Source organism: Protomyctophum bolini, assembly GCF_963924005.1.
Source record: "Protomyctophum bolini genome assembly, chromosome: 16".
NCBI classification, from domain to species: domain Eukaryota; kingdom Metazoa; phylum Chordata; class Actinopteri; order Myctophiformes; family Myctophidae; genus Protomyctophum; species Protomyctophum bolini.
In genome coordinates, this window is record NC_137877.1 from 43,225,102 (window position 1) to 43,297,190 (window position 72,089).

The 72,089-nt window shown below is 42.8% G+C and overlaps 2 protein-coding genes across 2 annotated transcripts in view; one reads left to right on the top strand and one right to left on the bottom strand.

The window, feature by feature from the left end:
- Positions 1-29,438: 29,438 nt before the first annotated feature.
- LOC308330993 (uncharacterized protein) lies at positions 29,439-57,175 on the top strand (the record flags this gene model as incomplete). Its single annotated transcript, XM_080786062.1, has 4 exons — positions 29,439-29,560; positions 55,266-55,474; positions 55,730-56,590; positions 57,159-57,175. The coding sequence occupies exons 2-4, from the start codon at positions 55,303-55,305 to the stop codon at positions 57,173-57,175; spliced, it is 1,050 nt and encodes a 349-aa protein (XP_080642188.1). The 5' UTR covers positions 29,439-29,560; positions 55,266-55,302.
- Positions 57,176-67,608: 10,433 nt separating this feature from the next.
- LOC308330994 (cholesterol 25-hydroxylase-like protein 2) overlaps positions 67,609-72,089 on the bottom strand; it is a gene marked incomplete at both ends in the record, with an annotated part of 5,665 nt that continues 1,184 nt past the window's right edge. Inside the window, 4 exon segments of the mRNA XM_080786063.1 lie at positions 67,609-67,910; positions 70,863-71,024; positions 71,600-71,724; positions 71,726-71,830. Coding sequence (XP_080642189.1) covers positions 67,609-67,910; positions 70,863-71,024; positions 71,600-71,724; positions 71,726-71,830 — 694 coding nt within the window.

Genomic DNA, 72,089 nt, shown 5'->3' on the forward strand with positions numbered 1-72,089 from the left:
CAGGTCATCTGGTTTAAGTTCAACTGCAGACAGGAAGACAAGGGAGACGTTAATAGTCTGGCAAAATGGAACAGCTTTCTGTGCATTTAATTTCAGAATAAACACACCTCCGCATGTGAGTTGCAATTGCAAATCAAGAGAAGGGTCTCGGAGCTGTTTCCCGGCGAGGGCCTTGATTGTACGAAAAAAGTGTGCATGATTTCCAGTAAATGTCCACAGTACTTCAAACTACAAAGTGCTTCCAAACTTAAATGTCACTCTTATTAAAATTGCCAAATATAAAAACTAAAAATGACAAAATGAGTGAATAAAAGTGCAATAAAGACCTGAATGCTTGTTGAAGTTCCTCGATCAGCTCCTCTGCTCTGCAGGAATGAGTGTCGGCCTAAAGGGCCATATACGCACGGAATGCGTGCCAGTATGTGGAGGCTACATACTGTGAGCTGGCGTCTCCCGTCTGAAATAAATCAAAATTACGATAGGCTAAGAAAAATAATTATTAATAATAATAATCTGTTTGTAGTTTGCTTACCAGGCAACTAACGGCGACCGCGTCGCACCAGATCATCTGCCACCTGGTCCCTCGCTGCCTTTTTGTGTGGTTGTGACATTCCTCCAAGTGAGCTGAGGTGAGTTTGGAATGAGCCACCAGCATAAAAATATAGCGCAACACTGACTTTAACAGCAACTGGCAAAGCAAAGGGACAGGTGACATCGCGCTCGATGTCGTTGCTGACCAAATGGCAAATGTTGGTTACTGCCCGACGGTAGAGGCGCAGCTCAGCTCTGCATTGCGTCTCTGTGAGATAATAACAATATAGGCCTATTATCTTTTTTTATTATATATATATATACACACACACACACACACACACACACACACACACACGTGCGCACACACAGCCTTCATGAAGTTGGATTACCAAATAACAAAGAAGAAAGAATAAGAAGAAGGCTATGGCCTAGCCTATATAGGCATATACCTGTCAGTACTAAGTAATTCCTTTGTTGTCTGTAGACCCTCTCAGAACGGCGGCGGCGTCTCTCGTACTCTCTGCCGAGTATATACTCCATTGTTCTCTCTCAGGCTGGACATGTGAGAGTGGTGGTATTTAAACTGTGACCGTGATTGACTGACGTCAGGACGTGGAGTAGCGTGTGTGTTCATGTGTTCCCAAACTTCCCATGCACGTGCATTTGTGTACCAACTGCACGCTCGTGTGAAATCAAACATTTCTCTTTGCGTTTATGAGGTGGTCAGACCCACGTCTAATCGTTATGCGCTGAGTGTTTTTAGGTCAAGGGGCTTAATAGCAAATTGCGCAAAGCGAAAATAATTAACATATGGACACTCCCACAATGCTAAAATATTCAGGAACGCCGTATGCCATATGTGTGTGCGTTCAACACGGGACGATAAGGCTTTTATAATACGATTGTGCGCAGAGCGAGGCCAATTTATGTATTACCCCAGTGTAAAACGGAACTTCAAAATCGGGCCCTGAGAGTGCATATTTCATATTTTCTTTATCCAAACATGCCACTGTATCTCAATTTCTCAAATGGTCAAATAAATATTTGTTAAGGACTTTATTGCCTTGTTCAGACATTGATTGAAATTAAGATTCTCAGATTTCTAACGTCACTTATCAACTAACCAGTTAATTGATGATTCACATCCATAATTGCAGCCCACTTTCCCATGACTCACCGGAGTTTGTGAGGATGCCAAAGGCCAGCTGCAGGACATGTGGACAGTCTATGCCGTTGCAGTTCCTGACCCTCCATATCAAGAAATAGCTTGTTGAAGAGGTAAGTAACGTTCAAACTATTCACTAACGGAATACAGGTTAGTTGATTATGTTTGCTTCTTTACGGAACAAGCAGTGTAGTGGCAGAGTCGACTCTTAGTCTGTGTCCGGGGCTACTCGACAAATGCTGTGTGCCAAACCGAAAGAATTGTTTGAACTTTAAAGAGCAGCCAGGAGCAGGCTTCTGGTGAGGCTAGCGACTTCAGCCCTGCTGAAAGTGGTAAGAGATACATATCAGTCATGACAGTTTACAAATACAGCAATCATAATTAAAGCTGTACACAATAAATTATCTTACTTTATAGAGAGCAGCCAGCAGTCCTTCATCCAAAGCCAGCCAAGCCAGGGTCTTTGTGCCCTGTTTGGCACTGCTGCTGAAAGTGGTAAGAGATACACATTAGTCAGACTGTTTACAAATACAACAGAAAACTCTAAAGATACACTAACACAATGTTTAAACTTTGCTTCATAGACCGCACACAGCAGGACAAAGGAGAGCACACAGGAGGACGTGGGACACAGGAGGCCAGGACTGTTTGCCCGAAATATTGTAAGATAGTCTGATGACTCACTCAAGCCAAATTACTCTTTGGTAGAGGTTTGTGTTTTGTAGTAATGTAGTCATGATGCAACTCCAAACCTTTTTAAGATATGTTCAACAGTTGCACTGTTGCTAGATAATCCAGAATAGTCTCCCCATTTACACAGCACAAAGAAAGAGGGGAAGGTAAACTACACAACCAAAACCTCTACTTAAGTCTAGTTGTGCTTTAAAGTTTACAAATTTAACAATTCAACCCAATGTGAGACATGTGTTTGGTTATTACCCAATAATAATAGTGATGCCTAATCCTGCATTGCCGGTGGCACCTGGGGGGAGGACAATTACCCCACGCCCTTCCCCAACAACTACCGTTTTACGGCATGTGAGACCACCCACTTCCACAAGTGGTAAGATTTTCAGATTTGGAAGTTCTGAAATACAATACAAATCCAGTACAGCTCAATATAACACATAATTCAATTTTACTTCATAGTCCACCGCCAGGCCAACTCCAATCTGGGGGTATCAGCGCGGGGACCCCGAGGTCCGCCACCACCACCTGCCCCTCCTGTGTCAGGACCTCCCTCTTCTATAAGTGGTAAGATATTCAGATTTTACATGAAAGTTATGTAATACCATACAAAATATGTAATACAATACAAAATCCAGTGCAGCTCAATATTGCTCAATGTTCAATGCTTGAACCTTTCTAAATAGCATCCAGTCGAAGGAGGGCCAGGAACCTTGTGGGGGAACAGGAGTCTCCCCAGCCTGGTCAAGACGACGTATTTGAGCAGAGGGTGATAGAGGAGCTCCACAACAGACCTGATGGGTCAACATATTTTACTTTATATGTGGCCAACGAGCTCCGGGACCTGGATCATCAAACAAAGTTGGAGTTGGAGATCGACATTATGAGAAGAATTTACGAGGTCAAATATCGGGCCAGACACTAGTGGCTGTACAATCCATTTTAGTTACTCTTTTTAGAGTACTTATTTAGTTACTTATTTTTATAATTATTTTCATGGAAAAATGATGATTGACCCTTTTTTGTATTTTTGTTTTTTTTTAGTCTGTCCATGGACTATATCTTCAAAATAAATGTATTTGAAGACTAGACTGTCAAATCAATTCATTCAGTTGTGATTTGTTTGTGTGAAGATTGACATAACAGATGGGCAATAGATCATTTTTAAAGGTTCTTTTGTATGCCTCAGGTCTTTACCGTTTGTCTGCCAACTAAAACCCAGAAGAACCCAGATTTGTTTCTAACAACAAAAATACTACTAAAGGAAAGGACTGTTATTCAAACCCTAGGATAGGACCCGCCACAGTGTTGTCCGAATAGAACTTGAGCCACAGCATTGGAAAGATGGTCTAAGGAAGCTAGTTAAAGGTACCTTGGACTGTAGGAGTCGTATATGGTCAGTACCTTGGATCATATGGGTTGAGGTGTGCTTGATCGTGATCGTCTACTGAAGGTCAAAGGTCTTGAATGTAGTCTTGGAGAGGTCTTTGTCCTGTATCCTGTGTCTTGAGTGTGTTGGTTGAAATCTGGGGAGGTCTGCTCCTTTTATACTATTCTGCTGAACTGGTTTAGTCATCCTGTTGATGTGAGAGGTGTCGTCTTCTCTATGTATGGAGATCCAGCTGATGATGGTTGTGTTGGTTTCGCTCCATATATGGAGATTCAGGTGATGAACAGTCAGTAATGTCGAGGTTAGTCAGCTCCATATATGGAGATTCAAGTAATATAGGATTGATGATGTCAGTTGTAGTGTAATTTGGCAGGTAAGTATGATAACCTGACAAACCAGCAAGGTGATGTGAGAGCATTTGTAACAAACTTTGAACAATTTATTCTGTGTAGCTTATCGGTTTCTAAACATTTTTTAATTAAATTAAATTAATTTTGAAGCTGTGATTAATCTGATTAAATTTTTAATCATTTGACAGCCCTAATAATCATAAATGAGTGAATTGTCTACACTCTACACTACTTGTATAGCCATATAGAAGTTTTTTTGTCTACAATAATTGTATATAGCTATGTAGGCTACAGGTTTATTTGTCTACACTACTTGTATAGCTATTGTGGCAACCCAGGGGAGAATAGGCAAGATTCACAATATAATAAGAGGCTCTGAGTCACATTCAACATATAACTTAAATTGTCTTTTATTAACTTGTTAGGGAAAGGGGAAAACTTGGCAAAACATCAACTTAGGGTCCTCCTGTCAGGGGCTTGGGCTTCTATGCACAGTTCTGTGGGCAGAGTAGAGAAAGAGCTAGTGACTAATGTATTCAGGTGGGGGAGAGTGCTGTATGCTCTCCCTTGTGGAGTTCAGTCGGCCTGTGAGATATCCCTCATACCAGCCTCCTCATGCTTCCTCACTCCTCCATTAGTCCAAACTGACTCACCAGGCAGCTTGGGCGTCGGCTATTTAAAAGCTTCTGTTGATTGCCTTACTGGCTGCAGGTGCGTCCATGTCCAGGCTCCCATTGGCTGCAATACATGTACAGGGTGATAATTCCCTCTATCACCTCCCCCAGCCTACTTCTGTGTGGAATAGGCCTGGCTGTTTCCCCTGGTTTGCCACACTATGTACACGTTTTAAAATCACACATACAGTACTTGCAAGTGAATCAATTGGGGGGAAGGGAAGCATTCCTCAGTCAGAACAAAGGAATCGGATAAGTCACCATCACCACATATACATTAGGTTAGTTCCAGATTGTGGCCTAAAACGTTACTATTGTTCTTACACCAATAGCCTATACAGTCAGAGTAAAAACCCTGGATTTTGTAATTACAATTAACAATTTAGGCATTTAGCAGACGTTCTTAATCCAGAGCGATTTACATTAAGCAAGAACAAAAAAGCATGGGAATACATCACATGAAAAGCATTTATCATGAAACATGCATAAGCTAAGAACGTAACAGTGGAATATCTATATAATGAAACTCTGTCGAGTGCATACTTGCTTGTTGCACACTAGTAGGCCATAAATGGCCAACTAGTGCGCAAGCAGAGCACGCAAGTACTTTCGACCGCTGTAAACTGTCAAATGAAGGAACGTTTGAAATGTATAATTATTAGGTGTAACTATTTGCTACCTACCTACTTTATGCATATAAACACCTAGTATTATTAAGTATGGTTCAAGTTTCTATCTATATAAGAAATACAGTTTTATCGATGTAGATATATTCTAATTTGATGACATTTGATGAGTATGCAAGAAAAACAGCAAATCTGTGCCTGGTTTGCTGGGACCAGATTACACAAATGACCATATTTCTATACGTCATCATTGAGAGCTAGTCATACATATAGGCCCTCATTTATCAATCGAGTGTAAAATCTGCCACAGATTCGAGTGCAGGTTTCGTAGTACACCCACGTCGCCACGGCATTTATAAAGTGATCGCAAACAGCTGATCCTTCCATAATTTCGTTCTGACGTTAATAAATGTGACGGCTGAAATCTATCTGGCACGCCCTATGAAATCAAGCCTCGCCCTCGTTTTTGCGACTGAACACATGTTTACGACCTGTGGGAACCATGGAAACCATGGAAAAAAGGTTTCTCCCGTGCCTTGCCCGCCTCACGCACCTCTCTCACACACACACACACACACACACACACACACACACACGCAGAAGCACACGCAACTTGCAAGCCCACTGGTGTCTTGTTAAATAAAGAACGAACACCTGCATGAATTAAATAAAGTTGTAGGCCTACCCTGTCTGTTTTCCTCTCACCTCGCTTGCTTTGCTGTCATGTCCACGCATGCACGCATATACATGACACATCGACATCGCATCGCCATGAATGGAATTAGTTTGTAGGCTGGCCTATATTAATTTTACCCATTCGTGCGCAGTGCACGGCGAAGGCGTGATACTGCGCACTGCTGTGATATTAAAGTCCTGTGGGTGACATGCCTGCATGAGAGATAGGCTATCATGTCGTCAAGGCAGCTCACAATCAACGTTTATGTAGTGATTTGATCATTGATGAACGAATCATAAACATATGGATGAAGGCTTGCCGCTTGCGCTGGTATGTGTTGGCGACGCACGCCGCGGTCCCGTCCTCCCGACCCCCGAAAATGATCTCGCTTTTATCTGAACTGTCAAAACTGTCTAAGCACTTATAAATGGTGAATGATTAAGCCCCTTACGCCTATAGCCTGCTAGTACTTACTACAAATAGGCAAGCTGTATTGTATGCTTGTCATTGTCACTTGGAAATAAAGGCGTGCAGTCCATTCATGCCTTTAAAAAAATAATAATATCATAATCGCATATGCCGCATCACCGCGTCCGCATGCGCTCCAAAATCATCTCACAAGTGCGCTCGCATAACAAGTGTTTGATTAAGCACAAACTAATACATTGTAAACATGTTATATTGTTTTTAATTGCGCGATTTTAATTACTTGTAAAGTTGGAAATCTCTCTTTTGTTTTTTACATACACATACCGTTTTATATTAACATTTTAGGAGTGAAAACATATGTTTTGATGCCTGTGACAGTGTCAGCAGTTCAGACAAGGCTGCTCCGCTTGTGTAAGACAGAAAAAAAAAATGCGTACGCCAGCTGAGGAGCAACCGTGGATTTTCAACGTTGTCACGTTCAATTTCAAGCGTTGGCGGAAATGGTAAATGTCAAAAATGTCGGTAATTTCGGCGTGCACCCATATTTTGGCGTACGCACGGTTGATAAATGAGGGCCATACACACCACGTACTCTGGTCCCAGCAGATCAGGCACAATTTGCTATTTTATTTTTACTGATTATGTATATAGTATACGTATTACTAGCTCTAAATGATGATGTAAGACATACATATACATATACTATATAGAGTATGTAGTTGTAAGTTGATTAGCGGTATACTGTGGTTACTTTGCGCCAAAACGTGACAGCCGTCCCGCCATTTGATGCGTATGCAAGAAAAACAGCAAATCTGTGCCTGGTTTGCTGGGACCAGATTACACAAATGACCATATTTCTTACGTCATCATTGAGAGCTAGTCATACATATACACACCACGTACTCAGGTCCCAGCAGATAAGGCACAATTTGCTATTTTATTTTACTGATTATGTATATAGTATATGTATGACTAGCTCTAAATGATGACGTAAGACATACGTATACATATACTATATAGAGTATGTAGTTGTAAGTTGATTAGCGGTATACTGTGGTTACTTTGCGCCGAAATGTGACATCCGTCCCGCCATTTGATGCGTATGCAAGAAAAACATCCAAATCTGTGCCTGGTTTGCTGGGACCAGATTACACAAATGACCATATTTCTTACGTCATCATTCAGAGCTAGTCATACATATACACACCACGTACTTTAGTCCCAGAAGATCAGGCACAATTTGCTATTTTATTTTACTGATTATGTATATAGTATACGTATGACCCAGGAAATGGTTCTCCATTCATTTTCACCATAGGCGATTCCAAAAGTATTTATTTAAAGCGCAAATAACATGCATTTTAAAACTGCTTTTAATATTTAATAATCATATTGTCTATGTCCCTCAAAGTTATTTCTAATGGTTTGAGCCTCAATCACCACTCTGATATAACCAGTCCTTGTCAATTCTTTCTGGACTTTGAAAGCTGTTTTAGCTGCAGTACCACAATGTCCTGAGGTGGAGAGGGTGCTGATATGCAGATTATTTAATATTTGAGTCATTATAATACTCATGCTAGATAAAACCAGGCTTGTTTCCATTCCATGCCAGCTTGGAAAATCAACAATGGTGGACATTGTAAACAAAGTGGAAATGCAAATTTGCAACTGAAGACTGAAGAAAAGGAGGAATTATACAAAGTAGGGTGACATTGATGACATCACGATGAGGCCAAAATCAGTCGAGCTGTTTCTGAGAGCAATTTCCATTAAAACACCCATATGACATGAAGGCCTGATTGTTCAAAGTTGGTTATTTGTGGGGATAGAAAACACACATGGGAGCCCCAAAAACACAAAAGAAATTGAAAAAGTTGAATTTTATGTTATAGGTCCTTTAAATACGGTTAAGCAAAGCCAACTCGGATCGTGACAAATCATGACAATGAACACAATGTTTTTGGCCGATCAAATAATGTATAAGAAGAAAAACAAAACAAATAGTGTTGTCTCCTGCCTTTATTTTCTTCTTTATAATGATTTTATCGGCCCAAAACATTGTGTTCATTGTCATGATTTGTCACGATCCGATTTGGCTTTGTCCGCAGCGTAACAGTCTTTAAATAAATACTTTTGGAATCGCCTATGGTGAAAATGAATGGAGAACCATTTCCTGGGCCACACGTTGTTCTGAAAGGGGGAGGGACTGCAATGCTCTATAGGCCTATAATATAAGGATCAGGCATTTGTGGAATGAGCAACACAGCTAAATGTGTGGGTAGCACACATTTGCCAAAACATTTGGCAAAATGGCAAGTGGTTGGTATTTATTCACCCTTGCCACAACAGCTTGGTTTGGTATGGAACAGTATCTCTCTCACGGGCAAGACAGAACATGTCATCATTAAAGGCAATCTCAATGCAGTGAGATTCTGGAGCCAGTGGCGATCCCATATCTTCAGAATCTGGGACCCAACGCCATCCTCCAGGATGACAACGCTCGCCCGTAGAGCCAGGATCACAGAGTACCTCCAAAATGTAGGAGTGGAGAGGATGGAAAGGCTGTGAGTCCAGACCTCAACCCAATTGAACACTTGTGGGATCAGCTTGAGCTTGCTGTATGAGTGTCTGTACTGTACGTGCGACCAAGTGTTGTTTTTTCCTTATTACTGTGGGAGAGTGCAATCATCTCTCTAGGTCGTCCTCAGACGAGCCCTCCATCGTCGTTTCAGGTCTTGTTCGGTGGAGTTGACCCATGAGCCCAGGTACTTGAAGTCATTGACTTCCTTCAAAGCAGTGCCTTCTGTTGTTGTTAGAGGTGGATGCTCTGATGGGATGTTATAAGTGATAACTTGAGTTTTCTTGGCATTCAGCCGGAGGCCAACCTTGGCACATTCTGACTCCACCCTGGTCAGGGGCTCCTGCGCTTGTTCCACGTGGTCAGAGAGCAGGCTGATGTCGTCCGCGTAGTCCAAGTCTGTCAGGACTACTGTTGGGTGTCGCCTCGACCTCCTTGGTGTTATGGTGAGGCCAAGGTCCTGCTCTCGTCCATTGATGGCCTTCCTCAACGCGTAGTCCAGGACTATGACGAAGAGGAAGGGGGCTAGGGTGTCTCCTTGCAGTACTCCAGCCACGATGTTAAACTCCTCACTGTTGCCATCTGGAGTCAACACCTTGGCCCTTGTTCCTGCGTACATGGTTTCTATTGCCCGGAGTAAGTTGGGAGGGACACCGTAGGCCTTAAGGATCTTCATCATCGTTCCTCTGTGTATCGAGTCAAATGCTTTCTTGAAGTCGATAAAACACAACACGGCAGTCAGGTTGTTCCTTTTGACCTCCTCAATGATTCTCCTTAGGGCCAAGATCTGGGCCACGGTAGTTCTCCCTTCTCGAAAACCGTTTTGGTTCTCCCTCAGATGAGGGTCGATGGCATGCCTTATCCGGTTCAGGATCATACGGTTGTAGACCTTTGCGGTGATGCATGTCAGGCTGATGCCTCGGTAGTTGTCTGGCTTCGAGAGGTCCCCGGCCTTAGGCACAGGGATGATGTTGGACAGAGACCAAATGTCAGGCTGCTTGCCGTTTAGCAAGGCGAGGTTACAGAACTGTAGGATGACGTTGTCAAACCCGCAGTTCTTTACCACCTCTGGAGGTATGCCGTCCGGCCCAGCACTTTTGCCCACTCTCAGTGTGGCTTTCGCCCTGGCTAACTCACTGACCGTGAAGGGGCCATCATTGATGTCGAGGTTCTGGAGTAATGGTGGTATGTCTTCCTCCTCTCCCTCAACTGTTGTTCCCAGCAACCTTTGGAAATGGTTGAACCAGGTGTTCACCCTTTCCTCAGGGCTGAGCCCCTCCACCTGTCCCTCCTTGGTCCTCTTCCGTCCAGTCATTTCGTTGATGACCTTCCAGGCCTCACCGTACTGCCTCTCACCTTGCGCTTCCTGGACTCTATGCACCCTCTCCATGAGTTCCTCCCCTTTGATCTTATCGTAGGTTCTGAATAGAAGCTGTTTGGCTTCATTCAGTCGCCCACGTCTCTCCGCAGTTGGCTCTCGCGCAAAGCCAAGCCGTGCTTCCTCCACCCTTCCTCGTGCTGCCACGACCTCCGGGTGCCTGGACTGCAGGGTGGTTCTGGATTTATCCAGAACAGGCACACACAGCCTGGTTGCCTCCTCATTTGCGACAACGAAGCGCCTGTATTCATTGTTGGGCTCCTCACCCTCATCCAGCAGCTGAAAGCGCCTTGTGACCTCCTCTGTGTACCTGGCTTGCAGGCCAGGGTCTGTTGAGAATGCCTTCCAGTCATAGCGGATTTTAGGGCTTGGCTTGGGGATAGCATACCTGAGGCTCGGTCTTGGAACGTCAATCTCTTGCCTGATCTTTTCCTGAATATGGTGTTCGCTGCCAGTAGCTGGTGTTCCATGAGGAGGGAGGCAAGGTGTGCACCATTGCGGTTGGTAGAGTCATGATATGGGAAGGGCGCGTCCTCTGGTCCGAGCCTTGCGTTGAAGTCCCCCAGGATTGCCAGAAAGTTGTGCGCTGGAGGTCTTGAACCGCTGTTGAAAGGTCCTCGTAGAACTTCTCCACCTCCTCAGGTGGTGCCACGTTGGTGGGCGAGTACACAACTATGACTGTTGTTACTGGGTTGCCTGAGAACTCTGCGATAAGGATCCTGTCGGTGTGATGGTAAGCCCGACGGAGAGCCTTACGCGCTCGAGAACCCAGCAGTAGCCCTACGCCCCCTGTTGCAGCCTGGGCCTCGTTTCGCCACGCGGATGAAGTGATGAGCGTGCATCTCTCCACTCTGCGGTACACAATCCGGTCTTCAGTGTGCACTCTCCTGTGTTCCTGGATCCCCAGGATCTCCACTCCCCTTTCCTCAGCACAGTGTGCTAGCTCCACCAGTCTAGCATCTTCTCTTACTGTACATGCGTTGAAGGTTCCCATAAGAAATGGTCTCCGACAACGCAAGAGTGCATTGGACGGGGTGCTGTGATCGGACAGGGCCCTCCCTCGCGGGTTTAAGGTCCTATCGTCATGATGTCCTCCGGGAGGAGGACCAACACCACCGTCCGCTGCGATGTTCCTGCAGACTCCCGCTGCTGGAAGTATAGGATTTGGGATGACTTTGTACTTCATGGTTGGCTTTACAATGCTAATTAAGGACTGTGGGGCGCAACTCCTCGCAGTCCTGGTTTTAATTCAGAGTGTCCTTCTCCTAGATGGGTTGCCTTGCCTTCCACGGCTATGAGCCCCACCTGCCCATGCTATTTGCCCATAGCTGGGACAGTGGTTGGCAGGCGCCAGGGCGTGTCCACACCGGTGGGCCTGCACGCCTTGCCTCTGGGGCCCACTGTTGCTCCGAGATCCTCTACAGTTTGGCCTGGGACCGCAAGGTACCCAGTCACCGTGTGTGGCCACGAGGAGGCACTGCAGAAGTCTTGGCGGTGGAGAGGCTGTGTACCGGCAGGAGGAGACTTACGCAGCTCAGCTCCTCTTTTCACCCCCCGCGAGGAGGGCTAGCCGGCGGCAGTAGCTGAAAGCAGAGTAGCAAGCAGAAGCAACATGCACAACATGCACTAACTACAAGCACTACTGCAGTCCTACTGCACTACGCATCACACAGCCCTGCATGCACGCACGCACACACACAAAATCATGTGTGCAATCATCCAATCCACTAAGCAACTCAAAGCAAGGGTTGGTATACCAACCATTTGCAATTTTGGCACATTTTTTGGGGGCGCTACCCACACGTTTAGCTGTGTTGCTGATTCCACGAATGCCCGATTCTTACAATCTATACAGACTATACCTTGTTCAACGATCAAAATGATATAAAACATAATACCAAATGGTATCATCAAAGTGGAGAAATAAAGGACTAAAGTTACGTTTCTGAACTTTTAGAGTTTATATTTTTAGGTTTTATTACACAATACTTATTGATCTTTTTTTAATCCTATACCTGACAAATAAACCAAAGTACGAAAAAAACTAAAACTAAACTATAAAACTAACTAAAACTAACTGAATTAGTAAAAAATAAGTCAAAACTAACTAAAACTAAACTATAATGCAAAACCCAAACTATTATAACCTTGGTTGTAAGTTGATTAGCGGTATACTGTGGTTACTTTGCACCAAAATGTGACAGCCGTCCCGCCATTTGATGCGTATGCAAGAAAAACAGCAAATCTGTGCCAGGTTTGCTGGGACCAGATTACACAAATGACCATATTTCTTACGTCATCATTGAGAGCTAGTCATACATATACACACCACGTACTCTGGTCCCAGCAGATCAGGCACAATTTGCTATTTTATTTAACTGATTATGTATATAGTATACGTATGACTAGCTCTAAATGATGACGTAAGAAATATGGTCATTTGTGTAATCTGGTCCCAGCAAACCAGGCACAGATTTGCTGTTTTTCTTTCATACGCATCAAATGGCGGGGAGGCGGCCTTTTTTCCGACAGCATTCTAGCCGACGGGGCAACGATCCGATCCGCAGCGGGGGGACATTCGCTGCGATGCGAAAAAGCGATGGTCCGACATGCGCTGCTCCCGTGCTTGCGGTTAGGGTTAGGTTAGGATTGAGGTTTCGGATCAATATGCTGTCGGAAAAAAAGACCTGCACCCAAATGGCGGGACAGCTGTCACATTTTTGGCCGGGCGAAATTATTACTTGCGCGCTCTGCTTGCGCAAGTAACTATACATAAACTATACTATGCTATACATATGTACTATGACGTGCTATGGCTACATACAATGCAATTATAGTGCTGTCTACATAACATGCTATAAGTCTACAGAAATGCTATCTAAGGGGGTAGGGTAAGTGCTATGGGCCATGATGGAGTCTGGAAAGGTCAGACTACGGCGTAGAATGCCATGGATGGATGCAGAAAAATAAAACGGGGAAGGCCTATCAACAAATGAAGATGTTTTATTCACACCAGCCTTTGTGTTTCAATAACAGGTCTTGTATAACACACACACACAGATAATACAAGATACTAACGTATGACATAAAAAATAATTATTATAATAATTTGGAAATACAGCTTTTATGACAATCAGAGAATGCTATTTATTTATACTGATTAAAAATGAATCTGCTGCTGGTGCATGGAAAGACAATAAAGCAAATAGAATAACTTCTACACAAAATGTGTAGTTATTTATATGAGCCATAGACTGTAAAAAATATGGACAAAGCGTTCCGCGGGTCTAACATGAACGTAAAATGAAGCCTGTCTCTATGTGTGGAGGCAGCCATCTTTCAAGATCCGGGCCCAGGCCCAGCTGGCCCATTGGCTGGCCCAGACAACGAGGCGGGACTTCACCCCTTCTTCTTCGTTGGTTTTTATTTTGACTCGAGTGGGTGGGGGATCCCCTTCATAGACTGAAAAGTATTCATGACCAAGTTTATTAAGGTAATACAGTCTAGGTGAAGTTGGGCCCAAATACATGGACTTCTATGGGGCTATGGGTTTTTTTGAGCCCTATGATAGCGCCACAACAGGCCATTATATGAACTTTCATTTCCTTAGTGGCTTCACAAAAAATCTGTCTGACTGCCCCCCTGATATGAGCTTACCAGTGATGTTGGAGTCCTTGGAACTGCGTGTGACTTCGAGCGGTTCTCTCTGCTGTATAGGAAGGAGGAGGAGCTTGTCTCGCGAGAACGCGAGATTCTCGCGCCTGGACAATACAGGGTCCAATAACAACAATGGCGACCAATGCTGCAGTAATACTGCATCGGTGGCTATCAGGACACCGTTAGATGACGGTTTGTGAAAAAAAAGAACAATTGGAGCTATGTAAAGACCGTAGTAAGGAGTGGACATAAGCTCCCGTTGTAGCTGTGGGGGCGGGTCGGAGGGGGTCCCCGGGATTGAAAGAAACTATGGTGACAGGGGTGGATTAAGGCGGGAATGTGTGTTGGTCTGGAGCTATCCTTTAATTCAATATATTTCATGCTCAGTGATAATGATAGTTCAAATAAAACAGTGATTATGTTACCCACATCACTGCACATGCACTGTGTGCATCTCATGTATGCATTTATTTAATATATATATATAAAAAAAGATGCATTCCCTTACCCCTGTTTGTAACGTGGGTCGAGCAATGTTGCCACGATGTATAGGGGCTCTGATTTCACATCAGTCTTGGTGGTTGCAAGTATGATTGAACCCTAGAAACCCTCCCGCGCACTCAGATCAGCCAACGCAGGGAAGCTGGAAGTACCCTCTAAAAACGCTCCACACGTCCCAAACTATTCTCCCTTCTGGCTCCAAAACTGTGGAATGCACTTCCCATTGCAGTCAGAACTGCAGCATCACTCCCAATCTTCCGCCGTAGTCTGAAAACCCACCTTTTAAGACTCCATCATGGCCCATAGTTCAGTTCAGTTCAGTTTATTTTCGGAAGGAGGACATACATTCATACATTGCACACAGTTTCCATAATTTTTTCATTTTCATTATTATTATTATTATTTTTTTTTATAGTGTCCATAGGTCATGTCCCGTCCGTTCCGAAAAAGGGTTAGGGAGAAGCCATAGGCTTGTCGGGCCCTACCGCTGGAGTCCATTTGTGCACGTGTAGCAGACCGTGCCTGCTTATACAGTGCATACATACATTCATGCTGTCCTTATGTATGTACATTTATCTACACACATTCATATATATGTACATATATATATATATATATATATATATATATATATATATATATATATATATATATATATATATATACACACACATATATATATATACTAATAACAACTGTAAATAATAATAATGACAGTAGCAACAATATCAACCGTAATAATAATGGTATAATATATATATAATATATAAAACACATGCAGCATATAATAATATAATATGTGGTGTGGTTTACCAATAGTGGTCTACTAATAATATGTGATATGCACTTACCCTACCCCCTTGGATAACATTTCTGTAGACTCAGATAGCATTTGATACAGACTTATAGCATGTTATGTAGACAGCACTATAATTGCATTGTATGTAGTCATAGCACGTCATAGTAGGCTACATACAGTATGTATAGCATAGTAGTATATATGTATACCCGGTAGTTTATATGTATAGTTTCATTATATAGATATTCCACTGTTACTTTCTTAGCTTACGCATGTTTCATGATAAATGCTTTTTATGTGATGTATTACCATGCTTTTTTTTGCCCTTGCTTAATGTAAATCGCTCTGGATTAAGCTGCTAAATGCCTAAATTTTAAATTGTAAACTGTGGTTTCTGAACTTGTGGTTTCGTGAAACGTTTGCGGACTGCTTCCAGAAGGGTTGCTTTCATCGTTTTGATCCTGTGGTCATTAACTTTGTCTGTCTGATTGAGAAAACGTATCAGTTCCTGGACATTTGGAATGGCATCTGCTGCAGTGGCGGGGGTCATACCTATGTTCCCTCAGCCCTATGTTCCCTCAGCCCTATGTTCCCTCAGAAGGAGCATTGGTCCGAGGTGCGCTGGGGGTCGGGAGAGGGTGGGTGGTTAGGTTTAGGTGTCTGCCCCGGGGGAGGTTAGGGTTAGGGTGAGGGTTTGAGGTAGGTTGTCGATCGGACCGTAGGCATATTGATGCGGACCCGAGGGAACATAGGGCTGAGGGAACATAGGTACGGTCCCCAGTGGCGGACGCAGCACAGACTCTAGTCGTTACAATTTACAATTTACAATTTACAATTTACAATTTAGGCATTTAGCAGACGCTCTTAATCCAGAGCGACTTACATTTAAGCAAGAACAAAAAAGCATGGGAATACATCACATAAAAACATTTATCATGAAACATGCGTAAGCTAAGAAAGTAACAGTGGAATATCTATATAATGAAACTATACATATAAACTATACATCTATACTACTATGCTATACATATGTACTATGACGTGCTATGACTACATACAATGCACTTATGCTGTCTACATAACATGCTATAAGTCTGTATCAAATGCTATCTAAGTCTACAGAAATGCTATCTAAGGGGGTGGGGTAAGTGCTATGGGCCATGATGGAGTCTGAAAAGGTGGGTTTTCAGATTACGGCGGAAGATTGGGAGTGATGCTGCAGTTCTGACTGCAATGGGAAGTGCATTCCACAGTTTTGGAGCCAGAAGGGAGAAGAGTTTGGGACGTGTGGAGCGTTGTCCCGGCGTTTTTAGTGAGGGTACTTCCAGCTTCCCTGCGTTGGCTGATCTGAGTGAGCGGGAGGGTTTGTAGGGTTCGATCATACTTGCAAGATATGGGGGAGCCATACCTTCGTTATCTCTTGAAAGGGAGCGAGAACCTTTGCTGTCTTCTCCAACAGCTCCCACTCGCTGGCAGGTCATGTTCAGATGAATAGGCACGCAGTGCTCTCTTCTGGTGGATGAGGCTGTCAATCATGCACTTGGTACTACTCCATCTTGTTTTGACATCCTGTTGCAAACGTTTAGGTGGGATTTGCAATTTGTCTTGCAGGTCTTCAAGGCATGAATAAGCCATGAATAAGATTGGTCTAAGGCGCTGGATTTAGTCTCCAGTCTCTTTGGAGGTGTGGGTTCAAATCCCACCACTGCCACAAATGTGCAAACTTTGGTTTCACATTCTGGGACTTCTGCAGATGCCCAAGAGCTAGTCAGAAAGGAACTAATCTGAGTTCCCAGACTTTTTGGGCACTAGGGGGGCAAGAAAGAAAGTCACTAATCTCTGGAGATGACTTCACCGTAATATCAGTTTGCTCGTAATGGATGTCTACCCTCATGTTTCACTTGACTATACTGTTGGCAGAGCTGCCATTACTGCGATAGACGGAATCTAGATAGCCTGGGAGCTAGTCGGACATCATAGGAAATAAAGAGAATAACACACACAAGTAGGCAGCAATGACATCCACTCCTTCAGCTTGTCAACACAACTCAAGCCAAACGTTTATTCAGCAGTTTTATGCACACGTTAATAGGCATTTCCTGTTGAGCATTTGGTGCTTCAGAATAAGAGTTTCATATAAATACACAATACAGATCACATCTCAACACCCCCACTTGATCAAATATTGGTAAACAATAATACAACTTTAAAACTTGCATGTTAAACATTGTATCTTATTTTACATCACTTATTACATAATCACTTTGTTCAAAATAAATAATCCATTTCAATACCAATAAAAGTTTAAATAAATATGTGCAAAATGTAAGCATCTCTTTTACATCTGTCATCACATCAAAATACTGGTTGCAATCATCAACTTCAAATACTCATTAATAAATAGCAATACATAAATCACATAATCAGATATCACCCAAACACAAATGAACACTTATTTTTCCTTCTTTTCTTTTGTTTACTGTGTTGTGACAATAATGCTTCATCACCCTGTTTTTGTTTTCACCCCCCCACTGCATTCTTGTGCTCTGGCAGTATAGTCAGGGTAAATTTATCATTTTCTCTCATAACTCCATAACAATAATCAAAGGTTACATTTCCCTGGGGCCTATTTCACAAATCTTGGATTAACTAATCCAGGATATAGGCCAAAGCCAGGCTTTTTAAATCCTGATCTTTACAGCCTGGTTTATTCCGTTCCACTAAAGCCAAGCGAGGCTCAGAATTGGCGGATTTGGCGAGCCGGGATCAGCAAGCCTGGCTTAATAGACAGTCTGGCTTGTTGTCTCTAGACCCATTCTGTGGATCAAAGATTTACTGATCCTTCTTCTTCATGGGGTATTAAGGCAGTTTGCATCCTTAATAGTTGCATTACAGCCCCCTTCTGTATATCTCATTATCTTTACTAATCTATTCAAGACCAACTGATTTAAGCTTCTAAAATAAATACTGCTGCTGTAATTAAAGAGAGAACATACTCTCAATAGTGGATAGACTGAATGATTAACTACCCCAAAAATATAGTTTACATTTTACCACTACTATTAACTTAAAACAGAATTCTTAATATTGTAAGCATAATAATATTGTCGTATTGTGATATTTGGCCATAACTCCCTCCTCTGAGGGAGCTACCTTTGGGGAAGGGGGTTGTTTTCCAGACAGGGGCCAGACTGGTGAGGTTCATAGGTTCATGGGTTCATTTAGCATGCCAAAGTTTGTGCTATTGCCATTGAGAATGCATTGGGAGTTTAAGTTAAATAACTCAGAAACTACAAAACATTTCAAAGTAAAAAGTTCCAGCATGTGTTTCCACAGTAAGCTGAATTTTACAAAGTGTGAATGGAGTTTCTAGGTGAAAGTGATTTTTTGAAGTGCCACTATCTGCCTATAAATGTCTCAAATTTGAAAGCACTATATTTCTAAAACTATGAAACATTTCAAAGATTCCTTTTCAGGCACACATGTCCACCGTAGGATGAACCTAAATAGGTTTGAATGGGGTTTCTAGGTGTAAGTATGTAGGACTAGTAGTGGGTGAAACGTTACAATATGTTGTAAAACAATGACTAATGGTAATATTTAGTGGTTTTCACTTTTACAAAGAATAATAATAATAATATAATATAATAATTATTCTTAACCGTGCACTTGCACGACAGCAAACCTATTCATGGGGAACATTCACCAAAAGCAGCTGATCTACAAGCTCACAAGCTGTCATGATGTTGTGCAGCCTATATATTTTGGTTATTTGATTTTATATAGTGCTTAAATTAGTCCTTTAATGCAGACCGATACAAATAAGGCAACATAAACCCATAATAATTGAATAAATCTGGAAAACATAATTGGTTTGTGATCAGTTTGACTGCTTAATGAACAGTAAAGACATCAGGATTAGGTTAAACCTGGCTGTTAGCCTGGTCCGGAGCAGGCTAAATCCAAAGCATAAGTTTCCATGGTAACTAATGTAGCATCACTTTCATGAAACCGAATCAAGCCTCAACATATCCAGGTTAACTGGTTAAGTTAATCTGGCAAGATCAACCAGCTTTCATGAAACCGGTTAAGCACTGATCCAGGATATATTAAGCCAGGATATGTGTTAAAGCCCGGCTTAATCTCTAATCCAAGTTTCGTGAAATAGGCCCCTGGTCATCAGATTTAGCTTGACACTCGTAATCCTTTAAATATTGAGGTGGTCTCCTTTCTCTTTTTGGATAAATTGTACTCTGGCTACTTTCACCTGCCTGAATGTCAACCAGATCACTCATCTCTGACTCTGCATCTTGTTTTTGCGTACTCTGGCTACTTTCACCTGCCTGAATGTCAACCAGATCACTCATCTCTGACTCTGCATCTTGTTTTTGTGTCTCTTTTGGGGTTACACTAGTCTTCCCAACTTCAGGCAGATGGTTTACAGCCCTTCTCATACTGCAATCATCATCCTCCTCCATTTCTTGTTCTGTTTGAGTCTGACTCTCAGTGACACCCCTTTGAATGAACTTTACCAATCTGTGTTTAGTTACTTTCCCTGTGTCAGGATAAAACACCAAATAAGCTGGGCTGTATTTGTCGTAGCCTACAAAGATAGCCTTTTCACATTGTGAATCCAACTTTTTCTTGTATTGCTTGTATGCATAACATGGGGACCCAAATGTTCTCATTCTCGAAAGGTTTGGCTTCTTTCCTGTCTTCCTGCATATAATATGGGGTCTGTCCTACACGCTTGTTGAAACACCTGTTTTGAATAACAGCAGCAGTCATTACTGCATATGTCCACAATTATTTTGGTAAACTGCTTTCAATCAGCATGCATTTGGCCATTTCAAACAGTGTTCTCCTATTTATTTCAGCTGTCCCATTCTGAGCTGAGATCTCATGTCTGATGTCATTTTTGCTTAGCAATGCTTGAAATAGACCAGAAGCATACTCTGTACAATTATCTGATCGAATACACTTAATTTTCCCATAAGGTGAAACATCAGCAATGTATTTCTCTGTAGCTTTGACTGCGTCACTCTTAGATTTCAAGAAATAAACAAAAATTGCTCCTGAATAGTCATCAGTAAATGCTAGAGTATATTTGAATCCATCTTTAGCCGTTGGATCGATTGGTCCAAATAAATCAGTTTGTACAAGTTGTAGTGCAGCTTTAGCTCTTTGGTCTGGCTCTCTGTTTCGGCTCTGAGCAAATTTACCTTTTGTGCACACTTCACATGACAGTTTGGAAATATCAACCTTGCCTTTAATTTCCATACCCTCAGTTACATTCTGCAATTTCAACACATCTTCGTAGTTGCAATGTCCTAGAATTTCATGCCACGTTTTGAGATCATAACACCCATGACATTCATCAACATTAGTAATCTTATCAACAGTGTTTAAGTAAAACAGCCTGTCATGTACCTTAATGTCGAATGTCGTACCATCTTTTTGGATGAGCTTGTTCTGTCTCTCTTTGAAGAAGACTGTGGCTCTGTTGGATATAGCTGCATTGACTGAGAAAATGTCTTGGGGAAAGGATGGAACGTAGAGCGCCCCCTTCAGCATCGTTTCCACCTCACGACCCGTGTCAGCCAAACGTTTGCAGTACCTCTCTTCAGCGCTATGCCAGAGGCCCTCACTCCATCAGCCATCTCCAGAACATGCTTCCGTGGTTCGAAACTCTCGTCGAAGTTTCGGAACTTCTTCACGTCGGTCACAATGTGTGACGTAGCCCCGGTGTCGACCATCAGCCCAATGCTCTGACATAGTCTCTGCTTCGGTCTCCCGGCGCCGTCCAAGTCGCGGTTCACCTGGCCCACCTTGAAGGTGAACGTGTGCGCCTCTTCGTTGTCTCTCCGTTTTCTCCACCTGCAGGTGGCATCGTTGTGCGTGGGACTTTTGCAAAGACTGCACCACTGTCTCTGTTCTCTCTGACCGGCAGCACCTTCACACTCGAAAGCTTTATGCCCCCTCTGGCCGCAGTTGTAACAGCACGGTCTCACGTCTTTGTCCTTGCTTCTTATTATCATCACGCTGTCATCCCCGGAATTGCTACTGAACTTTTCAGTGATCTCGTAACTCCTCAGTTTGGTTTTAAACTCGGCGAAGGTGATGTTGTCGTCACTTTGTGTAATGTGGATGGAAAATGGCTTATATGATTCTGGGAGCCCCTTCAGAATCATAGCTGTCAGTAAGCCGTCACTCAAAGTCTCTTCCGCATTCCTCAGTGATGTGATGGAAGCTTCGGCTCGAATAATATAGTCTGTAATTGTTTCATTAGCAGCCTTTCATAAGCTCTGTGTACAAACTAATCACTCTTGGTTTCCAATTCCCAGCATAGTGATCCTTCAGAATTTGTAACGCCTTCCTCCCATCGTCTGCTGCATCACGAATAATCAAAGACAAACTTTTATCGTCAAGCACTTGAATTAGCTCAGCGTAGGCGTCCTCATTTTTCTCGGCGTCCTCAGCTGCTCTCGCCTCGGCTGCAGCGTCTCTCGCGGCTGCTTCGTCCCCATCGAGCACGTCTTCGTCGTCGATATCAGGCTCGTTCAGTATAGTATGTTTCAACCCTTTCAGCCTTAGGTGCCCGAGGAATTTCACCAACCATAATTCAAAGTTCCGTTCATCTCCATCAAAACAACTCCGACTCCACCGGCTATCATTATCTTTCGTCCTGCTGGACCCATAACCTGTTGGCAGAGCTGCCATTACAGCGATAGACGGAATCTAGATAGCCTGGGAGCTAGTCGGACATCATAGGAAATAAAGAGAATAACACACACGAGTAGGCAGCCGTTTATTCAGCAGTTTTATGCACACGTTAATAGGCATTTCCTGTTGAGCATTTGGTGCTTCAGAATAAGAGTTTCATATAAATACACAATACAGATCACATCTCAACATATACATTCTGTACATTTGGCTAACATTGCTAACATGGCTTACATTTCCAATGTAAACATTGTGACAAGAGTTTCACAGTTCAAGTCATCTAAAGAGCCACCTTCGTGTCCACAGTTCTCACAGGACAATAAAAAGATGTCCACTTTAAACGGTGTGACCTACGTTTAAATAACTCGGGTCACTTGCTACCTTTGCATTCACACCATGGGGTAAAAAAAAGTGTTCCTGTCTGTCTTGGATTATGGAGACATAATCTATAGACATGATGCAGCAGCATCCACTCTTAAATCCCTAGACTCTCATCGATTAGATTTATTACGGGTGATAGCTATGATAACACTCACCAATGTATCTTATATAAAAAGGTTGGTAAACTGCATTGGCACCTGTTAGCTCTGAAGTTAGCAAAAGTTAGCTCTGATCTTGCTTTTGGCTTCTGTGGCCCTAATACATGGAATGACCTGCAAACGACATTGAAACTGACATTGGTACCCTTAACACTTAGAACGCCATTGGCCAAGATCTACGTCAATTAAAGCTTATTATTTAATAAAACCCTCAACGCTGTTGCCGTAGATCAATGGCAATTGCGCTTTTATAGTGCTTTCGATTGATCAAGCCATAATGCTACTTACGTTAGCATCTGGTTGCTGCTGGTGCTCTCAATAACACAGGATTGCAGCATTAAAATCATCATGGCCATAATCACCCACCCGTTTGACTTCCTAGTTTATGTTCAGTACCGGTAGTCTGGAAATGTGGCTTTTCAAAATATGATTCAATGGGAAAATGCTGGTGTGAATTAGTAAGTGTTAAGTCGTTTTAAAACCTTGGTGAGCATACAGATCCCCACAATATGTAATTGTTTTTAGATTGTTTTGAAATTTGTCTTAGCTTTTTGTTTTGAAATTTGTCTTAGCTTTTTATTTGTAAACCTATGTAATGTATATATTTTGTTTTTCTTTTCCTGTTCTTCTGATGTATTGTGATGTTTTTTTCTATATGATATTGTATTACTCGACGACACTGAAAATGAGTTTGATTACTCAGTGTAATTTTGAGAATAAACAACACTTGAATGAATGAAAAATGAGCTCACTGGGAGGATCAAATTAAACAGCTGTATGTTCGTAGGGAGGTCGATAGACAAGGACAATGTTATGGATTATTATACTGCTCCTATATTTCAAAACAAATATGGGTAAATTCTCCTTCTACAGCACGGCCACCCAGACATGGAATGCCCTGACCCCTTCCCTCAAAAAATGTAGATCAATTACATCTTTTAAAACATGCCTGAAAGTCCACCTTTCAGCAGGCCCAATGGAGAGGAAATTATCACTTTTCCTTTAAACAGGTGACCACGCCCCCTCCTAACTTTCTATCACTCTGTACATTTAGTGTTTTATTTTTTCCTGTAATGATATATTTAGTTGTTGTTTTTGGTGATATATATATTTTTGTTGGGGGCGCTAGCTCCTTCTATTGGGTGTTGTCTTTGTGTGAACACAAACACGATGATTTGATTGGCTAATCATCATCCCATAGCGATGATTTGATTGGCTGATATTGAGGATATAATTGTGAGGGCAGAAGAATTGAAGACGCCAAAAGTGATTGGCCGGAATTACATTTGTGATGATTTTTCTTGGCTGAGCATGGAATGTGATGTACTGTATGTGATAAGAGCACCCCTCACTTCACATAAAGTGTGATTTTTTCTTGTTCTGCTATTATGAATTGATTGCATAGGACCTGAATGGAAACAAGACCGCAAGGACTGTTTTTGTTCTCCCTTTTGGAATCAGTGTTTGACTGAACTCTGTTGCTGTTTTACATTCATGTCTAATAAACTATTCAATCAATCCTGTCAATAGAGGCCTCCATTCTCCTGATCTTTTGTTTTTCTCCTCATGTTAAACCCTTAAAGGACAACTTTGGGTTTTTCAACCAAGGTTCATGTTTTAGGTTATTACAGAAAGTAAAAGATGAGTGTCATAATATTTTTTCATTTTCTGATTTATTTAGTTTAAACACTTTTAGCGTTTTTTGGCAGGGGGCAGGGGCATTCGAACAAGAGGGTAAATGTATTTGTTTTACCAAATTGCACAGCGATTTCTTAATTATTGTTTTCTATAGTCCTACTAGACCCCAGGAAATTGCATCTGGCCACAAAAGATCACAGGATCTATTGAATGTCAAGAGGGAAACTGACATTCTGGAAAACAGTGGATTTTATTCCAAATACTACTTGAAATGTTAGCCCATGTCCGAATATAAACAGCTTCGATGTAGTATTTTTATTTTAAATCATCGGCCAATACCAATATTGCATTTTAAGGCCAACATCGGCCCATACTGATGATAAAATATTGTCCATCCCTAGATAAAATACTTTAAAAATAAAGTAAGTAAAACAATGTTTAGTGTTCAACAGTCTGTCTGAACCTCTACCTAACCCAACTCCTGTCACATCTACAACACTTTGTTTGAAGTCAAAGCCCAAGACGTTTCTGTTTACTGCTGCTTTTTACTGAGGTTTGTGGGTCTGTATTCAGTTTGCTTTTTATTTTATTCTTATTTTTCTATTCTAAACCAATAGTTTTGATTGTATTCAAATGTCCTTTTATTGTAAATGCATCACACTTTACATTGCTCTTAACCCATTTAGACCCCCATCTGAAAATATGTTGTTCCAGGGACCCCCCAGGAGCAAAGATTAGAGTTAAAAACGTTAAAGAATATACTGTCACATGTAGGTGAGGTAAGGACCCAAACGCAGGACAGCCAGGCATGTAGTGTTGGAAACCATGAAATGGTGTTTTAATTCAGAAGGCAGGTGAACATGAAATAACTTAAAACAGACTGAAACAGGTGACAGGATACAATGCCTCAACAAACACTGACTGGGGAACAAGACTGATATACACATGAGGGTTGATTACAAAATGAGACACAGCTGGAGCAAACAAACATAGAACCATGAAAACTAGACCAGGGAACAAAGCATAGAAATACAAGACCTAGACTGTACAATAAATGACAAAAGTCTGTGACTGTGACATATACATTCAAAGATAGCAAATCTACAAGCTTGTAGCGCGGCACTCGGTGCCACGCTACGAGCTTTCGGAGATATTGGAGCCATCACGACCAGGACTTCTAGGAGTGACACTGGAAACTTGCACAACCAGGACATCACAATCAAACTAGCATGTGCTTCAGTAGTATCCCCTCCAAGTAACAGTTGACCAGCCGGTGTATCAAACAATTTCCCCCAACAGTCGACCAGCCAGCGGTAGCACCAAAAATCCATTTGCCACTCATAGGGCTCGTACTGCAGTCACATGACCATACAGCTCACCGGGTGAATGGCAGCCTATGTGGTAGGTGGGTGCTGTCCGCTGGGTCCATTTGGGTTGAGGCATTCTGTCACATGTAGGTGAGGTAAGGACCCAAACGCAGGACAGCCAGGCAGTAGTGTTGGAAACCATTAAATGGTGTTTTAATTCAGAAGGCAGGTGAACATGAAATAACTTAAAACAGACTGAAACAGGTGACAGGATACAATGCCTCAACAAACACTGACTGGGGAACAAGACTGATATACACATGAGGGTTGATTACAAAATGAGACACAGCTGGAGCAAACAAACATAGAACCATGAAAACTAGACCAGGGAACAAAACATAGAAATACAAGACCTAGACTGTACAATAAATGACAAAAGACTGTGACATATACATTCAAAGAGAGCAGATCTACAAGCTTGTAGCGCGGCACTCGGTGCCACGCTACGAGCTTGTAGATCTGCTGTTTTTCAATAGCTAAAGTATAACCTAATGCTTAAAACACCAAAAGGGGTTTCCATCCAGATGTTGTGTTTGTAAAGCACACTGCCTTCCTTGTTGAATTGTACAAATAAACATGCATACTCTAACAGGCAAAGCAGTTGGAGCCGGCTCTGCCTTGACGTCTCTCCATGTTGCAGTTGGCATACAGTCTGAGTCAGGATACACAAAGCAGCAGCAGATACAGTTAATTAAACATCTACTGATGCATGAACTTGGACACATCGTTGGGTGTTTCTGCGTCTCACAACAGACACCCTCCTCCATGCGACTCAACCATGTTTTTCCAACATTTTTTATACATTTATTTAAAAACATATGTAGGCCTATATTTAAATGCATTCAAATATTTATATCAATTATTTTAAGCCTAGAATCAAGCCTTCCAGGCTCCTGGTGAATAATGACCATAAAACATCTGATTCTGTGAATAAATGAAAATGAAAGACGCTAAACAAAGAGCATTTATTAAATGTAGTGAATCCTATATTAATGATATGCAATCTTGTTGTTTGTTTGTTTTCTCAGAATCAGAGGTGTTATGGTCATGACTGATTGATTCTAGGCTCAGAATAATTTATATAAATAATATTTATCTCCCATAGAGATCTATTAAAATATTATTTTAATAGATCTCTATGGGAGAGTTTTCAGCTCTATGGCCCTCATTTATCAATCGAGTGTAAAATCTGCCACAGATTCGAGTGCAGGTTTCGTAGTACACCCACGTCGCCACGGCATTTATAAAGTGATCGCAAACAGCTGATCCTTCCTTAATTTCGTTCTGACGTTAATAAATGTGACGGCTGAAATCTATCTGGCACGCCCTATGAAATCAAGCCTCGCCCTCGTTTTTGCGACCTGAAAACGGCAATACGTTTCCTGAAACCATGGTTACATGAAAAAATAGGTTTCTCCCGTGCCTTGCTGCGCCTCACCCCCCTCTCTCATACACACGCACAGACGCACAGCACGCACACGCAACTTGCAAGCTGCCCGCAGCCCAACTAACTGGTGTGTTGTTAAATAAATAAAAAACGAACACCTGCATGAATTAAATAAAGTTGTAGGCCTACCCTGTCTGTTTCTCCTCTCGCTTCCCTTATTGCAGCCCGCCTCACGGTCCTCACCCCCCCGCACGCCACGCACGCACATATCGCAATTTGCAAGCAACTTTCACTGTGTGTTGTTAGTTGTATATTAAATTATTAAAGTATTTTTAATTTAATATACAACAAGATATATTAGTGAACGAAAACCTGAACCTGAACCATAATTAAATAACAAATAGGCACACACACGAACGGTGACACGCTGCTGTTTTGCAGGTGCTCCTCCTGTCCTGTCTGTCTGTCTCTCTCTATCACTGTGGTCCGTCCGTGACCAACTGCATGCACGTTCGACAGTCTATTTAGATTGCCTCGCAGTCGCTGCAGTGGCTGCAGGACTGTAAACTGTCAATTATATTAATGTGCAGCCAAAATATATGGTAGGCCTACTGGTGGTGGTGGGCTGACTGGCTGGGTTAGCCTATACCTATCGCCGATGCGGTTCCCATGCACTTGCGCTGGGCTGGCACGGCACATTTGACATTCCAGTGACACGTCAGGTTTATTAAACGAGGAGGAGATTGCATATACCGTAACTCCAGAAAGACAAGTGCTGTTGGCCTGCTGTAGATTACAGTATATAGGCTACCCATGCATGTTGGGACTCTCCGCAGCTGCATTGCAACTTGCTACTTTCCAACGTCATGGAAATATTCCAGCACAGACAGCCCAAATCCGCATGTATGCGCTCATGCAAAACACTGTTTAAATGGCTTAAATCAAGCGCGATTTTAATTGTAAAGTTGGAAAGCTCCTACAAATTTCATATGACACAAAGACACATCTTGTAGGTCTATTCCTTTTTCTTTTCTTTTTCTTTTTTTTTAAAACATGTGTAGCCCATATACATACAGTTTTATATTAACATTTTAGGAGTGAATACATATGATTCATGCCTTTGGCAGCCTCTCAGCTGGTCAAACAATGCTGCTCCGCCGTTCTGCGACAGAAAAACAAGCGTAAGCAAGCTGCCGACCAGACGTGGGAATTGAACGTTGTCAAGTTCAATTTCAAGCTTTGGCGGAAATGGTAAATGTCAAAAATGTCGGCAATTTCGGCGTGCACCCATATTTTGGCGTACGCATGGTTGATAAATGAGGGCCTATAGCTGTTCCATAGCTGCTCCCCACTGTGTTACACTACTATGGCTCCCCCTAGTGACAATTCATGGTATGTGCACCGTACACGCTCCAGGCTCCAGCAGGGCAGAGCCACAGAGAGAGTTACGACATTGAGGGGGCAGAAAAAGCCTGGTCACGTGGTTCATGTTCTCGCGCGAGCCCATAGACTCCAATGCATTCCGTAAACTCCCGGATGTCCCCATTCAATTCAATTCAATTCAATTCAAAGGGCTTTATTGGCATGAGAAAACATACGTTTACATTGCCAAAGCAGAAAGAACAATACAACAATACAGCAATACAATCAAAACAGAAATTATGTACTTTGAAGGTCAGAATCAGAGGCGGAAACTCCGTGGGTTCAGAGGCGCGATTGAACCCCCTGGAATTTTGGCAAAGGCGCGACTGAACCCTGTACTGAACTGCAGTAAATTATGCACCCACTGACTGTCCACTGAAATTTCCCCTCCCCAGTGGTCATGTTGTCATGCACGTACTCACATACCTTTACGAGGGGTTACAAGATAGGTGTTGGGCCGCCGCCCATGCCGCATTCAAATGCTAATAAGGTGGCTTTTGTTCTGCTGCCAGGTAGAGAGTACAAATGAGTACAAAACTCGTTTTTTTTCCACCACTGGGGGGGGGGGGAGGGGGCGTGGCTGCTTGAACCCCCTGCCGTTATAAGAACTTTCCGCCACTGGTCAGAATCTTCAATAGATCAACTTCTGTGTACCAAGATCACTCGATGCAGGTATAGTGCAGGAATATACATCCAGATGTTGTGTGTGTAAAGCACACTGCCTTCCTTGTTGAATTGTACAAATAAACATGCTTACTCTAACAGTTCAATAGAAGTCTATGTAGAAGAGCCGCCATTGGACTGAAGCCCCGTGACACAGAGTTGTCGTAACTCTGTCTCACTTCTAATATGGCTCGGCAGCAGCAGGACTAGTGCGCATGCGCACAGCCATTGCACAGTAGACCTATGTGCGTTCTCACACAGCTAGCGGTTAGCCTGTTAGCAGTGTCGTTAGAAAACACTTTAATAATAATAATACCAATAGTAAACGGTTTGAAAACAGTGTGGTCGTTAAGCAGCTCAACCCTGAAACACAGCAGGTAAGATCAACTGATTCACCTTGTTTTTACTACATTTATCTTTTATATTATTGACTCATCTTTTAACATGGAACAACATGATGAGTATTTCCCTCATATCTGCTTGTTCTGGGTGCCTGCCATGCAATGGCAGAAACACAGGTTGAAATCCGAAACCAATACTTAATAATAATAATCGTATATGTTCCGAAACTTTGACCGCTATGGCCGGCCGCACGGTTTACCAAAGCCCCGCAATATATACATCAAAACGTGCGGCTCGGCCGGGAATGGTGTGCTTGTGCTTTTCTTTCCGATTCGCGTTACCGTGCCGACGTAATTCGCAATAAACTACGCGAAAAATCCCCATTCAAAGTCAATGGGGAAACGTGGGTAAAAATAGAAAACGACACGTTACTTTGGAGCCACATTGCTCTGGCATACTGTTACGTAGACACACGATTTAAACGGTAACAGCCTTCCATTTCGACATCCCCCCACTCCGACATTGACTTCTAATTGTCGGAGTAGCGGTATGTTTCCCTTTCCGTAAACGACCTGCCATTCCGACAGTGTCGGACTGGCAGCATGGCACTTTATTTTTTTTTCAAGAGTCCCGTCATTTCGACACGGGCACGGCCCCATTTCACAGGTCACACGCATAATAATATTGCTTCCACGGTGACAGTTAAGCTAGGCTACTATATAGACAACCCCCCCTGTCTATCTGCACGCAGCACGCACATCTGAATATCAGAAAGACTGTCCTCTTGACAGTTAAGCTATAGGCTACCATATAGACAACCCCCCCTGTCTATCTGCACGCAGCACGCACATCTGAATATCAGAAAGACTGTCCTCTTGACAGTTAAGCTATAGGCTACCATATAGACAACCCCCCCTGTCTATCTGCACGCAGCACGCACATCTGAATATCAGAAAGACTGTCCTCTACTCTTTCCATCTAGGCCTATCTATCTATTTGCAGGCAGCATGAACATAACGGATCCAATAATTATTATACTGACAAACAATAAGCATTGACGGACAAAGAGCCAATCGAAAGTCCGTGCATATAGTCAATAAGATGGTTATTATTATTCATATTATTATAATGACAAACAATGATTGACTGACGGACAGAAAGCCTTCTTGAATGATGCCCCGCTGAAATAATATCAAAACGAAATCATAATGCTTGTATAACGTCCCATGTATTGTATTCTAATCATTATCATCATAATAATCATATTGTGGCACCCATGTGTCATGCGCAATTAGGACTAAGTAGCTACAAATAACATAGCAGGCACAGTGACAACTGGATCAAGCTCGCGCCTCGCGGTCACAGTGCGCCTTGCGCACCCGTTATTTTTTACCTAAGAGAGAGAGAGAGAGAGAGATGCAAACTTCCATTCCTTCAGTAAATATACCCCACCGGGGTTAAACCGAGCTCTCTGCCTCCTCTCATTCACCTTATATGGTCAGCCTGACCGGTGACCATTACCTGCTCACCCCTGTCAGTCACTCCCACCTGAACAATACCCCTTGAGACATTCTTTCAAAAGTATTTAAGTTATGATTATTCCCTTTGGTTTATAGATTATGAAATGTAGAATCAATTGTTTATCCTGCTTACTGCTTAACTGTCTATTATATTTTGCCTATCTTATTTGATTAACATGAAGTTATGAATTGGAGATTTTGAATGATTTGACCATGACTTATTTGACTAGCCTATATGATTTCCTTATGAATATTTACTCCTTATTTTTATTGAAATATTAATTTAATTTGCTATTATTTTGTAGTTTATTGGATGTAACTATAAATACCAAGAGTTTTAAATTTTCTGTACAGCACACAGACTTCATTAAATATGCCCAGTAGAGGCTGAGTAGCTCTCATGTCCTCCTTGTAAAGTTAGCAACCTGACACTGCTCTCTTGCCTGTTCACCCCCTGTCAGTCACTCTGAACTTATACAACTCATACTTTCAGTGATGAACATGTCAAACTGTTTTTTTGCACTACACCCATACTCCACAAATTGTGACAAAGTCAATGTATATGATTTGGTTCTTACCACAATTGTATGTGTATATTTTTTAAACCAAATATCACCCTGGTCAAAATGACCCACAAACACAGAATTTAAGTTAAGAAAAAAAAGAAAAAAAGGCATCACAATGTCATCCCACAATTAGGGGCAGGGCTACTCAACTTTGATGGCTCAGGGGCCACTCAGCAAAATACAAAAAACAACCTTTGAACCAAAATATTCAAGAAAAAAAAAAAAGTTTCCCTCCGTCCCTCCATCGCAGGCATGCAGGACATGGTGGTGGTGGTTTACTCAATAAAATTGACCACGAGGTGCTGGACAGCGTCCCAAAATTGTTCGATGGTCCTCTGACCCCTCCGGTACTGCCTCCGCAGCCGCGTCAGCCTCTCCTCCTGCCTCCTCCACTTTCTCCTTTGAGGCGGTGGGCGCTCACCGCGTTCAGTCATCCCACACAGGGTCTCCACCAGGCGTTGTTCATCCTTAAGCCTTCGGATGAATACCCATATGGAGGGGTGGCGTCGGTTCATGCTCGCGTTCCATCTGTGATGGAAACCTGAAACAATCATAGATGTTTAAATACAGCACACAAGGCATGCGGCCCATTGACATTTTTTCATACATTGCTCAGTGACATTTAGCTAATTGAACCAATTCTGCGTGAGAAGATGCACAGATGTAACCTCACTTTTGGCTTATCAGTGCCCTTCTGTCATGATGCCATACGTCTCTATATTGAACCATATGTCATCATGACAGAAAAAGGACTAGTGGGAAAAGCTTTTATTTTTTATTAGGCAAATCTTTCCCCCAATATGATGACACTTTTTAGTGTACAGTATCATGATTTATCTTCAAGCAATAACGTCCGGTCACCTCCTGTCTCCTCACAAATTGTAAAGAGAATATTTAATGTTACCCATTACAGTAAAGAAATTAGTTGTTACCTTCCACGCGGTTGTTGGTTCTATTGTCAGACCCACGTCTAAAGACATTCCAGACGGCTGGGGGGAAGATGGCGTTCCTCCCCACATAGGTGTGGTCCATGTACTCTATGAAGTCAGCCAGTTCTGGGTGCACACGTGTCAGCCGTCTGGTCTGTCGGGATGTGGCCATGAGCTGGAAGTTCTGGCGTACAACCGGAAGAGGCAGGTACCCAATGGCCATGGCCTTCCTGAGCCAACCTTTGAGCGACTGGTCGCGCTGGTATGGAGCTACAAAAGTTGTGTAAAGAGATATAAATTAACTCCCTGAAAATGTACAGATCAAAGTACTAAATTGCATTGGTATAAACATACAACTCACAATACACTAACTACCTACATTTACACACATTTTGAGGGCACAATGTATTAATTCCAGATATAATATTGTATATATGTACTGGGACATTAGCCTACTAATATTTTCATGAACAATCAATATATACACACCATAATGGGAAGTAACACACACACACACACACACACACACACACACACTAGAGGGGTTGCTAGAGGCCTAATAGACTAGTAAATAGTAAACACTGCCACTGACCTGACAGGCCAAGCTCCTGGATCTTACGCCACAGGCTCTGGCAAAAATGGAAGTAGCACGCTGTGGTGCGGACTCCTGGTATTTCAGCACGTAGTGCATTCATTGCAGCCATCTCAAAGTCCGTCACCACTCTGGCTGGCTCCCATCTTTTAGATTTATGACAGGAGGGATGAAGGATAGATAGAAACACAGACAGACAGATAAATGTGTTACTCTCATTTCCCACACGAAATATAAAGCAAGGATACAGTGAATGTGCACACGCACGCACGCACGCACGCAGGAGGACGGACAGACAGACAGACAGACAGACAGACAGACAGACAGACAGACATTCTCAGACACACATGCACACACACATAGCCTACCGTTGTCCAGTGACTCGGCGGACCTTGCGCTGGATGTGCCGTAGCACACTGCGGTACATCTCTTCAGTTTTCCCACTCATCAGAACCATGCAGAAAGGGATGGCCCTCTCCCCCATGTACAGGCCATGGACCGTTACAAACTGATAAAACGGCCTAGGGCACGTCTTAAAAGTCCCATCCATGTAGATCTAAAACAAAATTTAAATATTTAATTCCTACATGACTAGATGTTCATGAATTTGTAAATGAGCAAACTTGCTTACAGTATTGTGGAAAATAACTTTCTGAAAAAAATATATAGTCTAGGCCTAGGACCTGGCTCAGATTTGTATGCCCTTGATTTGGGAGAGATAGAAATTAACTTTTGGATATCACCATGAAACTTCACACGTTGGTTACTGGCATTAATACAAATACTTTTTATATTACAATTAAGTTTTCATGGTATGTTAACATACCGGTATGCTAATGAGGCCTAATCAGATTTGATCAACTTTACCAGTTAGGGCTAAGATAGTATTAATATATTATATATATTATATATATATATTATATAAACATATTATAACAATTAGCCTTTTGACTGATTTTCATGGGGGAGGGGTTCTTACCTGTCGGCACTGGGCCAGCTTCATGTAGTTGTCGTCGGTCCCGAAGACGAGGTAGTTGAGGGTCAGGTTGTGCTTCGACAGAAAATCGTCGCCCCCCCAGCTCGCGGCCCATTCTCCCTCCACAGCCACGTCTCGGAGGGTATTGGGGATGGGGGGCATGAGGCTCGCCCGTCTCCGCTCAAGGCGCGACCTAACGGCCTCAAATGGCGGCATAGCCGCAACATTTGGTGCCTGGGCCAGGATCTGATTAAATAACATTATAGGGTTATGTTTTGTTCATATAATTGACTTGGAGAATAATGAGAAAAATAACAAAAGCATCATGCTACAGATTATGTCTTTACCCTGTCATAGACCCTTCTGGAAGGTTGGGATGGATCAGCGGCCACGTGGCGAAGCATTTGCTCTATAAGAGCAGTGGTGGCCACCAAATCCGCCTCCTCTTCATGACCATGTTGGCCAGGAGCATTAATTATTTCAATGTGCGGATCATCCGCCTCGACATTGAAATTATTAGTGGTCACATAGACCCGACAACCTCGACTAGCACAACGCCAGTAAATTCTTTCGGCCCGAACCTTGTTACTGAGGTAACGGTAACCGTCTATTATCATGGCTCTGCCACCCCGACTGTTAGCAATCTGCATGTACGCCATCATGTACACCTGTTAGTGGCTGTCTTGGAAAGAAAGTGAGGCCACGAGGTACTGTCCTTTATACTATCCCACACAGCTGATATGAGTAAAAATGATGGAATTGTAATTAATCGCAGTTCTGCGCTAAAAGTGATTGGCCTACACTAATTCATACAGGTGATGTGTGTAAGTAAAACTGATTGCCCAAAATGTAGTATGGTTAAGTTTTGCTAGATGCAGGGCTTCACAGTAGTGCGGATATCAGACAATTGTGGACATATATCTTGGGCCGAATTTTCTAAACACCATTTGGGGATTTAGCAATGCACAAGGGTTGTTCCCCCGCCAAAGTTGCTCTCCTCGAGTCTTCAGACACCAGCCCTATCCATAAAACATCTGCGCTTCCCGTTACATTGGGCATAGGTGTAGTTTGGGTGTTACAATATTTAAACCAATGCCCTCTGCTCTGCCCACGATGGGCAATGGAATTGACACTAGTACATTTAGAATATCAGAGATTTGAGGGGAATTAGGAGAGAAGGAGAGCTCTGAATTTTGCCTACTGTGCGCCCAGGCAGGGATGTGCAGCATGCGCTAAATGGCCCATGGTTTATCCTGCTATAGGTGGAAAGATTCATTCATGAAGGATTCCAAATCCTCATCACGTCTGTGAAAGATCAAATCCCCCCCCATTTAAATCATTAATAATACATTAATAATTTATAACTAATAATGAATTGCTTGAGCTGTATATTTTAAATATAAGAACAGTTTTGCACATGCACAGGGGCTGGACTTTACGCACCGTCTTTACGCACGTTGGATTTACTTGCATGCATGCAACATAAGTGATTATCTATCTATCTATCTATCTATCTATCTATCTATCTATCGTCCACACTAGATGTGTGGACACATTGAATGAATATTATTGATATGAATATTAGGCCTCTTCAGCTCACCGAAAAGCGCTCATCCCCACCGCAGGGGTCCATATAACAAATATGCATATTAACTTGCATTTTAACAGGAGCCATTTGCAGGGGGGGGGGTGGGGGGTTCGTTGGCTGGCTGTATATATTCTATAAACTTTCTCTTTTAAATACATTTGATTGGAAACCAGCATAGTGGAACAAGAGAAATTCACTGTAAGACACAATGGCAGTGGAAAACATTTCCACAAGGATAACTGTTTAACTTCACTAGTGCAGACGCAACTTGTTGTCAGCTGTCTGTCTTGTCTTGTCTTGCTGCTGATACTGACATTAGGTGCACTAGACTAGGCTTGTGAAAAACTACAAAAAGCAATAATAACAACACCACCAATAATAATAATTATAATATAATAATACCTTTCCCCCCTTAACATTATTCTGAATCTGAATATTATTGTTTATGGCCTGACTAGAAGGAGCTGAAATATAGGCTATATGTGCGTGTGTCAGATCAGCGGGCTTTATAAATCAATAACGTTACCTGACCATGGACAAAACATTTAAAAGAAACAACAAACCATAATGCTTTGGTATAGGTTATATAAAAGTTAATAATATGAGTCATGACTGTCGTGTAGGTCTACATTTTGCATGGGCTGGAGAGCGCACCAAATATTCCCATGGTAAAGTGCAGTGCTGATCCAAGCAAGAACTCAAGCATTGTCTTATTATGACAACATGACAGTTGAAATGAAAACCTGCATGTCATCCAGCATAGGCTGCCAATTTACAATGACACGTTGGAATGTGTTAATTCCTCGCGTTTGATATGGTTGGTCACTGTTCCATAAATTAGTGCCAATAGGAATATTTCACCATATATTTCCTCAGTTGCAATTCTATTCCCTACTGTTGGTCTTTTGATTAATTAAACCTTTATGGTGATTATAGTTGAGATTAAGGCTTAGTTAAGCTCTGGGCATATGAGCAGCAACACTGCCTCACATTAGGAGGCGTTCAACATGTAAAACGCACATGAAAAGCAAATATTTCAATTTATAAAGGAGACTCTTTTTGTTACATTAAACACATGAAAAGCAGACAACTTTTCAATAAATATTTTTTATAAATAAATAAAGGTAATTGATTTTGCACAGTTATTGTAATAACAGAAGTGCAAAAATAATCAACATTATGGGTTATGGCCACTCCGGTTGGGTTTCAGAAGTGTGTGAGTGATAAATGTAAATTATATAATTAATATGGCCTGCAATTGTAATGCTGCCGGAGAGAACCACAATGTTATATATATATATATATATATATATATATATATATATATATATATATATATATATATATATATATATATATACCGGTATATATATATATATGTGACCATGGCACGTCAGTGCGCCCCAGCCATGCAGTATTGGTAGGAACTTTTACTTAAGTAAAGAATTTGAGTAGGCCTAGGCCTACTTTTTCCACCACTGCGCAGGGTGGATGGAGGTCCCAACTTCGATGCTGACGGCCCCAAAGGAGGTCTAACACCGGGGCTCCACCGGGCGCGTCATTGTCGCGTCTCCGTCACGGTCACAGGGAATGTGCCCTTTTTAATCAAAGGGTGGCTCCACTGCCCGCGTTGCGTTGCGCCCGGTGGAGCCCTGCCGTCACCCTTGGCCAAAGTCATGTCGGAATGGTGGGTCGTTTAAAAACTATGGAATAAAGTGCCTCCACTCCGACAGAATATGTCGAAATGGTGACATGTCGGGATGGCGCCATGTCGAATTGCCGACATGTCGGGATGGCGGTATGTCGAATTGCCGGCATGTAACCATTTAAACGTCAAACAGCACAGGAGGCCATCGACTTTGTCCTGGTTCAGACGGAATTCGAATACGTTGCACGGTTTGCCCGCTATCGCAGTTCAAAGTGTGTGTGGTCTGAGCAAAAATCTCGACTTAGAGTGTCGCACGCCCAGAGAGAGAGCGGGTCAGAGTGAGGGGCCAGTGTCAAAACTGTAGCGAAATTCTCAGAACAAATCGTCCTCACGGCCAAAATATTAACTTTACACGCATGGGTTTCGGTAATTTTGTAGCCACACTCGTCCTCTTTCACCCAATGTCACAACCACAGCCCAGATTCATATGGTACGTGAACTACAGCCCTGAAAGCGACAGGTGTACCATCATAACGTGTCATGAAACGCCATGTTAACTGCCTGAATGAGTCAGCAATTTTTTCATCACAAACACAATTTCTTAACTCGCTCTTATAACCACGTTTTTTATCGTACCAATACCACGATCGCACACGGCGTACCTCAATGTCTCGGGTCACTCACGGCGAAAACAAAAATCGCATTCGACTTTTACTTTTTGCGCTAGAGCAATTTGTTCGGACCGTATATCTGAACAAATTCAGCATAACAAAAAAAAGGGGTTCCCGTTCAGAATGGGTTAACTTTCAATAGTGGTGGCATTTGCATAGACTAGCCCAGCTGAAATTGATACATTGTTAATGATTCACCCTTCACACACGCGCGCACACAAACGCACACGCACGCACATGCACACATGTGCACGCACACACACACACACATTGAAAGTCAATGAAGAAAATTGGGGAAACACGTAACTCTGTCATTTCTCAACCGTTTCAGACGCGGGGTGGCTCGCCGGAACCGGCCCGCCCCCCTGAGAGAAACCAAATGGACACACACACACACACACACACACACACACAAACACACAAACCCTCTCTTCCTATTGGCTGGCCTTAACACAGCTATAACTTTTGTTTGCAACATGCTACAGTCTTGAAACTTGCTCCATGGACTTGGACCACCAATAGGAGCACGCTGTAAATGTTTAATTGCTTAAGCCCCGCCCCTCTGTCTTCCTATTGGCTGGCCTTTACACAGCTCTAACTATTGTTTACAACATGCTACAGCCTCAAACTTTGGTACATGGACGTAGGCCATCAAGAGGAACACGCTGTAATGGCTTAATTGCTTAAGCCCCGCCCCTCTGTCTTCCTATTGGCTGGCCTTTACACAGCTCTAACTTTTGTTTGCAACATGCTACAGTCTTGAAACTTGCTCCATGGACTTGGACCACCAATAGGAGCACGCTGTAAATGTTTAATTGCTTAAGCCCCGCCCTCGATCATCAAGAGGAACAAGCTGTAATGGCTTAATTGCGTAAGCCCCGCCCCTCTGTATTCCTATTGGCTGGCCTTTACACAGCTATAACTTTTGTTTGCAACATGCTACAGTCTTGAAACTTGCTCCATGGACTTGGACCACCAATAGGAGCACGCTGTAAATGTTTAATTGCTTAAGCCCCGCCCCTCTGTCTTCCTATTGGCTGGCCTTTGCACAGCTATAACTTTTGTTTGCAACATACTACAGTCTTGAAACTTGCTCCATGGACTTGGACCACCAATAGGAGCACGCTGTAAATGTTTAATTGCTTAAGCCCCGCCCCTCTGTCGTCCTATTGGCTGGCCTTTACACAGCTCTAACTATTGTTTACAACATGCTACAGCCTCAAACTTTGGTACATGGACGTAGACCATCAAGAGGAACAAGCTGTAATGGCTTAATTGCTTAAGCCCCGCCCCTCTGTCTTCCTATTGGCTGGCCTTTGCACAGCTATAACTTTTGTTTGCAACATGCTACAGTCTTGAAACTTGCTCCATGGACTTGGACCACCAATAGGAGCACGCTGTAAATGTTTAATTGCTTAAGCCCCGCCCCTCTGTCGTCCTATTGGCTGGCCTTTACACAGCTCTAACTATTGTTTACAACATGCTACAGCCTCAAACTTTGGTACATGGACGTAGACCATCAAGAGGAACAAGCTGTAATGGCTTAATTGCTTAAGCCCCGCCCCTCTGTATTCCTATTGGCTGGCCTTTGCACAGCTATAACTTTTGTGTGCAACATGCTACAGTCTTGAAACTTGCTCCATGGACTTGGACCACCAATAGGAGCACGCTGTAAATGTTTAATTGCTTAAGCCCCGCCCCTCTGTCTTCCTATTGGCTGGCCTTTACACAGCTCTAACTATTGTTTACAACATGCTACAGTCTTGAAACTTGCTCCATGCACTTAAACCAAGTTGACCACCTCTCACACCCGCGCACACACGAACGCACATGCACGCACATGCACACATGTGCACACACACACACACACACACACACTCATTGAAAGTCAATGGAGAAAATCGGGGAAACACGTAACTCTGTCATTTCTCGACCGTTTCAGAAGCAGGGCGGCTCGCCGGAACCGGTCCGCCCCCCTGAACGAAACCAAATGGACCCTTACAGCTCAGACATCTTAGCATTAGCATGTTAGCATGTTAGCATTTTAGCATGTTAGGATTAGCATGTTAGCATGTAGCATTAGCATGTTAGCATTAGCATGTTAGCATTAACATGTTAGCATTAACATGTTAGCATGTTAGCATGTTAGCATTAGAATGTTGGTGGCAACGTAATGCGCAATACACTAAGACAAAATACCCCATTGAAAGTCAATGGGGAGACCTGGCTCACATGTAACCAAATGGACCCTTCTTGAGGCTAAATGTCATCAAATGGTGGTCCGTGGCTCAAATGCTGCACAGACTTGGCAAGCTTCAGGCACCCAGTAAAATTTCTTGAAATTTTGTTTCTAGTCGTAATAATAATCATCAAGACACGGAACTTTGACCGCTATGGCCGGCCGCACGGTTTACCAAAGCCCCGCAATATATACATCGAAACGTGCGGCTCGGCCGGGAATGGTGTGCTTGTGCTTTTCTTTCCGTTTCGAGTTACCGTGCCGACGTAATTCGCAATAAACGACGCGAAAAATGCCCCATGCAAAGTCAATGGGGAAACGCGGGTAAAAACAGAAAATGACACGTTACTTTGGAGCCACATTACTCTGGCATACTGTTACGTAGAAACACGATTTAAACGTCAAACAGCACACGAGGCAATCGTCTTTGTCGTGGTTCAGGCGGAATTCGAATACGTTGCACGGTTTGCCCGCTATCGCAGTTCAAAGTGTGTGTGGTCTGAGCAAAAATCTCGACTTAGAGTGTCGCACGCCCAGAGAGAGAGCGGGTCAGAGTGAGGGGCCAGTGTCAAAACTGTAGCGAAATTCTCAGAACAAATCGTCCTCACGGCCAAAATATTAACTTTACACGCATGGGTTTCGGTAATTTTGTAGCCACACTCGTCCTCTTTCACCCAATGTCACAACCACAGCCCAGATTCATATGGTACGTGAACTACAGCCCTGAAAGCGACAGGTGTACCATCATAATGTGTCATGAAACTGCCTGAATGAGTCAGCAATTTTTTCATCACAAACACAATTTCTTAACTCGCTCTTATAACCACGTTTTTTATCGTACCAATACCACGATCGCACACGGCGTACCTCAATGTCTCGGGTCACTCACGGCGAAAACAAAAATCGCATTCGACTTTTACTTTTTGCGCTAGAGCACTGAACAAATTCAGCATAACAAAAAAAAGGGGTTCCCGTTCAGAATGGGTTAACTTTCAATAGTGGTGGCATTTGCATAGACTAGCCCAGCTGAAATTGATACATTGTTAATGATTCACCCTTCACACACGCGCGCACACAAACGCACATGCACACATGTGCACGCACACACACACACATTGAAAGTCAATGAAGAAAATTGGGGAAACACGTAACTCTGTCATTTCTCAACCGTTTCAGACGCGGGGTGGCTCGCCGGAACCGGCCCGCCCCCCTGAGAGAAACCAAATGGACACACACACACACACACACACACACACACACACACACACACACACACACACACACACACACACACACACACACCAACACACAAACCCTCTCTTCCTATTGGCTGGCCTTAACACAGCTATAACTTTTGTTTGCAACATGCTACAGTCTTGAAACTCGCTCCATGGACTTGGACCACCAATAGGAGCACGCTGTAAATGTTTAATTGCTTAAGCCCCGCCCCTCTGTCTTCCTATTGGCTGGCCTTTACACAGCTCTAACTATTGTTTACAACATGCTACAGCCTCAAACTTTGGTACATGGACGTAGACCATCAAGAGGAACAAGCTGTAATGGCTTAATTGCTTAAGCCCCGCCCCTCTGTATTCCTATTGGCTGGCCTTTACACAGCTATAACTTTTGTTTGCAACATGCTACAGTCTTGAAACTTGCTCCATGGACTTGGACCACAAATAGGAGCACGCTGTAAATGTTTAATTGCTTAAGCCCCGCCCCTCTGTCTTCCTATTGGCTGGCCTTTACACAGCTCTAACTATTGTTTACAACATGCTACAGCCTCAAACTTTGGTACATGGACGTAGACCATCAAGAGGAACAAGCTGTAATGGCTTAATTGCTTAAGCCCCGCCCCTCTGTATTCCTATTGGCTGGCCTTTACACAGCTATAACTTTTGTTTGCAACATGCTACAGTCTTGAAACTTGCTCCATGGACTTGGACCACCAATAGGAGCACGCTGTAAATGTTTAATTGCTTAAGCCCCGCCCCTCTGTCTTCCTATTGGCTGGCCTTTACACAGCTCTAACTATTGTTTACAACATGCTATAGCCTCAAAATTTGGTACATGGACGTAGACCATCAAGAGGAACAAGCTGTAATGGCTTAATTGCTTAAGCCCTGCCCCTCTGTATTCCTATTGGCTGGCCTTTACACAGCTATAACTTTTGTTTGCAACATGCTACAGTCTTGAAACTTGCTCCATGCACTTAAACCAAGTTGACCACCTCTCACACCCGCGCACACACGAACGCACATGCACGCACATGCACACATGTGCACACACACACACTCATTGAAAGTCAATGGAGAAAATCGGGGAAACACGTAACTCTGTCATTTCTCGACCGTTTCAGAAGCAGGGCGGCTCGCCGGAACCGGTCCGCCCCCCTGAACGAAACCAAATGGACCCTTACAGCTCAGACATCTTAGCATTAGCATGTTAGCATTAGCATGTTAGCATATTAGCATGTTAGGATTAGCATGTTAGCATGTAGAATTAGCATGTTAGCATGTTAGCATTAACATGTTAGCATTAAAATGTTAGCATGATAGCATGTTAGCATGTTAGCATTATAATGTTGGTGGCAACGTAATGCGCAATAAACTAAGACAAAATACCCCATTGAAAGTCAATGGGGAGACCTGGCTCACATGTAACCAAATGGACCCTTCTTGAGGCTAAATGTCATCAAATGGTGGTCCGTGGCTCAAATGCTGCACAGACTTGGCAAGCTTCAGGCACCCAGTAAAATTTCTTGAAATTTTGTTTCTAGTTAGTTATAAATTATCCTAAACAAGCAGTAGTTAATACTATCAGCAGTAATAATATTGTAACCTGTTATAAACAAGCAGTAGTTCATACTAGCAGCAGTAATAATATTGTAACTTGTTATAAACAAGCATGTAGTTAATACTAGCAGCAGTACGGACGGCTGCAGTTATATGGCTGCTGATATATTCGGTATATCTTGCCCTGAATTAATTTATTTTTTTATATATTTAAAAAGAATAAAACGTTTTTAATTAGTTCAAATAGCTGATCTACAAGCTCACAACGTGTAAATGTAGATCGGCTAGATCGGTGGCGCAAGATGTAGCCCTAGATGTACTATATAGAGATCTCTGTACATGTTCTGATGAATTGAAAAGGGTGGACCCGATTGTAAACAAGTATTGCTTTCTGGTGTCGTCCACAGTCAACAGTTTTTGTATTGAGTTGTACATACTTGAAATGTATTGTAATTCTGCAAACTGTTAAAGGACCACTTCACCACTTTTCAACCTATCTTCATATAACAGGTCCTCACTAATAATCATGATAAAATGGCACAATTACTTTTCTACTCAGTCTGTGCCTCATAGGAGGGCTGTGGGCAGTTCAGAAACCGTCCTCCAGTGAAATCATCATTAGGCAGATTATTTTTTAAACAAGATTTTTTTCCCCAAAAATGTTAAGATTTGTATTGTCGTGAGAACGATTGCTTCCATTTTCACATCAATCAATCAGTCTGTTATAAATGTGATTTTTTAGTTTGTACTGCGTAGCTGCTTGTACTGCTAGCTAAAGGCTGTGAGCTAATGCGAGTGGTGTTGTGGTCCTCACAGAGGCCCCCACCTTCCTGTTTCACCCGGAAAGGAAACGAGCTCCGTAGAGTGGGAACAGACGGGCTTCATTTTCAAGATGTAGCGGGCGGGCGGGACGGGCGGAACCTCTGCAGTGTGAGCATGCTAACACTAGATGGCGCTAAAGGATTTAAAGAAACCTTTTACGAGGGCTCCTGTTAGGGTCTTCATGGTGTTTTTGTTGACCAGTGACAGTGATAGTGAGGAGATCCTGTATAGCAGGGGTAACCAACCAGACGTTCGCGAGCTACCAGTCGATCGCGGGAACGTTTACAGTCGATCGCGAAGTGTCCGACCCATTGGAATAATGTCAATGCCGCTCGTCACATGCAAATTAATTTTGAGCAGAGCGCTGTGGCTCTGAGTTTGAGAATAGACCCCATTGTCCAAGGGTGTGTGTGCGTGTGTGGTGGGGGGGTGGTATCTTAGCAACACTGAATGATCTGCTCGTATCATGAGCCAATGGCTGCAGCTCTGAGCTTCCCAGACCCAGGTTCACATCTCAAATATTCTAAAGAGAACTGACAGGTCAGCCACAGGGCTGCTAGCCTGCTACCATATTAGCAGCTGTGAGCGCTCTTCTCTTCTCGTGAAGAAAGCAGGACAGAGTTGTCAAATAAATCCCGCCGTCATTCATACTGTATTTATTCTCCGACCCGACATTAAAATACGGAACAACGTGCAGACACTTGAGTTGGGACTACTAGCTGATAGCGCCGCTGCTGCTCCTTCAGTTTTCGTTGTTCGTTGTTATAATATTTTTTATTATTGGGATTTGATCATTGATGCAAATTCTAAACATATGGATGCAGCTGCAGAAGTTGTGTTGCTTAAAGGAATGCATAGTTGCGTTCTCCTCAACTGCTGCGCAGCAACAACAAAAATATAAAAATTAGAAAAATATACTGAATATACCAGTCTGCAATGCAAACTAATAGGCGACTGCACTCCAGGGCATATGCAAAGGGAAAGAATGACTTCTGTCCGTGACAATAATCAATGCTACAGTTTGAATTCTGTACACATGCACAGCACACTAGAGACTGACACGGGAGTGGATTTCCACTCCTGTCCTGTCCCACTCCCACAGAAAAAATCCTGTCCTGTCCCAATCCTGGACCAGGGTAAAAATAAAAATCCTGTCCTGTCCCACTCCTGTAGAATGACTCCTGATCCCATCCCGCTCCCACTCCCATCCCGCTCCTGTTTTTTTTTTTTTTTTAATACTGCATTGTGCCGATTATAGACTACTCCAATAATAAGATGAACCCCATTTTTCAAGACTAATAGTACATTGAAATTCAATTAGTCTAGTCCCCGTCCCCGATAACAAAATAAATAGTCTTATATTCAGCACACTATGGTAAGTTACTCATTAAGGCAATGGATGGCGTTCTTATTTTTTAAAGAGTATTGTTTCATGCCATTAAACAATGTGGCACCAGGAACAGTTAACGTGGTAAATGTAATGGTATATTATATATATACCATACGGCATATAATGCCTTAATCCAGTTTAAACAACAATCTTCAAAGGCCCCAACACATAATACCTTATACATACCTTGCTATGGTGGAATGTATGTCAGTTAAAAAACAAAACATTGGTCAGTCACACCACGCCTATGGTAACAGTACCTTAGTTGAATAAACCCAAACATGGTATTTAATGTTTTATTTTATTATTTAAGACATTGTTTCCTTCTCTCAGTCCCTGTCGCAGGGTAAACAAAACGTCATATAGCACATGGCTAATTGTACCGTGCCAGGGAGGAGGAGGAGGCGGAGCGGCTGTAACTTTCTCCAGGCCAATAATGGATTTAATCATTCCAAATAGGTCTCCATTCATTGCTACGGTCGACATGCTCGTCTCACTGTCACTCGCTTTTAGTTTTGACTAACGCAAGCGCAAAGCAAAGCTATTGCTGCGCTGTGCAGAAGAGCCATTGAAGTTAAAGTGAATGCGCAAGATTTGCGACATTGAGGGGGGCAGAAAACTGAGCGCTCGAGCACTGTTCATGCAGCCTGGAGTTCAGAGGAGTGGGACTAGCTGGAGTTTGATAGTTGAGATTGTAGAGCTTGTAGATCTGTCTGTTTTTGCAGCTCCGGTGTCAGGGTAACAATAAGAAATTATAGGCAGAGATGAAGTGAAGTTGAACAGCCAAGCAGCAGCAAGCTACGCTACGCTAAGCTAACATCACCACCACCATGGCTGGTGTTGTGTTAGCTTAGCAGCTAAGCCTTAGCTTCTTGCAATGCTATAGCGTTCTCACTGCGGTCTCACGGTGCAGGCACTGTGGTGTGGGCTGCTGCTTGGAGAGGAGAGGCTACAGGCGGCTCAGCGGCTGCTATGACCAAATTGATTGTGTGCAACATGACAACTGTTTTAAAGTATTGTACAGTGACAACTATTGAAACTTTATTGTAAACAAACACTGCGGTCCACCCAGCTCCACCCCCCTGGCTACAGCAGGCAGCCAGCAGTGAGCCTGAGCACCGCGGCGAGCGTTGTTTCCTTCCTGAAAATGATCATTATGATTCTAGATAGATGGCATTCCCGCTCCTGTACGCTCCCGTTGATTTTCATTCCCGTCCCGTCCCGATCACGGGATTAATAAAAAAATTAATCCCATCCCACAGGATTCCCGCGGGAATCACGTGACCCACGGGAATCCCGACAAAATGTCACTCTCTAATGCACACATGGAGCAAAAAATATGATAAATATGAAATTACGTACAACGCATGAGTTAAGTAGCTGCTTTTGTATCAAACCCTTTCCTCTTTACTGAGCCTACTGTCATTGAACTGCTGTCCGATGAAATGCAGGATGTGTTTGCATTAACTTCATATATTTAAATGGAGATTATTGGATTAGTAAGTGACTGTCACCTGCAGGTCAGAGCTAAAGAGAAGGAATTTTGGTCTCTTGTGAGCAGAGAAGTATCCCCTGATTGTGTCGTGTGCACTGAAGCTGCATGCCTACTTTGGTTCCACCTACTTATGTGAAATGGCCTTTTCACAAATGAAAATAATAAAATCCAAGTTTAGAACTCGTATGACTGACTCACATCTTAATGACACCCTCAGACTGGCAATCACTAAATATGAACCAGATTTCAAAACGCTTGCAGATAAAGTGCAGTCACAGCAGTCTCATTAAAGGTGGGCTGACCCTGAGAGTATGTCACCATATCTGTGCAAATATATATGGTCATGTTATGCCTATGTCATTTGAACATCTGCCAATGTGAATATTCATTGAAATGAGAAACAAAATATTTCTAATACTAATTATTTCTAATTTGTCTTAATATTATTTGACATTGATAATATAACTTACTATAAGTATTTATTCTAATTTAAGCTTTAGTCTTTGTGTGGATGTGTGCACATGCATTGAGCCTGTCAGAAATGGCAAAAAAACAAGTGTTTTTTCTAACACGTTTTAGTGGTAGATCTTGGCTTACAATTGGGAATAAAATGGGCTCTTGGGCTTGAAAAGGTTGGTTACCACTGCTGTATAGGAATTGTTCTTTGAGTTTTTTTCACATTGGTGGCCATTTTATCACAGGAAAAAAAATCAGAGATGAGCTGAAGGCCTTTTCAAGCTGCAGGTTGTACTCTGTCCACTGTAATGTTAACACGTACATCTTAGTCAATCAGATTTTTGTCTCCACCAGGCCAAAGGCATGGGGAGAGAGTATGTTTTGCACTCCGTCCGTGTGTGTGTGTGTCCATCCGTCCGTTACCAGCTAATCTCTGACACCGTTAACCCGGTGGATGCCAAACTTTGCATGCACACTCTCTGGATGCCAATGATGAACCTCTGCCCCACATTTTCCAGAACTGCCTATAATAGCGCCACCATGAGGCAGCTTTTCACATTCTTTACCTATAACTGCACCGATCTGCGTGAAACGTTGTATGCACAATACACATTGCACACTCCCTAGAGGCCAAGAACAAACCTTTGATCTACATTTTTCACATCTGCCTTTTATAGCGCCACCAGGAGGCCGACTTTTGTAAAACACATTTTTTGGTATTACTCCTCATTCTGTCAAAGTCTCGCGAATCGTTACACAGTATCTCTATAGTCATGTGTTCAAGACGGACCTGTCCGATATTTTAAATTCCATCCTAATTGGCTATAATTCGTTTTCAAGATTGGCCCGTTTTGAACAAAAAGCCTCAAATCATGAACGCATCGTGCAATTTATGTGAAATCTTTCACACTTTCTTGCTTAGCCTGTTATAGCACCACCAGGAGGCCACAACCTGACCTGGCTTGCTGGAGACCTGTGCCCCGAGGGCCACTTTTTCTAGTTTAATTATCTGTTCGACTTCTCCTGGTGCGAGTTGACTTGTGACAATGAAGTTGACTCGTTGAGAAGTCGACTTTTGTTACTGCCCTATTGTGTTGTGGTGCACACACCATTGAAATGTAACCCTAACACACACCATTGAAATGTAAATGTAATCACACCCCTGTGAAGTGAGCGGTGCAACATTTGCACCGCTCACTTCACAGGGGTGTGATTTTTATTATTATTACAGTATTAGTTTTTTTCTTATGAAAGCAGAGAGTCTTCTGTTTCATACGGTATATAGTATGTACATGTCGCTATAGGCCTTATTTTGTGAATATTTAGTTGTTCAGGTCCATGTCTTCTCTAAAGTTCTCTCTGGTGGGCGCAAGCTGCATTCAATAACCAATTACTGACAAACTGTACATGGGATCAATGTCTACTGTTTTCCTCCTAAAAGTAGACATTCAGGGCTTTCATTCGTTGTATAGTATGTATAGGATATTAATTTATTTGTGCCTGTCAATGTCTGTGACTTTAAACCTTCATAACTCTGCTTTCATGATGATGATGACGATGCGCGCCTCGCCTAATCTATCTCACAGATCTGCTTTCATTGTCTCGATTGCAGTAACAGTCTTGATACGTAGGCTATAAAAAGTCCTATTCCACCATTCGGTTCAGAACTACGGTGAGAGAGACGCGTTACAGAATCGGCGATGTGGGTGGTTTGCAAGCTATAGGGGACATGTTTGGGCATGCCTCTCTCTCTGGACACCTTCTTTGAAGCACTTTTCATCGCTCCCCCGTAGGAGCGATGAAGCCCGGCTGTGATGACACATCGACGAGGAAGGGAAAAAGGGCTTCCACTGTGGTTTAGGATGCGTTATACATTACAACTGGGTCGATGACGTCCCCGACGCGTTCATTGCGGTCTTATCACTGCAATTATAATGAAAATAAAAAAATGTTACAATTACACGACCGAGCTAGTGATCGCTGATGAAGACGGCTATGGTGATCCGTGATCGTGATCCCCAACGGAAGACCTGTAACCCGGCCAGCGGCCACTGTTGTCATGACGGTCCCTCGATACTGTGATTCGTTTGTTAGTTCATAGTATGAAGAAGGAAACATGCATCTGTCCATGTGTGTTGCAGACGTTATGCAATGCCGATCGGGTGCAGATTATTCTTATTCGCTGTGGGGTTTTATGGCGGTTGGCGTCATACGGGCAAGTCGGTGCTTAGGCAGTTCAATTCATCATGTTTTTTCCGAGACCGAGAGACCCCTCATCTCGCCAAGGTCCTCCTCCTCGGGAGAAACCATGGATAAACAGGAGGGGAGGGGGGAATCGAGTGTTGTGGTGTTGGGTGAAATGTGACTCTCTTCTATTCACACACACTAGAACATGGGCGCGTCCATTTTAGATGCCCTGGCTTCTACACGTAAAGGAAGCGGCCCGCCGTCCTCTTTTCAGGAGGGGGGGGGCTTTTTTTCCCGATCACGTAACCGGAGCTACTTTATATATTGTCCGGGCGCATAGAAAGATGAATTAAAGTATTCAATAAAAAAGTGATATAAGCTTATAGATACGCCAGGGGTATTCAACTAGATTAGGTCGGGGGCCACAGCTGTAGAATGATTGTGTGTGGAGGGCCGCACAGCGTGCGCGCGAAGCGCGGATTATTTTGGATTCTACAAATGCATTTTGTGTTCAAACACAAAGATGTATGTAGGCCAGGGGTCCTCAACTAAAAATGCTGAAGGTCCACAAACAATAAGTAACTAGAATTTCGCCCCCCTTCGGAGGCTCATCCCAGTGTCGTTGCAGCGCAATATGGGAAGAAGGAAATTGCGGGAGTTGACAGACTCCACTTCATGTTTCAGCTGTGTTTTTAAACTCAGTAGTGTGCCCTGCACACAGCACACACTCGCAATTGCAGCTGGAGGGCGACGCGACACACACACGCCCACACACACACACACACACACACACACACACACAGAGCGATGTGTGGATAAATCACTGAGATTTGGGAAATGTGTTCTGAATGGGCCTGAATATATGTGTGTAGGCTGCAACAATGATTTCATAAAGTGTAGTTTAGTTTTGAACAGGCAACTAATGTAGTGATAGATTAATTGAATGGGCCTGAATAGATAGATAGATAGATTTCTTTATTTTTGTGTCATGCACCAAAGGCGCCCAGCCCACATGGGCTTACAGGACACACCATATCATTGCATTCAATATTGCATTGTGTACAATAAACAGATATGTTTTGTTGATATTCCCTTTTTTTTTTTACACAAACAAAACATTCTGCCTTATTTCCCACGCCCTGCATAAAAAGTCTGCCAAAGCAAAAGTACCTTTCCTAAAACATAATTCCAGTTTTTCATAGTCCTCCAACCAGAAAAAGTCTGCACAGATGGTTGTCATTTTACAATGTGTTAATGCTTCATATAATGGGCAGTAAAACAAAAGATGATAGATTGAACAGGCAACTAATGTAGTGATTGATTAATTGAATGGGCCTGAATAGATCTGTGTAGGCTGCAACAATTGGCGTGCTTTGTGTAAATGGCCGTCGTGAGGTTCACTGTTCCTTTTTAGATGGACATTCCACAGCGCCAGCGCCATGGGGGAGGGTGGAGGGGCACACACACACACACACACACACACTGGGGCCAGCGTGTAGGCATAGTCTACTGTAGTAAATATAGGCGACTAATAATGTGCATGGAATGGATAGTGCATGAGTGTGCAGGTTCAGCGCACACGCGCAATTGCGATGTATGGATAAATGAAATGATTAAGCAGGCAACATTGAGAAGCATGCAACATGCTCGCACACGCGCAATTGCGATGTATGGATAAATGAAATGATTAAACACGCAACATTGAGAAGCATGCAACATGCTGTGTGATTACCTGTTTCGGTTCGCGACACACACACAGGGCGATGTATGGATAAATCAAACGAACGATTAAGCAAGCAACATTGAGAAGGATGCAACATGCTGTGTGATTTACCTGTTTGGGTTTGTTTTGCGCGACTGGCTCGCAAATGTTTGGAGGCACGCGTGTATTGAGAAAGTGTGCTGCGTTTTCTTCGTGGCATATTGTGTTTTTGGGGGGGTGATGGCAGAGTATATTTTGTTGGTGGAGTGAGTAGCCTACAGTGCAGTCAGAGAGTAGTTCACAGGTCACACACAGGAGCAGTGAAAGGGGGAGGGGACTTGGGATGGCAGTGTAGAGTAGGCACGACATTGAGGGGATAGAAACCATCCCGGTCGCGTGGTTCATCTAACGCGTGTGTCACTGTGAAGGACTGGCCCCATTAAGTGAACGTAGTTGGCGACACAGGAGCAGTGAAAGGGGGAGGGGCCTTCGGATGGCAGTGTAGAGTAGGCACGACATTGAGGGGTAGAAACCATCCCGGTCGCGTGGTTGATCTAACGTGTGTGTCACTGTGAAGGACTGGCCCCATGAAGTGAACGTAGTTGGCGTAGTAGACGCCAACATGACGATTTTGACGTAGGCTGTTGAGGTTGAGCAAGAATAGCGTGTTTCAGAAAAGTAATATTTAAACAGTAAATAAGACATTTTTGGCGAATGCAATGTAGTCTATACGTTTTGTGGGAGTGTGCAGGTTTTATTTTGCATAGAGAGATGTGTGGTGGAAGTGTGGTTTGGTCGGAGATAGAGCACGAATGAACGGCCATGTGCTCATGTACCCCCTGTCTATTAGGTCAGAAAAGTAATATTTAAACAGTAAATAAGACATTTTTGGCGAATGCAATGTAGTCTATATGTTTTGTGGGAGTGTGCAGGTTTTATTTTGCATAGAGAGATGTGTGGTGGAAGTGTGGTTTGGTCGGAGATAGAGCACGAATGAACGGCCATGTGCTCATGTACCCCCTGTCTATTAGGTCAGAAAAGTAATATTTAAACAGTAAATAAGACATTTTTGGCGAATGCAATGTAGTCTATATGTTTTGTGGGAGTGTGCAGGTTTTATTTTGCATAGAGAGATGTGTGGAGGAAGTGTGGTTTGGTCGGAGATAGAGCACGAATGAACGGCCATGTGCTCATGTACCCCCTGTCTATTAGGTCAGAAAAGTAATATTTAAACAGTAAATAAGACATTTTTGGCGAATGCAATGTAGTCTATATGTTTTGTGGGAGTGTGCAGGTTTTATTTTGCATAGAGAGATGTGTGGTGGAAGTGTGGTTTTGTCGGAGATAGAGCACGAATGAACGGCCATGTGCTCATGTACCCCCTGTCTATTAGGTCAGAAAAGTAATATTTAAACAGTAAATAAGACATTTTTGGCGAATGCAATGTAGTCTATATGTTTTGTGGGACTGTGCAGGTTTTATTTTGCATAGAGAGATGTGTGGTGGAAGTGTGGTTTGGTCGGAGATAGAGCACGAATGAACGGCCATGTGCTCATGTACCCCCTGTCTATTAAATAAGTTTTGAATAAGACCATGGTCCAGTCTCATGCGTGCGCAAATAAAATTGCGGGTCGCGGGCCCCATGGGGTGGGGCTGCCCCCCTCGCCCTATAGAAACAACTATGCCTGATTACTGTCATTATGATAATCTAGCACTTTATATATCGCGCACATCATACCTGTAACTTTCTCTCTAAAAAAATAAAACTAAAAAAGTTTTTTTTTTTTTTTTTCAATTATTATTCCAAGGGCCACTACGAGGCGGCCCGCGGGCCGCCAGTTGAATAGCCCTGAGATACGCCATTCGCAATGGACGCATGGCTGACGTATGACGTATTCATACGCACTTAGCAAATTATCTGTTAAATATTGTTTATGTGCATGCATTCATGAGCCGACTTTCTGACCGGCTGACGGTAATGAGCAATTGTTTTTTATAGGAGTGTGACAGGTGCCAGCTGAAAGTGCCTCAACTCGCCAGAATTAAATGGTCTAAATGCTCAAAATAAAATCGTTTTTTTTTTTATGTGATTTTCTTTTTTCTTCATATTAAGACAGTTTGAATGTTGAAGAAGGTTTTTATTCCAATAGATTGTTCATTTGGGCAAATTAAACGTATACATTTATATGTCAAAGTAGGCTTGTTTTTTAACAATGTTTTGGGGCCGGAGAAGCGCAGTTCTGAGATTTGCATGTTGTTTTCGATTGGTCCTGAGATCTCTTTGTTCTGAGGTTTCACGCTCTGGTCACCGCCCATTAGCGTGCTTGTGTGTTTATAAACACAGAATTATTCTACATGGCTATAGTATGGAGGAGCTTTTGGGTTAAACTTTACAGGAAAATAAACAAAACCACGTAGCTACACGCTCAAATACGCTTCCCAGCCTGGAGAATAGACTTCCACCATCACACAACAACAGGCTAAAAGCTAGCTAGCCTAGTTAGCTAGCTGTCTGTGTGTCGTGTGTTAACAGAGGGACATTATCTTAACTGCTGAGATGTTGTCATAAGCATCTAAACACATGTTTTCACTCCTAAAATGTATAAAACTAATAATACACGTGAAACGTTGCCTGCCCGTTCGTGCTATATTGCTTCATAGCCATGGAAGAGTTGCTGCTTATTCTTGTTCTTTTCCTCCAGCCGCAAAGAGCCAAAATAACTCGTCTTTTCTTTAAATCATAACTCGCTCATTTCTTGCTCATTTCAAAAAATTAAAAATACTATATAAACTACGAAATTCGGGCTTTCATTTGGTATATAGATCGTTTGTGTAGGCCGTCTCTACGAAACGGTATCAAGTGAAAAGGAAATGTCAGGAAATAGTTTTGTGTAAAAGATCGTAAAATATATGGCCGTTAGTACTGTTAATTCAACATCCGGTGAGGGGAGGATACGGATTGTGTATGGAAATCAGCGCATACAGTGGGTGGGCTTTAGACCGGATGTAAGCCACATCCACTAAATGTACACTAAATAGAAATAGTCGACCTGCATAAAATGGTGTAGCCTACTGCAGCTATTTACAACCAGGTAGTGTATAAGTGAAATTGAACACAAATTAGTATTTAATACTTGAATACTTATACTTAGTATTTAATACTTAGTACTTTCAAAAGGGTTTATTGGGGCACCTTACAAATTGCATTGTTTGTTCTACTGGCTTTGGCTCTGTTGACAGCTAAAACGTTCTAAGGTGGTCATTGTGGGTGGAGTTAAGTACCTATTGTCCCTCCCATTGTCACACCCACTTCTATCCAGCTCTAAGGTGTTAAAAATGTTGTGAATATTGAAAGGGACTTTTCTCAGCTTTGGGTGAAAGGCCCCAATCATTTTAAAATGGTTATATCTCCTTCAATTATTGTCCAATTTCATTGAATGATACATCATATGAAAGCTTACATTCTGTACTTTAATAATCTGTAATAATATGTAATCTGTAAAAATCGAGTTGAGGCACTTTTTGCTGGCACCTGTCACAGTATGTGAGCATACCATTAACATTATGGTAATTGTTAGGGTCTGGCCGAGCCTCGGGCCTACCCAGTTAGGGTAGGGCAGGGCCGGAGTTTGATTCTGTTTCTTTCATTCGCCTGTATCTCCTATTCCTTGTCCCAGATGGCATTTTTGGTCCAAACAAGGTTTTTTCCACAGCCCAGACGCTGTGATGCGCCTCCATTATGTTTTAGCAGCACCCGCAGTAAACAAGGAATGATGATGGATCGTCACTCACCCTAATATAAGATCATAACTTCCGGTCTGGGTTTTTTGCTCTTTAAAATAAGAGGTTAACAGGGAAAAATGCTGGTGTGAATTATATCACAAGTTATCAATAAATGCTGATCCTAAGCGTTAAAGCATAAAGAAATGTTGACATCTTGCCGTATATAGGTAATGGTATGGTCACATATAAGACCTTATAAAATACATTGATCAATACTGACAGCCGGTCAGCAAGTGGACTCATTCATTTATGTAAGAATATACGCAATATGTTATGCCAATTTAGAAAAAAATGATATAACAAATTTCCCACTGCACACCCCCGGCTACCGGACTTTAGGTCTCCAGTTATTAAAGTCCTTCCTTATTCACTTGATTTCAGAACGGAGCTCTCCAGACTCATAAGAACTACAATACCCATGATGCATCACTCCCAGGTGAAGATGAACTCTCCAGACTCAGCCAGGGACGTTTCTATTAAACAGGAAGCTGAAGACGTTTCTATTAAACTGGAAGCTGAAGACGTTTCTATTAAACAGGAAGCTGAAGACGTTTCTATTAAACAGGAAGATGAAGACCAGCCACACCTAAGTAAGTTCCATGTTATCTTCGTTTCTTTAGTATGTTCTGTTCTGTAGGGCTGCCACAATGTCTTATTTTCACTGGACAATAACAATGGCAAACTAGAAAACATTGTTCCTGAAGAAACAATGTATTTTGCTGTAACAGTTTAGTCAATCTTATCATGGTAGGTAATAGCTCATTTTGTACATGGGACATGGTAGAAGAATGGATTTACATTTTAGGAATCCATTGTTGACCATCATGTTATGTTTCTGCTCCTAGACATCCTGCACATGGTTGTGTGTAAAGAGGAGGTTTCTCTTGAACAGGAGAGGAGCCCCAGTCTGCTCCAGGAGGAACCAGAACCTCCACACATTAAAGATGAACAGGAAGAGCTTAAAGAAGAACAGGCGGAACTTAAAGAAGAACAGGAGGAGCTTAAAGAGGAACAGGAGGATCTACTTCAAAGACCAGAGGAATCAGTTTGGTCAACGTTCAAAGGTGAAGAAGAAAAGGATGATGAAGAAGAAGAAGAAGAAGACATATCTTCCCACTGCTCTGAGGTTGAGGTTGAACTTGAATCTGACACTGAAGTCACTGAAGACAGTGATGATTGGGAAAAGACCAGTGAAGTCGATGACGAATGGCGTTACAGGAGTTTCAGTTACTCAGGTTCCCTGAAGAAGCACCAGCGTGTCCACACTGGAGAAAAACCTTTTAACTGTAAACATTGTGACAAGAGTTTCCGTGTTTCAAGTTATCTGAAGTCACACCTTCGTGTCCACACTGGAGAAAAACCTTTCCAATGTAAACATTGTGACAAGAGTTTCATAAATTCAAGTAATTTGAAGACACACTTTCGTGTACACACTGGAGAAAAACCTTTTCAATGTAAACATTGTCACAAGAATTTTACTGCATTATCTTCCCTGAAAACACACCAGCGTATCCACACTGGAGAAAAACCTTTCCAATGTAAACATTGTGACAAGAGTTTCAGAAATTCAAGTAATTTGAAGACACACTTTCGTGTACACACCGGAGACAAACCTTTCCAATGTAAACATTGTGACAAGAGTTTTACTGCATCATATTCCCTGAAAACGCACCTTCGTGCCCACACTGGAGAAAATCCTTTCCAATGTAAACATTGTGACAAGAGTTTTACTGCATTATCTTCCCTGAAAACACACCAGCGTGTCCACACTGGAGAAAAACCTTTTAACTGTAAACATTGTGACAAGAGTTTCCGTGTTTCAAGTTATCTGAAGTCACACCTTCGTGTCCACACTGGAGAAAAACCTTTCCAATGTAAACATTGTGACAAGAGTTTCAAGAATTCAAGTAATCTTCGTTACCACCTTCGTATCCACACTGGAGAAAAACCCTTCCAATGTAAACATTGTGACAAGAGTTTCATAAATTCAAGTAATTTGAAGACACACTTTCGTGTCCACACTGGAGAAAAACGTTTCCAATGTAAATATTGTGACAAGGGTTTCAGTCAGTTAGGTACTTATAAGTCCCACATTCATGTCCACACTAGAGAAAAACCTTGCCAATGTAAAGATTGTGACAAGAGTTTTACTGCATCATCTTCCCTGAAAATGCACCTTCGTGCCCACACTGGAGAAAATCCTTTCCAATGTAAACATTGTGACAAGAGTTTCAAGTCTTCAAGTGATCTTTGTTACCACTTTCTTGTCCTCAGTTCTCACAGGACAATAACAAATATGTCCACTTTAAACGGTGTGACCTAAGTTTAAATAACTCGGTCACTTGCTAAGACACCATTGCATTCACACCATGGGGTAAAAAAAGAGAACATTTCCATTGTGTTCCTGTCTGTCTTGGATTATGGAGACATAATCTATAGATATGCAGCAGCATCCACTCTTAAATCCCTAGACTCTCATCGATTAGATTTATTACGGGTGATAGCTATGATAATACTCACCAATGTATCTTATATAACAAGGTTGGATGGTCCTCCCTGACAGAGAGATGAAAACTGCATTGTCACCTGTTCTTGTATAAAGCCATGCTTAGAGATTGTCCTAAATCCATCTCATCTTTTCTGAAGTGCACCCGGTCAAGTAGTTTCCCCAAATTAAAGGTACCAAAAGTTAGCTCTGAACATGCTTTTGGCTTCTGTGGCCCTAATACATGGAATGACCTGCAAGCGACATTGGAACTGGCATTGGTACCTTTAAAGGACAACTTTGGTTGTTTTTCAACCACGGTTCATGTTTTGGGTTATTAGAGAAAGTAAAAAATGATTGTTACTTGCGCAAGCAGAGCGCGCAAGTAATAATTTTGCCCGGTCTGTGTGCACCGTGCCAGCCAACCCGCCACTTGATGCGTATGCAAATAAAACAGCAAATTTGTGCCTGGTTTGCTGGGACCAGATTACATAAATGACCATATGCCTTACGTCATCATTTAGAGCTAGTCATACGTATACTATATACATAATCAGTAAAATAAAATAGCAAATTGTGCCTGATTTGCTGGGACCAGAGTACATGGTGTGTGTATATGTATGAGTAGCTCTCAATGATGAAGTAAGAAATATTAATATACTAGTTGGCCATTTATGGCCTACCATTTATGGCCTACTAGTGTGCAACAAGCAAATATGCACTCGACAGAGTGCAGTTCTAGTTATATATATTTTAATTTGCTGCTTTATTTCGTTTAAACACTTTTAGCTTTTGTGGCAGGTGGCGAGGGCATTAAATGTATTTGTTTTACCAAATTGTACAGCGATTTCTTAATTATAATTTTCTATAATCCTACTAGACCCCAGGAAATTACATCTGGCCACAAAAGATCACGGGATCTATTTAATGTGAAGAGGTCTCAGACAAACTGACATTCTGGAAAACAGTGAATCCAATACTATAGGGATTCACAGTTAAACAGTTGAAATGTTAGCCCATGTCCGAATATAAACAGCTTCGATGTAGTATTTGTATTTTAAAATATCAGCTAATACCAATATTGCATCTAAAGGACAACATCGACCCATAACGATCTGATAAAATATTTCTCATCCCTAGATAAAATGTATTGTTAACAATGTGTGTGAAAAATGTATTGAATTAAAAAATAAAGTAAGTAAACAATGTTGAGTGTTCAACAGTCTGGCTGAACCTCTACCGTAACCTAACCCAACTCCTGTCACATCTACAGTCTGTCTGAACCTCTACCTAACCCAACTCCTGTCACATCTACAGTCTGTCTGAACCTCTACCTAACCCAACTCCTGTCACATCTACAACACTTTGTTTGAAGTCAAAGCCCAAGACGTTTCTGTTTACTGCTGTTTTTTACTGAGGTTTGTGGGTCTGTATTCAGTTTGCTTTTTATTAAGGGACCAAGAAGTCACCAACAAGTTTGGTCACTTATTGTTTTTGTGTTTTTTCTTTCTTCTTCTTCTTCCACCAAAATTGTAGTTCTGACTGATCGGTGCACTCGGTTTTTCGCGAAACGCGGTAATCTGGTAGAGGGCCATGCCAAACGGTGACTATGCAAAGACCATGATTATTGGCCAAATGGTGGCGCTATAGCACTCAATTGAAAATGCAAACTTTGAACGTGAATATCTCATGAACCGTTTGACCGTTAGCAATGACACTTTGATACAAATATGTGTCTCCTCATGCCGAACAACTTTCGTGTTCTGACTTTTGACCTCTGACCTTTTAGATCAACCGCCATTTTTTATTATATGAAAAACAGTTCAAATGTATCTCCTCCCAGGATCTTTGATCAAAATGCACAAAAATGTCTACACGTGAACTTTGGACCTATACGGACAAATAAAAAAAGTTTTTATGAGCCAATGAAAATTGCTGGTTTGTGAACATTCTTCTTTTGTCTCTAATACATACATGCAGCGTCATATGCTTTTGCAACTGTACAGTATGGTAGAGGGTCATGCCAAATAGCACTGAAAGCGTACAAAGATAAGTTTGTACGTGAAAACACACTGTAGTAATGGATAAAGAACAGGACAGTTACAAAAAATACCTCATGTTACTGTTTAGAATGAGTCAACTAACTGTGTCTGCATAGCTCAGTCAGTAGAGCTCTCACCTTTGGACCACAGGGTCACTGTTTCAAATCCAGGTAGCGACAACTCAGCCTGTGATTCTTATTTGTGCATATTGTTCTTATTGCGTATTGTCTTCTTTCTTGGTCCCGCCTTATCGCTGCTTGCAGCTATTTTTGCACATTACATTTACATTACATTATACATTTGTGTATGCTCTTTGCAGAGATGATGCCGTTTTATATAAAGGCCTTTTGTTTTAACTGACCGCAACAGAGTGCCTCCAAAGGCCTCGTACACACAACGGACGTCGCCGGTGTGCGATAGGTTCATTGAAAATAATGGAGGCGGCTGTTCGCAGACGGTGTGGGAGGCCCTTCAGTCAGTCACTGCTATAATATCTATCTATCTATCTATGTATGCTCAGACCCAGCCAGCCAGCCAGCAAGCCACACACATAGTGCTCAGACCCAGCCAGCCAGCCAGCCAGCCACACACATAGTGCTCAGACCCAGCCAGCCAGCAAGCCACACACATAGTGCTCAGACCCAGCCAGCCAGCCACACACATAGTGCTCAGACCCAGCCAGCCAGCAAGCCACACACATAGTGCTCAGACCCAGCCAGCCAGCCAGCCACACACATAGTGCTCAGACCCAGCCAGCCAGCAAGCCACATACATAGTGCTCAGACCCAGCCAGCCAGCCACACACATAGTGCTCAGACCCAGCCAGCCAGCAAGCCACATACATAGTGCTCAGAGCCAGCCAGCCACACACATAGTGATCAGACCCAGCAAGCCACACACATAGTGCTCAGACCGAGCCAGCCACACAAAGCTCCGTAAGGGAGTGGTTGCACCACTCAAAAAATCTTCAAAAAACTGAAGAGGCTACTGGAGATTGGAGAACCTGATTTGGACATGATCTGATGCAGGACAATGTCACTATGACAGAAAGAGAAGATGGGTCTTCACACATTCTCACACACACACACACACACACACACACAACTTTGTCCCTATAATGTGCACGGCACCGTTCCACTTCATCATATCACGCAAGAGACGCCACACACCAGTATGGAAGAGAGATAGTCACTTACTCACTTGTTGTAACTTGTAGGGATGCCACAAAGTGACCATCAGCCAAATTGAATAGTCGACAGCTCTGCCGATAAATAATCGATTAATTGAACCCACCCCCCATATTAATCAATATCACAATATTACAATTATATAATCAGTTTTGATGAGTAAACCTTTGTGGAGATCTTCTCAGTTCTCATTGTATGCTAGTTACTGCCATTCCGGATGGAAAATGAAATCCATTTGGATTTGGGGAGAAGTAGTTTCATAAGGGGCTGGTATGAAGTACTTGATATAAAGAGAACATGTTCAGTTCACTAGTCTACACTACTCTACACCTGCCTTCATTTCATCTGATTGTCTGTCTGGCAGGCACTTAACAAGCAATCGTTAACTGTGTCTGTTAGAGAGAGGGGCAGAGAAGAGTGGCTTTGCTCAACTTGATTTATACTTATATTCTCCACTCTGATGAAGGTACATGTTCGATATATCATGCAGCCTTACTTATAAGCCTATATTTTGTCTATTAAAAAACAAAAAACAAAAAAAACTTTTTTTTTTTGCTTGAGGCAGGCGGGCCACATTCAATAATAATAATAATAATAGCTCAGATTTATATAGCGCTTTTCTGAGTACCCAAAGCGCTTTACAGGGAACACTAAGAACAGACTTTATTAAGAGAAAAAAGACAAAATAAAACATAACAGATACAGGGTTAAAAAGATAAAAGGATAAACGAGACGTCAACTGGGGAAAGCTATTTTGAAGAGGTGGGTTTTGAGTGAGGTTTTGAAAGAGGGGAGAGAGGGGGCAGCTCTGAGGTGGTTGGGGAGTTCGTTCCAGAGTTTGGGGGCCGAAACGTAGAAGGCCCTGTCACCCCAGGTGCGGTACTTGGCCTTGCGGACCTTCAGGAGGTTGGCTTCACTGGACCTGAGGGAACGGGGGGGGGCATATGGTTCAAGAAGATCGGAAAGATAGGGGGAGCCAGGTTATTGAGAGCTTTGTAGGTGGTGAGCAGGATTTTGTAGTGAATTCTTTGTTTGATGGGAAGCCAGTGTAGGTCGTGGAGGACGGGTGTGATGTGGTCTCTGGAGCGTGTACTGGTGAGCAGGCGGGCAGCGGAGTTTTGCACGTGTTGTAGTTTATTGAGGACTTTGGAGGTGGTGCCATAGAGAATACTGTTGCAGTAGTCAATCCGGGATGTGATGAATGCGTGTATGAGGGTTTCAGCGGCTGTGAGAGACAGAGAAGGCCGGAGGCGGGCGATATTCCTGAGGTGGAAGAAGGCGGTACGGGTGATCTGGTTTATGTGGGGGAGGAATGAGAGGGTGGAGTCAAATGTGACACCAAGGTTACGGATGTGGGGGGAGCATGTAACAGTGGAGCCATCGATGTTGAGGGTGAAGTTCTGGGTGGAGCTGGTGAGAGAGTTGGGGCCGATGAGGAGGATTTCAGATTTGTTGCAGTTTAGTTTTAAAAAGTTATTTTGCATCCATAGTTTGATGTCAGTGAGGCAGGTGGTGAGGGTGTGTCGTCGGCATAGCAGTGGAACTGGAGGTTATGGTGACGGAGGATTTGACCAAGAGGTAGGATGTAAATGATGAAGAGGAGAGGACCAAGTACAGAGCCCTGGGGGACGCCATGGGTGACTGGGGCAGTGGAGGAGTGACAGTTGTTGATGGAGATGAACTGGTGGCGGTCAGAGAGATATGATTTCAGCCAGGAGAGGGCAGTGTGTGTTATTCCGAGGGAGGACTGAAGGCGTGAGATGAGGGTGGAGTGATTGATGGTGTCAAAAGTGGCAGAGAGGTCCAGGAGGATGAGGATGGAGAGGGAACCAGAGTCGGCGGAGAGTAGGATGTCATTGGTACTCTGTTTCTGTACTGTGCATTGAGCGGAAACCGGATTGAAATATTTCATAGAGGTTATTTGAGTCCAGGTGTGATTTTAGTTGGGAGGCGACTGCTCTTTCTAGTATTTTGGAGATGAAGGGGAGGTTTGACGGTGGAGAAGAGGGTTTTGGGGTTATTGCTGCCAGATTGAATAATGGAGGAGTAGTGGGAGGTGCGCGCACTGTTGAGGGCTTCCTTGTATTGCTGCTGGTGTGAGTTGTAGGCCTCGGAGTGAACAGTTAGACCAGTTTTGTTGACTAGCCGTTCGAGCTTTCGGCCCTCAGCCTTAAGGTGGCGGAGGTGGTCTGTGTACCAGGGGGCAGAGTGGGTGTAGGAGACAGGTTTTGTTTTTATGGGAGCGAGCTGATTTAGGCAGGTGGAGAGGGCATTGTTGTAGTTATTGACTAGGTCAGTCGGGGAGGCATTTTGGGTGAGTGAGTGGTCGGAGATTGTGTCAGTCAGGAGGGAGGAGAGAGCGGGGGGCTGGATGGATTTGAGGTTGCGAAATGTGATGAGGCGTTTATGCTTGATGGCAGGGGTGGGGATGTCAATGTCAACGGTGAGGGCCAGGTGGTCAGAGAAGGTGGAGAGGGTGGAGCCGGAGTTGGAAATGTTGCTGATGGAGGTTCCGGTAGTGCATATCAGGTCTAGAGTGTGACCTTGTCTGTGTGTGGGAAAGTCTACATGCTGGGTTATATTAAAACAGTTAAGAATGTCCAGGAATTCAGTGACATGGCGGGCCACATTTGGCCCGCGGGCCTTGACTTTGACACCCATGCAATAGAATAACAGAATAAAGTAAGTCTATGCCATAGACTCTTATGTGTATTGAAATCAGACACCTTGACGTCTCTCCATGTTGCAGTTTGCATACAGTCTGAGTCAGGATACACAGAGCAGCAGCAGATACAGTTAAATAAACACAGTCTGAGTCAGGATACACAAAGCAGCAGCAGATGCAGTTAATTAAACATCTACTGATGCATGAATTGGACACATCATCAGTGTTGTAAACCTGGGATCGTTGGGTGTTTCTGGGTCTTACAACAGACACCCTCCATGCGACTCAACCACTGTCTCCTTCCTGTGTCCTAGTGGCATGCTACACTACAGCCCCCACAGTCTGTCCTGTGTCCTAGTAGCATGCTACACTACAGCCCCCACTGTCTGTCCTGTGTCCTAGTGGCATGCTACACTACAGCCCCCACTGTCTGTCCTGTGTCCTAGTGGCATGCTACACTACAGCCCCCACTGTCTGTCCTGTGTCCTAGTGGCATGCTACACTACAGCCCCCACTGTCTGTCCTGTGTCCTAGTGGCATGCTACACTACAGCCCCCACTGTCTGTCCTGTGTCCTAGTGGCATGCTACACTACAGCAGTACAGCCCAATCTGTATATTTCTGTACTGCAGGAAGTGTACAGAAGAAAGGAGGGAATGGAAAAAAACTGGATTAGCTGGATTTAGAATAAAGGGAATATTGGTGTAATGTAGGCTATTTGCTATCATACAATTCCTATGATGCATATAGGGTTAATATATTTTTTATTTGCACGTTTAAAAACAACACATTTGGAACAACATGCAGGTGAGATTTGTTGATGTGATTCATCAAATGGTTTATATTATAGTTTATATTAAAATCACAGTATAGAACATATAAGTGGGCGTGGTTTTCTGGACTCACTGAAAAGAAAATCATTCATTTTTGTGTCTTTTTTTTTATACATTTATTAAACAAATATGTATATTTAAATGCATTAAAATAGTTATATCAATAATTTTAAGCCTAGAATGAAGCCTTCCAGGATCCTGGTGAATAATGACCATAACGCGTCTGATTCTGTGAATAAATGAAAATGAAAGACGCTAAACAAAGAGCATTTATTAAATGTAGTAAATCATATAATTAAATATGCAAAAAGTTTGTTTGTTTTCTCAGAATCAGAGGTGTTATGGTCATGACTCACCAGGATCCTGATGGATTGATTCTAGGCTTAGAATAATATCCCCATAGAGATCTATTAAAATATTATTTTAATAGATCTCTATGGGAGAGTAATCAGCTCTATAGCTGTTCCATAGCTGCTACCCACTGTTACACTGTACCATGGCTCCCCCTAGTGACCGTTCATGGTACGTGCACCGTGCACGCTCCAGGCTCCAGCAGGGCAGAGCCACAGAGAGAGTTATGACATTGATGGAGCAGAAAACAGCCTGGTCACGTGGTCCATATTCTCGCAAGAGCCCATAGACTCCAATGCATTCCGTACACTTTCGGATGTCCCTTTTCAATAGAAGTCTATGTAGAAGAGCCGCCATTGGACTGAAGCCCCGTGACATGAACAGAGTTGTCATAACTCTGTCTCACTTCTAATATGGCTAGGCAGAAGCAGGATTAGTGCGCATGCGCGGCAGCGTCTAGTGAACAGATCTAATGAACAGATTTAAGACTTCCGGTGGACGATCTCTTCAAAATAAGAGTACCCTCTAGAGTGTGGAAAAAAAGTTTAATTTGCACATTAAACTACAAATTAAGCATTTAAATGATGCTATATGATGCTATAAGACACATTATGTTTCTGTGTAAAAATAAGTAATTAAATAATAATAATAATAATAATAAAGTTATCTAAATGGATAAATGCTATTCACTGGAGTGCATGGACTTTATGAAGTGGACACTGGACAAAAGACGGCTCTGCGAGGCAACTATCTGGACATACCCATGCGTTCGGGGAGATGTCCTCTACCACACCCCACTCTCCGCTAAGCGGGAGAGGTGTAAAAGTCACAGCAGCAGAGCTTCTACTGGGGTCAATGCTCAAAACAGTACCGTTTCCGGACCCAGAATGGACACTGGACAAAAGACGGCTCCGCGAGGCAACTATCTGGACATACCCACGCGTTCGGGGAGATGTCCTCTACCACACTCCACTCTCCGTTAAGCGGGAGAGGTGTAAAATTCACAGCAGCAGAGCTTCTACTGGGGTCAATGCTCAAAAAAAAAACGCATACACGCACGCACGCACACTGTATACGCACGCACGCACACACACACTGTATACATACACAATATAGGCTAAAAAAAGAACATTTAAAAAAAGTTTGCCATTTGCAAGGTTCGAACCCGCTCCTACACGGGGCCTTGACTATAGGGGCGAGAGCGCTGACCGTTACACTAGCAGAGGACTCCATTAATTTCGAGAATTGTACTACTAGGATATATAACCTCCACCGCGGCAGGCAAAAAAAAAGTCAAACTATTACGCCTATTTCTCCTATTACGCTGCGACGTATTCATCGTATTTATTATTATTATTAATATTTATACTTCATTGTATTTAATATTATTATTATTATTATTATTTATATTTATACTTCATATGTATTATTATAATTATTAATAATAATTCATCATATTTATATTTATACTTAATTGTATTTATTATTATTATTATTATTTATATTTATACTTTATCGTATTTATTATTATTATTATTATTATTATTATTATTATTTATACTTCATCGTATTTATTATTATTATTTTATCTCTTTTCCTACTTGGATCCGTAGCCACTGGCACTGCCTGGTTTGTCCATCTGTACCTGCATGCATCTGTACCTGCATATTAATAATAATAATAATAAATATGATGAAGCACGCACGCACACACACACACACACACTGTATACGCACGCACGCACGCATACACGCACACTGTATACGCACGCACGCACACACACTGTATACATACGGTACACAATATAGGCTAAAAAAAAAACAATTGCAAGATTCGAACCAGCTCCCACGGGGCCTTGACTATAGGGGCGAGAGCTCTGACCGTTACACTAGCAGAGGACTCCATTCATTTTGAGAATTGTACTACTAGGATAAATAACCTGCACCGCGGCAGGCAAAAAAAAATAAACAAAGTTAAACTATTACGCCTATAACTCCTATTACGCTGCGACGTATTTAAAAATAAGCCATGGCGTAAAAGAATACGTCGCGACGAGTCTTCACGCCGCGACTTATTCTTAACGCTGCGGCGAATTATTGTTTACGCTGCGACATATTGAAGAATATGTCATGGCGTAAAACAATACGTCGCGACCTACGTCGTCCGCCGTGAAATGATCTCGCCGTCTCTCCAATAGAGTGTCACAGTCCCGCCCCCTACCAGGGCCCAGGAAATGATTCCCCGTTCATTTTCCTCATAGACTTTTCAAAAAGTATTAATTTAAAGACCTTTTAAGCCTCGTACAAAGCCAACTGGAGTTGTGACAAATCATGATAACAAACAACAAACGGCAGGTTACAACACTTTTTTTGTTATTTTTCTTCTTTGTAATTATTTGTTTGGTTCAAAATATTTTGTCTATTGTCATGATTTGTCACAACTCCAGTTGGCTTTGTCCAATAGGGGTACCTACCCAATAGGGGTACATACCGTACCGTGTCTCTCTGTTTGCACTTGATCTCATCTACAATACAATGACACTTTGTCACACCTTATGTCTAGCGATGGAGCTCGAAACGTGAACAACCCGATAACAAGCTTACCGAGTACCCGGTATCAATAAGCTTTGGCCTTATCGAGTACCCGGTATCAATAAGGTTTGGGCTTATAGAGTACCCGGTATGGATAAGCTTTGGGCTAATCGAGTACCCGGTATCAATAAGCTTATCGAGTACCCGGTATCGATAAGCTTTGGGCTAATCGAGTACTCGGTATTGATAAGCTTTGGGCTAATCGAGTACCCGGTATCAATAAGCTTTGGGATTATCAAGCCTGTTATGGAGCATAGCGGTCCATGGCGTCATGTTTGAACAATCAAGACAAGAGGCGATCAAGAAATAAATCGAATTATCCACGCTGGCACAAACATGTCAGTCTAAAAGTGTATTGATACCTGCTAACCAGCGCTGTCCAGATAAACAAAAATATGCTTTTAGTAAGTGATGGTAGACCAGTTTCTTCAATATTAGTTTCCAAAAGTTAAACGTTCTGCATTTGAAGGCCCTAGTAAAAGATACTGGTTCTGTTCAGAATGTGTTGTCGTCTTCACAGTTGGTTGCCAGCCGGTGGAAAAGAGGTCAGAGTCATTTCGATATTCTGGTTCTAAGAGAGCTTCAGCTGAACTATTTCACTGTGTCCTCTTTCTCCTCTGACGTGGTCAGCCTTTCCACGTGCACTTTGGTCGCGAGCGGGTGGGGCCGGCGGGGTGCCGGTGTCGATGGGTGGGCCGTCGACGGTGAGGGGCGGGCCGTCGGTGCCCGCCAGCCAATCCCAGTGGCAGAAGAAGGGGGCGTAGTTGGAGGCGGGCCTCTGGTGGTGGGCGTCATGCTTGGGCGCTCCCGCCCACAGGCCCAGCGGGACCAACCGGTGCATTGACCACGGGAAGTCGTAGCCGCAGTGGTCCTCTGGACAGGAGATGAGAGAAGATGTTTATTGATGTATTGATTAGTGGTCCTCTGGACAGGAGATCAGAGAAGATGTTTATTGATGTATTGATTAGTGGTCCTCTGGACAGGAGATAAGAGAAGATGTTTATTGATGTATTGATTAGTGGTCCTCTGGACAGGAGATCAGAGAAGATGTTTATTGATGTATTGATTAGTGGTCCTCTGGACAGGAGATAAGAGACAGATAAGGATTAGCATTTATCGCCCGTCAAAATGCAGTAAAGCAATATTTCTAACAGAAATATCAGAACTTTTATCTATCTGCTCCACTAACTATGACAGAACTCTTATCTCAGGTGATCTTAATCTTCACCTGGATGATGCTACAGATGCTGTGGCTATGGGCTTCTTAGAGTTATTGCACTCCTTTGAGTTTATCCAACATGTTGTTGGGCCTACACATAAACATGGGCACACTCTGGACCTGGTGATTTCTAGAGGGCTGAACATCACTGTGGAAAGGACTATTGAAAGGCCTGAGCTATCAGACCACTATTTGCTGTGTTTTAATATGACTGTCTCTGATCTAGAGAAAAACATCACGGAATATACCATAAAAAAGCGTTTTTTTAGCTCTTCTGCAGCCGACGAGTTCTCTCGTCATCTGGGCCCCCCCCTGCCCGATACCCCCCCAGTAAATGATATGGTTCAAATCTTAAACTAGAGTCAGCTCTTGATATAGTGGCTCCTTTGAAAACAAAAAAGAAACATAACACCAGAATAACACCCTGGATAAATGAGCATACACGCTCACTGAAGCAAGAATGTTGTAGAGCTGAGCGAGCGTGGAGAAAAAACAAACTCACCATCCACCTAGAGATTCTTAAAAAGTCAACAGTCGCCTATAACAAAGCCTTGCGTCTAGCAAGGCAGGCATATTTCTCTGGCATTATTAATGAGAACAAGAAAAATGCCAGAGTCCTATTCTCTACCATTGAACGACTTTTAAACCCCCCCCCCAGTCCTACAAGCAGTCATTCCCGGCCTCTAAAGCTAAGTGTAATGAGTTTGCATGCTTTTTTGATAACAACATTTTTAACATTAGAGCTGATATTATGAATGGTGCTGCTGCTAGCGCAAACCCTCAAACAGCAGCTAATGGTCCCAGAGTAGATCTCTCCAGGGGGAGCCTATTAACGTTCTGCGCAATTGATGAAGATGAACTCCGCAAAACCATATCACAGATGACATCATCCTCCTGTTCATTGGATAAAATTCCCACCACCTTTCTCAAAGAGGTCTTGGACAGTGTGATTGGAGATATCCTAAAAATTGTAAACAGCTCTCTACAATCAGGTGTCTTCCCAGACTCACTGAAGACTGCTGTAGTTAGGCCCCTACTCAAGAAACACAATCTTGATACCTCTGTTTTGGGTAACTATCGACCCATTTCAAATCTACCCTTTCTGGGCAAGGTTTTAGAAAAATGCATCTTTCATCAATTGGATGTGTTTCTACAGAACAATAATGTGCACAACAAATTCCAATCTGGCTTTAGGAAAGGTCACAGCACAGAAACAGCACTTGTAAAAGTAATTAATGATCTTAGGGTGTCTGCTGACAAGAAACATGTATCTGTTCTCCTACTCCTAGATCTAACGGCTGCATTTGACACGATTGATCATTCAATTTTAATACAGCGTCTGGAGCACTGGATAGGCCTGTCTGGTACGGCCCTGTCCTGGTTTTCCTCCTACCTATCAAACAGAAGTTACTTTGTCAATCTAGCCGAGTTTGACTCAGACAAACACGACATCAGCTCTGGTATTCCACAGGGCTCGATTCTTGGCCCTCTGCTTTTCTCCTTGTACATATTGCCATTGGGCGAACTCATTACCAATCACGGAGTCAATTTTCATTTCTATGCTGATGATACCCAACTTTATCTTTCTGTGGCTCCAGATGATCCATGTGCTTTAGACCCGCTGTTGACCTGTCTGTCTAGCATCAAATGTTGGATGAGTGAGAACTTTCTCAAGCTAAACGAGGATAAGACAGAAGTTCTCATAATCGGTTCTAGTGAGCAGAAAGAATCAATAATAAGCAGACTTGGTAACCTGACTGTAGAAAGTAACAGTAAAGTAAAGTACCTGGGGGTTATTATTGATTCTGAATTTAATTTCAATTCACACATTAATCATGTTACCAAGATTGCCTTTTTTCACCTTAGAAATATTGCACGAATCAGAGCCTATTTGTCCTTGGACGATGCAAAAACGCTAATCCACGCCTTTGTTTTTTCTCGGCTTGACTACTGCAATGCACTTTTTTCAGGACTGCCTAAGAAAACAACTGACAGACTACAACTTGTCCAAAATGCAGCAGCCAGAGTTTTAACTAGAACTAAGATGAGAGAACATATTACTCCAGTTTTGGCATCACTGCACTGGCTTCCGGTTGTTTTTAGGATTGATTTTAAAATTATTTTACTTGTCTATAAAGCTGGCAACTAAAAATGGCAACTAAAAAATACGGGGAAGCAGCTTTTTGCTTCTACGGGCCGTCGGCATGGAACAAGCTCCCACTGTACCTTCGTCAGGCAGCCTCTGTAGACATTTTTAAAGCTCAGCTCAAGACCCACTTCTACAACATTGCTTTTAATTGATCTTTTATTTTTTATTTTTGTTATTCATGTCCTCACTGTATTGCATTACTGCTTGTTTTTAATGTTGTTGCCTTGCTTTTCTTTTATCCTCCATTTCTCTGTAAAGCACTTTGAGCTGCATTTCATGTCATGAAAGGTGCTATACAAATAAAGTTTTATTATTATTATTATTATTATTAAGAGAAGATGTTTATTGATGTATTGATTAGTGGACCACCATACAAGGAGAGCTTGTACAGTACAGTGCAGTGCAGTACTACTCACTCCAGACGGGTCAGATTTTCCTTTAGTTTATTTGTTTTTACCTGTGGACACGTAGACGTTGAAGACCATGAAGCCCCATGTGGTCAGACAGTGGCACTGCAGCAAGATGGGGTCGGCCGTGGCCCAGAAACCAGAGCTGACCAGTTCCCACCCTGAGACGTACTGGGTGACCAGAGAGAAGGGCCTGGAGAACTGGTGGTGCACTGAAACAATGGGATTAGTATTAGGTCATTACACACTGGCGAATTGGCGACGCGTGTGTGTGTGTGTGTGTGTGTGTGTGTGTGTGTGTGTGTGCGTGCGTGCGTGCGTGCGTGCGTGTGTGTGGACATGGCACATGGGTGTGCTAACAGCAGCGAGCAACGGGCTCCGCCAAACTTTGGTCGGTATGTAGGAAGGAGAGGTTGCACAGGAATCACGATACAAAAAACTTCTATTATAGACCAACATTTCGGCACCTTAGTGCCTTCTCTTCAGGGTATGAAAGAAAGCATACCAATTCTGACATAACGCAGGAGAAGAGGAGTGGAGGAGGAGAGGAGAGGAGAGGACATGGAGTGGAGGGGTGGCGAATATAATCGCACAATACGCGTCGCATTTATATGTGTACAGACGCGACAAAATTCACCGGGCAAATATTTCGCATTTTTCGGATCGCTTATTCGCATCGCGTCGCTAATTCGCTGTTCATTCATTGTAATGACCTTTAGTATTAGAATAGAATAGACTTTATTTGCAAATGGCACCACCCTACGCGGTGGGGTGAGGTGAGTCGTACCTGAGTGGAAGGTCCGGTACAGCCACCCTACACGGTGGTGCAGGAGGTGCCAGAGGTAGTACTGGAAATCGAACAGCAGCAGGCAGGCCAGGACCCCCGCCAGCAGAGCCCCCAGGGTGGGGGGCCGCGGGCCGCCACGCCCACTGGGCCACGGCCGTGGGGAAGATGTAGATCAGGTGGTGGTAGAGCGTCAGGCGCAGCGTGGTCCACAGCTCGTCCCGTGGGATTGGCCTGTAACACGGACGGGGGATCAATTAACCAATCAGTGGGGTTGGCCTGTAACACGGACGGGGGTTCAATTAACCAATCAGCGGGGTTGGCCTGTAACACGGACGGGGGATCAATTAACCAATCAGTGGGATGGGCCTGTATACGGGGTCAACAACCAATCAGTGTTGACCGTGTACGGCATCAACAGATGTAGTGTGTTTGGTAAAACAGTCTTCTCTGTTAGAGCCTCCCATCCCTGGAACAGTCTCTGTTAGAGCCT